The 71,475-nt window shown below is 42.2% G+C and overlaps 2 protein-coding genes across 12 annotated transcripts; both read right to left on the bottom strand.

The window, feature by feature from the left end:
- Positions 1-3,055: 3,055 nt before the first annotated feature.
- On the bottom strand, positions 3,056-4,399 carry LOC308663422 (actin-like protein 9; the record flags this gene model as incomplete). The annotated part of the gene is made up of 1 exon (XM_081319817.1): positions 3,056-4,399. The coding sequence occupies one exon, from the start codon at positions 4,397-4,399 to the stop codon at positions 3,056-3,058; it is 1,344 nt and encodes a 447-aa protein (XP_081175943.1).
- Positions 4,400-11,849: 7,450 nt separating this feature from the next.
- On the bottom strand, positions 11,850-60,298 carry LOC308660720 (mucin-16-like). 11 transcript variants are annotated; one of them, XM_081315263.1, is made up of 45 exons: positions 59,627-60,298; positions 59,422-59,526; positions 52,619-52,761; positions 52,434-52,501; positions 51,866-52,038; positions 51,269-51,295; positions 49,805-49,947; positions 49,620-49,687; positions 49,046-49,218; positions 48,455-48,481; positions 47,597-47,739; positions 47,412-47,479; positions 46,840-47,012; positions 46,306-46,332; positions 45,464-45,606; positions 45,279-45,346; positions 44,706-44,878; positions 44,172-44,198; positions 43,330-43,472; positions 43,145-43,212; positions 42,573-42,745; positions 42,040-42,066; positions 41,179-41,321; positions 40,993-41,060; positions 40,160-40,332; positions 39,611-39,637; positions 38,758-38,900; positions 35,151-35,218; positions 34,317-34,489; positions 33,369-33,395; positions 32,515-32,657; positions 32,326-32,393; positions 31,519-31,684; positions 29,519-29,695; positions 29,352-29,419; positions 28,753-28,925; positions 26,451-26,590; positions 26,050-26,117; positions 18,961-19,115; positions 15,636-15,796; positions 14,355-14,422; positions 13,983-14,155; positions 13,636-13,674; positions 13,313-13,392; positions 11,854-12,912 (listed from the first exon to the last, which is right to left on the bottom strand). In XM_081315263.1, exons 1-45 carry the CDS (start codon positions 59,856-59,858, stop codon positions 12,817-12,819), a joined length of 4,989 nt encoding a protein of 1,662 aa, XP_081171389.1. In that variant the 5' UTR covers positions 59,859-60,298; the 3' UTR covers positions 11,854-12,816. The 11 variants fall into 11 exon arrangements, 9 of the variants coding, with proteins under 9 accessions (XP_081171392.1, XP_081171393.1, XP_081171394.1 ...); XM_081315261.1 differs by having other exon boundaries at positions 11,855-12,912; positions 59,422-59,529; XM_081315264.1 differs by lacking the exons at positions 31,519-31,684; positions 32,326-32,393; positions 32,515-32,657 and having other exon boundaries at positions 29,519-29,661; positions 59,422-59,529.
- Between the last annotated feature and the right edge of the window lie 11,177 nt (positions 60,299-71,475).

The raw sequence follows: 71,475 nt of genomic DNA, 5'->3' as shown, positions 1-71,475 counted from the left end.
CCATTAAGGAGATCTGTTTGGCATAGCAGGTAATTGCATTCTGAGTGGTATGAAACAAGGTCATTGTGAGGTCCTTTCTTTTACAGGAGCTAAAAGTTAAAGCTGTGTTTCTCAATCTTAGTAACTTTAAAATGTCTGGACTTCAACTACCAGAATTCCCAGCCAGCATTCTGTGAGTTGACACCCAGACCTCTTACAGCTGCCAATGTTGAGAAAAAGTTCTGTTTGGCCATGATTTTCTACATTATACAAGGCCATCAGAGGAAAGGGTATGAAGCAAGGTCAAAACTTTCAAATAGTGTATGCAGTGTCGTGACTGAAGACTTGTACCTAGAAAAGGCCTATGATTACAACATTGCCTCTGAAATCTTGCATTATTGAACCAATTCCGACATGCTCCCGTGCCTTTATATATCTCTAACATGACTCCTTTTATCTATCCTGGCTCCAAGCAAGAAAACATCGTCACTTTTTCAAAATAGGGAATCTGCTTCTGCCCTTCAATTATTTCCTTTTACCACCTTTTCTGAATCTACAATATATCTTTTTTTTTTAGAGGTGGTGATTAGACCTGTACTCTAAATCTAGTTTCATCATAGCTTTATACACATTGGTGTTTTACATTCACAGTTGCAACCCCAGGAATTCATTTGACATATTTGAACTGAACTGAACTGAACAGTCCTTTTATGTTCATATGAACTTTAAGTTCTTTCTTAATTTCAACAACCTGATCTAGAATGTGACTGAATGAGATGTACAACCTTTTAGTAATTGTGGCTGTGAAACAACTGAGAGTGTGAAATTCCACTTGCAAAGAAGCCAGAGATGAAGCACAAACTTGATTTTCCTTCTTATTCCTAGTTTGTTTGTTTGTTCATTTATTTATTTATATGTCTACCCATCTCAGCCTCATGACGTGGACGGCAACCTTTTTCCCAACTCCCAAATCTATATTTAACCTCTCAGACCACAGCTCATATATTTCATTTTCCTCTCTGTCCTGTCTTACCTTTGTCTTTATAATTATTTCTTCTCTGTTCTCCCATTATTATTTTTTCTCAATTTCATCCCAGGTATTATTTGAAAAAAACAAAACAAAAGTAATATTATAGTAGGGGTACTACTCATGTGGCTCATCTTATCTTGAAGAATAACCAAATTTCCCATGTTAGCCGGCAAGGCGCAAAGAACCAATGTGAAGTAGCTTACTAACTAGTTTGAGATTATTCTTAGCCATGAAAGCTTATTGGCCATCTTTGGGGCCAATCACTGTCTCTCAGCCTAGCACCCATTCCAATCCTATTTCAAGAAAATTGGAGGAAGAAGCAATATGTTCAAACCATGGAATGTTAACACAACTGAACTTTTCTTTTTTCCAGGCCAGGGGTGGGGACATGTGTGTGGAATGTGCCTTCAAGTCAGTCTTGACTCCTGGATTAATCCCTGCAATTTTCTTGGCAAAGTTTTCAAAAGCAGTTTAATAATAATAATAATAATAATAATAATAATAATAATAATAATAATAATAATAATAATAATAATAATAATAATAATAATAATAATAATAATAATAATAATAAGAAGAAGAAGAAGAAGAAGAAGAAGAAGAAGAAGAAGAAGAAGAAGAAGAAGAAGAAGAAGAAGTTGGAAGGGACCTTGGAGGTCATCTAGTCCAACCCCCTGCTCAGGCAGGAAACCCTATACCATTTCAGACAAATGGCTGTCCAGTCTCTTCTTAAAACTTCCAGTGTTGGAGCATTCACCACTTCTGGAGGCAGGTTGTTCCACTGGTTAGTTGTTCTAACTGTCAGGAAGTTTCTCCTTAGTTCTAGGTTGCTTCTCTCCTTGACTAGTTTCCATCCATTGCTTCTTGTCCTGCTTTCAGGTGCTTTGGAGAATAGCTTGGCTCCCTCTTCTTTGTAGTACTGAGAGAATGACTGGCCTAAAGTCACCCAGCTGGTTCCATAACTTAAGGTGGGACAAACTCACAATTTCCACATTTCTAACTTGGTGTCTTAACCATTACATCAAACTGGCTCTCCTAAAATATTCTTAAAGAAGCACTATTTTGTCATTATAACTTGGAGAAATAAAGCCTGATGCCAGATATAAAGGATTGCCCACATTTTTATTGATTGTGAGCTGCAAGGTTTGTGGCAGTAGATGCAGAACATGCTACAAGCATTGCTGAGTTTTGCATATATTCAGTTATTAATCCATTTTAATTGACCACACAACAAACCTGCATTTTTTGTAATTTTCCCTACATTGAATACAACTTTTCCCAATCTGTTTTCTTTTTTGTACATAACTTTCTTTAATATCCATAATTTTGCAGGTGGCACTGCATAATATGTAGACTACTTTCCCAAGGTATACATCTTTCCCAAATATAAATTTCATATACAGGAGTGCACTGCATTCAAAATTCAGAAAAGTGCAAAAGTCACACAAGACTCTGGACTCCTTCAAGCTTTCTGACTAACATCTCTTGCTCATCTGGAGAACTGATTCATTTATTTTTAGTGGTATATATTTAGATGATTAATAGCTTCCTGAGAAATAACAATATTAGTTTGTTGTGACAGTATCAGTAATTATATATGTGGAATCTTAAAAGTAGGTAACTTGTAAGGGTAATTGAGTTGGTTAATTTTGATGATCAAGATGATCAAGGGTAGCAAGATGGCATGATAACCAACCCTAGGAAATGGATAGTCATGTCTCATTAAGTGTATAGAGCAGGGATGTCAAACTCGTGACATCACGGGACTTTTTCCTTGTTGCCGGCAATGGGGTGGGCGTGGTTTTGGCATGACGCATCCGGCCCATGGGCTGGCAGTTTGACATGCCTGGTATAGAGCTACAGTTCTGAAAAAAATATTATAAAGGCTGGGTCCCTAAAAAGTTTGGAAGAGGTATTAATTCTGAGACCAGATTTAAATCTGCAGCCAATAAATACAACTCACATTTCAAAGCAAAGCAAATTTACTGATTTATTATGAACCACTTCCTAGCCATTTTAATCATAGCTAACCTGTTTAGGCCCAACTCAGTAGCACTTCCTGTGCACAATATAAGGTCCATACTCTTGGTATTGTTCCTTTGTGATCCAGCATGATTGGAAGTTTTTCAAGGAAGCAAGAACTGAACCTCCTGTCCAGACAGAATAGTGCCTGAGTGGAAAAGCTGTGACTTTGATTTTTGTGCTAGTCTCCAAATCAGTCATGATATCCTGAGTAAATCTCCTTTCAAATCCTTCAAAAAGTGATGACCCTCCACATAACATTATATTTTTATACATTTCTTTCCTGATTTGCTCAGGAACATTCATTAAGCTTTTTTGGGCCATGCCAGGGATGCCTAGAAGAGCAAGTCCAGGCATTTGTGGTGGATTGAACAACATCTCAGAGCATTGGAATCTCTCCTTCCCCAAAGTAATTATTTGGCCATCTGGCAATTGGTATTGCACTGTATTGTCTTCCTCTGGACAGTTGCACTCAGTCTCAAAATCAAGTGCAACATAACAGCATTTTTGTTTGATATCTTCAATCACATCCAGCATTTTTTCATCTAAGTAATGCCCCATGTTTTTGAGGAGATCCATCAGAAAAGATGTCACATTGGCACCAGCAATATCCATCTTTTCTGTGGCATGTGGCAAATTGTATCCTTGATAGACTGGTACAGTATGTGTCACAGCATGGCCTGTATCTACTATCAACCCACTAATTTTTCCATGAGCATACACCGACAGTACTGACTGATATGCTACATACACTTTGGGGAAACTGAGGGACTCAAAAACAACCTCCACCAATTTCTCTCTGTTTGTAGTTGGTGAAAGAGGAGGATCAGACATTAAAAGTGCATGGTCTTCTGGAGCAATCTTGAGTTCATGCTGGAAAATGTGCCACCACAATGTTTCTGCTGCTTCCCAGTCTGTGATTATGCCATGCCTTAATGGAAAAATTATATCAATGTCAGGTTCCAATCGAGCTTGTTCTCCAATGAATGTGTCTGGTATATCACTTCCAGTCTTCATGAACTTCTCTATGGGCTGTCCAACTAATGCCCCAATAACTACCTGGGGGGTCTGCTGACCTGCAAAACCAGCTTTACATGTCCCTGTACCAGTATCTATGACAATTGCTCTTGTCTTGACAATAGAACACTCTTTATGTGGAGAATGTGACCTGCTCCTGATGGGCTGTTCTTTTTTTGATGATGTCCAAGATTGAGACCTCTGGTCCGATGCATATCCTGGAGAACAGGTCTCTTTACCTGCATGGCCCAGCCTCACTGGCTTCTGCTCTGGACTCTTTGATCCTGAAAATCCTGGGTTTGTTTCTTGCAAAGGGTCTGGAGTGGTTGGTCTAGAACTGCTGATTGACATCGTAAATAGATCTTAAATTATCTTCCACTAGATTAAACTGTGATTCACAACATTTAAACGCCACCTCCTTTCTTCTACTACAGCAGTAAAATGAAAGGTACTCGCTTTCATTCAAGACACATAAAGGAGAATTATGACATCACATTAGAATTTTCAGCAGAATTTTCAGCTAGCCATGTATGAAAGTATTAACTTCTTATCTCTATGAAGGCTTGGAAATGTTGGATAGGAAATGATGGATAAGGAGTTACAATTTGGAAAATGTATGTGTGCAGGTCACATCATGAATGATTTCACACAACATGGAAAATCACCCGGTCCCATTTTTGCTCAAAGGAATTGTGTAAATCCAGACTATGAGACAATCAGGTGAACTCCACAATGTGAGGAACAGAGGGAAAATACAGACGTGAATTTGTTTTCAACGCTAGATCTAAATATAGTGGTCCTTTCCTATCCCAATGCATGCTGTTTCTCTCCAAACAATCCTAATTTAAGCAGAAGATTCATAATGTTTTTGGAGTGTGAGCTTTTTGTACCCAGAAAGTTGCAATGAAATTGAGAAATGAATAACTCTAGGGCAAATCGGTAGGGATTTCCAGTGAGAAGGTAGAAAATTATTATGGTACTAAAATGTAATTACACAAGTATTTAATTGAAATGAATGAAAGGGAACAAGATCTTTGGATGCTAAGGCAACTTAAAGAAATGGAGAGAAGTTTGAGTCAAAACATTCAAGTCAAGGCAGACTTAATATGACTGGCTTTAGGGACCTTGTTAAGTCGTGGGCTCTTGGGTGCAGGAATGACGACACGAGGCTGAGTACAGGATAACTCATACTTTATTCTTGCTGGAACTGTACTGAAAGTTGGGCTGCAACCAGCCACAATATATAGTCCCTAGGCGGAAGCCAATGGGTTTGAATCCACTCTTGCCGCCTGGGGCTAGCCACTTGCAGGACCGGAGACAGCCAGTCTGGGTTTCTGGAGAGCCGTTGGCTGCTCCAGCAATGCACGTGGTATATCACCACAAGCCCAGTACATAACACCCCTCCCCTCTTAGATCGAACTATGACAACCGCGATTAGTCTTGACAGTTGTCAAGACTTATTAATCAACTCACATACAACTGTAGTGATAATAATAAAAATAATAAAATCACTGTGGCTACAATGAGATTAAACAATGTCTAATGAACAGGTTTCCACTGCAGAAAAGAGCAGTTTCACAATGCACTAATTTCTGTAGTTAGTGGTAACAAGTTTTACAACAATATGCATCACTTTATTTTACAATGTAATCTGTGAGGTACGCAGGAGGCTTGTGTGGCCTAGAGGAACGTCTTGGAGTTCCCATCACTTTGTGGTCTACCAGCTTACCCAGTGGGCTGGGTAGACCCATGTCCCTTTGTGCTCCAGTGTCAAGGAGATTCGAAATGCTCTGGCTGGCCTCACCAGGTTGGCCCACCTCAGAGTCAGTCTGTTCAGCAGAGTAGGCACAGAGGTTGCTGAAATTTGGTTGGCTCGCTTCGCCAGGGGGACCATGTTGCACTCCCGTGCTACCCAGTTCTTCCTCAGAATCCATCTCCTCTGAGAAGGAAAAACCTTGGTGGTCCAAGTGAGGGCTGGCTTGGCCGCAAGTTTGAGGAACTTGGGAGGGAATTATGATGCAGTCCTCACAGTGGCCATTCTGGAAACCTTTTCCTGAGTGGATCGATGTGTCTTCTGACAACTCGCCCTCCCTCCAACCCCACTTCATAAGATAGGGGTCTGGATGCCTTGGTTATTTGACCAGGAACCCATAAATTCCCTTGACCATAGTTCCTGGCCCAAACCCAATTGCCCATGTGCAGCCCCCTCGGAGGTTTTGGTCGAGAGGCTTCTGGTGCCACTCTGTCTGGATGCAACCTGTCCAGTTTAGTAATCAAACGCCTCCCCCAACGTAGTTCAGCAGGACTTTTACCTGTAGCAGTGCAGGGTGTAGAATGCTGGCAGAGTAAAAAAATTTGCCAATCTGTGATGCCAGTCACCTGTGACAATGCGCTTGAGTGCCTCCTTTGTTGTCCTCACCATGTGTTCGGCTTGTCCATTAGAAGATGGATGAAACGGTGCAGACGTTGCATGTCTGATGAGATTAGCTCTAAGAAAAGCCTGAAATTCAGCAGCAGTGAATTGGGCCCCATTGTCAGAAACTAAGACATCAGGCAACCCATGTGTTGCAAAGAGTTTTCTCAGCACCTGGATGGTCCTAGCAGTAGTCATGTTAGGAACTGGAATTACTTCCAGCCATTTTGAGTGGCTATCCACTACTATCAGGAAAAGCTGCCCCTGAAAATGCCCAGCGTAGTCTTTGTGAATCCTAGACCAGGGAGTGTGTGTTTCCTCCCACCTGTGAACTGCGGCCTGAGGCATTTCAGGCGTCGATTGCTGGCATGTATAACAACCATGGACTTGATCCTCGATGGCCTTATCAAGGCCAGGCCACCAAAGGTAGCTTCTAGCTAAGGCTTTCATTCTGACAATGCCTGGATAATTATTTGAATGCAAACCATGTAGCAAAGCTGTTTTTGTCTGTGCATACATAGAAGTTTCTACTATACATTACTTTTCTTACCAGATCCAAAAAAGGGAGATAGGAAATCATCTGTTAAAGATGATTGGAGAGTTGGCAGCAGGGGTGGTTATAGTTAAGATTTGAAGCCAAAATGATCCTGCTGTTAGCTCTCCTGTTGAATCAAACTCACAACTAGCTGTTCTGTTACAGCAGGAGCTTCCTATCAGCTCCACGTATAGATAGTCCTCAACTTACAACAGTTCATTTAGTGACCATTCAAAGTTCAACAGCACTGAAAAAAGTGATTTATGACCGATTTTCACACTTAGGACCATTGCAGCATTCCCATGGCCACATGATCAAAATTCAGACGCTTGGCAACGGACTCATATTTATGACGGTTGCAGTGTATCAGGACCATGTGATCACCTTTTGTGACCTTCTAACAAGCAAAATCAATGGGGAATCCAGATTCACTTAACAACCATGTTACTAACTTAACAACTGCAGTTATTCATTTAACTGTGAAAAGAAAGGTCATAAAATGGGGCAAAACCAGTGATGGAATTCAAATATGTGAACAACCAGTTCTCTGTGGATGCCACTTCTGGAAGTGCATTCTGGGCCCAGGCAACAAAAAATTAGCTAACGGTTCTGCCGAAGTGGTGTGAACTGGCTGAATCCCACCACTGGGCAAAACTCATTTAACAACTGTCTCACGTAGCAACATAAATTTTGGGCTCAATTGTGATCGTAAGTCCAGAATTACCTCTATTCATTTTCCCAATTTTGTTGCCACACATCAGCATTTCAAACTTTTTCTGCAACATTTGAAACTTTCCCCCCCCCTTCTTTGTCAATTTTAAGAAACATAGCTTTACTGTAACCACATGCTCAGAACTGACTGAGAGATCACAGCAAAGGGAAGGTGGTTTCTCCTTATACCAGCTTCCTTGTCTTAAGATCTGCTGCAAGTTGCACCTCAAAGAATTTCCTTTGCATTATGGCTGTATTTTCATAGGTTAGAGTAGACCAAATGGGCTTGCTGGTTCCTCCTCCATGGGCATGACTAATCAACCTTTCCTCTGGGTTTCATAATATCTGAAATGGTATAACGAAATAACAGACTTGGAAGGGACCTTGGAGTTCTTCTAGTCCAAGGCTTTTCAACTTTTTCACCCATTGTACCACTTTTAGGATACATCTGAGTACCACCAGTACCAACATCCAAGTACCACCAGTTGCCTAGCAAGGTGTCAAAAACTTGATGACCAAAAAAAAGGGAAAAAGTGATGAAGTACAGGTAGTCCTCGACTTACAACAGTTAGCTTAGTGACTGTTCGAAGTTACAATGGCACTGAAAAAAGTGCCCCAAGCCATAGCCAAGCAAGACACCTCCTGCCCGCCTGGTGGCGCTCTTCCTCCTGTCCGAGGTTTTCATTGTTGTGAGCATTTCTGTTGAGGATTGGCAGTGGGGGTGGGGTGGGGGGGTGTTTGGTTTTTATTTCCCCCCCCGCTGGGTGGTTGCAGCAGGTTTTGGTCACTTCACATGACCCTGGGACACTGTGACCGTCATAAATATGAATCAGTTGCCAAGCATCTGAATGTAAATCACAAGATCCTGGAGATGCTGCAACATCCCAGCTGATCGGCGCTTCTTCTGAGCTCAGAAGCTCCAGGATCAGCGCCGAGCTTCAGCTGGAGCCTGGCGCTGATCCTGGCGCTTCCACTGAGCCCTCACAGCCCCGAAGAAGTGATGATCCTGGTGCTTTCGCTGAGTCCTGACAGCCCTGCAGCTCCAGCTTTCTCTCGCTCAGTCTTGTGCAGTGCTGCCACCGGTTCAGCTCATTCCCCTCCCCTGCTACCACTTTTCTAGGATGGTCGTGTACCACCTGCCAGGTGCCAGTGTACCACAGGTGGTACCCGTACCACTGGTTGAAAAGCCCTGTCCTAGTCCAACTCCCTGGTAGGAGTATGCTACAGTATATGCTAGTAAGAGCCATGGTGGCACAGTGGTTAGAATGCAATTTTGCAGGCTAACTGTGTCCATAGCCAGGAGTTCAATATAGCCAGGAGTTCGATCCTGACTGGCTCAAGGTTGACTCAGCCTTCCATCCTTCCAAGGTCAGTAAAATGAGGACACAGATTGTTGGGGACAATATGCTGACATTGTAAACTGCTCAGAGAGGGCTGTAAAGCAATATGAAGTGGTAGATAAGTCTAAGTGCTATTGCTATTACTTTCAGTCAACATCTTTATTAAAATAGATTTTTATCCCACCTTTCTATATATATTATTCAAGCTGGTGAGCACACTTAGTAATACTGCCTTCTACTTTTTCCCATGACAACCTCTCTATGAGGGGCCCAGCTGGCTCATATGCCTAAGAAAGGGCTAGATACTCAGAGAGACCCTGTTTTTGCCAAATGTTTAACCCAGTCAGCCATTCATCCCTTCAAATCTGTACACTGATAATGTTAGCAGCATCCTATGGTTCTAGTGATCATATGTCCTTTATTATAAAGGACAGCCCTTTGCTTCAGACAGACGTCCTTGAGATCTATTTATTTATTTATTTTCTTGGTTTTGCTCTCAAATTTTCCTTTGTAAAGCAAAGTTAGAAACATAAACCATTTTTCCCTTAATCCTTATGAACCTCTTTCAGATTTACCCCCCCCCCTTTCAGGTTTGCCCTTTATTTTATTTTTTCAAGAAAATATAATCAGAGTAACTAAAGGTAATCCTCAACTTATGACCACAACTGAGCCCAAAATTTCTGTGGCTAAGTGAGACAGTTGTTAGGTGAGTTTTCCCCCATGTTATGACATTTCTTGCCACAGTTATTAAGCGAATCACAGCTGTTGTTGTGTTAGCAAAACGGTTGTTTTACTAACTGAACAACTGCAAAGATAATGGGGAAATTGGCTTCCCCACTGACTTTGCTTTTCAGAAGGTCACAAAAGGACTGTCACTGGGCCACCAACCGAAAAAGGTTAGAGACCCCTAAATTAGACAGCTTCCCCCCTGCCCCATGCCATCACTCTGCTGAACAGCTAATTCTTAGAGTACTGTATAATGTTTATGTATATTTACCCGTGTAGTGTAGTTTATTTTATTTATTTTATTTTATTAAATTTATATACTGCCCTATTCCCGTAGGACTCAGGGCGGTTTACAGGGAAAATTAAAAGCATAACATACAAAAATTAAAATCAGTTAAAACAATTAATTAATTCAAGTCCCCAAAATTTTAAACTAAAACCCAATTAAAAATTAAAACCCCTCAGTCTGGGCCAGACAGCTCGAAGAGCCAAGTTTTCAGGTCCCAGCGAAATGAACGAAGGTCGGGGGCAGTCCTAAGTTCCATGGGAAGTTGGTTCCATAGGGCCGGCGCGCCCACAGAGAACGCCCTTCCCCTGGGAATAACCCGCCAGCATTCCTTAACTGGCGGTACCCTGAGAAGGCCCTCCCTGTGGGAGCGCACAGGACAATGGGAAGTTGATGCCGGCAGCAGTTGTAGTATTATCATTTAGCCTTATTATCTTCTTTAACCCTCTTTTATTGGTATTATTATTTTGATTATTATTATTCTGTTGCTTTGCCATGTGCACTGAGGGCTTCTATACCAGAGGTAAATTCCTTGTGTCGAATCACACTTGACCAATTAAAGTTCGATAAAGTAAGGATGAGGACAGGAACCCCCATATTCACTTTTTTCACATACCCACAAAGTTTTCATGGTATTAGAATTAGAATAACAGAGTTGGAAAGGACCTTGTAGGTCATCTAGACCAACCCCTGCCCAAGAAATATCATTTCTTGAGAATGCAAATGGTTTACTAGGCTAAAATAAGCGAATCCAGTCTTTATCTTTGCATGTTATATAACTCAGCTGTTAAGTTCCAAATATTTACAATGGAAATGAGATTTTATGCATGCATATTTTGCAATTTTATAGATATACAACATCATGAAGGGAATTTTATACCGTATTTTCCGGCGTATAAGACAACTTTTTAACCCATGAAAATCACCTCAAAAGTTGGGGGGTCGTCTTATACGCCCAGTCGTCTTATACGCCGGAAAATCAGTAGGTGGCGTCTGGCGGGAGCCGGCAGGGCAGTCCTGCGCACGTGCACACTCCCCGGCTGCTCCTTAGCAGCTGGGGAGTGCGCGCGTGTGCAGGACTGCCCTGCCGGCTCCCGCCCGACGCTCTTCCCTCTTGAGGCAGCATCGCTCCCCGGCTCCTAAGGAGTCCTCAGGGATGCTGCCTCAAATACGGTAATTGTACTGAAGCATATAACATATGGGCAGATTTTTCCCCCCTTTGCATCTGGTCTACTAAACTGAAATTTAACTGAGTAAGTAAATCTATTATTTACCTGTATATAAAAGATAAAAAAGAGACTCATAGGGTGAAAGAGTGAATGATCACTGTGTAAAGAAGCACAGTAAGTTGGACTTTTAAACAGATTTAACATATTCACTACTAGCTGCTAATACAAAATTGTTAAGTAAAGTTTTATTATTTATAATTCACTAGTACTGTGACTGAATGAGAGGCAGAAAATACTGTAATTGTATCCCTACACATCTAAGGTACTTTGCTGCTAGAAAAAGTACCGAAAAGAGGAAAGATAAGTTCGGTTTAAATACTTTATCATTTTGGGATGGTGGCAACTAAATTTTAGCTATATACTGTACAGTCGCAAAATTAATGCCGAAAGAATTATGCCACTTCCGACTAAAGCTGATTTCTTCATACTTACATTTTTTGTATATTCTAAGACAGGGGTGTCAAACTCAATTTCCCTGAGGGCCACATCAGCATTGTGGTTGCCCTCAAGGGGCCGAGTGGGTGTGGCCTGGGTGGGCGTGGCCTACTGGGTGGGCGTGGCTAGAGTGCGTATGGCCTACTGGGTGGGCGTAGCCAGCTCTACATGGTTCGCATCAAGGGTGCCTATGGGGGCCTGGGCAGGAGTGGGACAGATCTGAGGGTCTCTGGCAGAAGGAGGGTCTCTGGGCCAGGGCCAAGGCAGTGGGGGCCGTTCCCTCACTGTTTCCAGGATGGCTTCGCGGGCCGCATGAAACCACTTCGCGGGCGGGATCCGGCCCCCGGGCCTTGTGTTTGACATGTCTGTTCTAAGACTTGAGTTCATAGTCATATATACTGTGAATTTTTTTTAAAAAAGTTATTTTAGATTCTTGATAGAAGTTTAGGTTTCATTTTGTTTTTTATTTTCTTGCTCATGTTTATTGATTTGTAAGAAATGGGGAACATTTGAAATATTTAAAAAAAGGATTGAAAATCATCTCTACCCAAGATACATTGTTTTGAAAACAGATACTACAGTACAGTGTAGTACAGTACAGTATGATATAATTGCAGCTCAAATAAAAATACTGTCTTCCATTTCAACAACTTAATTGTCATTGAAGAAGAAAATTCCTGCTTCAAAAACAAAAACAAGTGAAAAGTTTACTGATTGAGCAAAAGAATATATTTTTTCTTTTTACATTTTTAATGTGCAATAGAGTTCACTGATGCTTTGCAGTCTCAAAAGGATGCCAATTGTTTAATACTGATCCATGCTCCAGGCAGAATCTCTCTTTTTTGAACTTAAATAATCTACTCTGCAGTTTTTATAGATATTTAAAAAGATATTCCAAGTTTCACAACACATAATAAATAAATATGACAGGGCACCCCATCAATCTCTAAATCTGGCATTCTTCCACAGAATATTTAGTATCTCTTCTTCATCAAGAAATTCATTCCAGCTATAGTAAACATATGTGCAAGATGGAACTCTGCAAAAAGGGTCTTCTTGCAGGGAAGGAGTCAAGTTTCCAAAATCCACATCACTATGATTTTTGCATGTCCATGTGTGGGAAATAAAGGCCAAAAATGTTCCTTTGGATCTGGTACCTGCCCGCTCTCTTCTTCATCCAGACAGCAGTCTGATTAAAGACAGAAATAAATACATTTTATGCACATACAAGTGAAATGCCTTCCTTCTTTTGTCCATTTTCTCTCTCGTGATGGACATTCCTACAGGAGCCAATAGTCTCAGTTCCATCTGACTTTGTCAGAGGAAGAAACGAAGCAGAAGGCCCTTTCCATTGGCTACATTAACTACTTTTAGGGCCCTTCATTCCCAGAATTGCCTCCATCAACATCCTAGGAGGTCTCAATATGAAAATGGCTTGAAGGAAACTGCTTCATCACATTCCCATCTGCTATTATTAAAATTCTTCTGAGAAAACACGCACACTCTTCAGGTATTTATTGGAAGAGTGCTGAGGATTCCTTATGTTACTCATAATTAGCCCTCTACTTTGAAGCATAGTACATACATACCATGACACATAGAAGAAATAAAAAGATAGAACCCAGTAAGATGGAGAAGCATATGAGGATGATGGCCCAATAAGGCAGCTCTGGAAATAATAAATAATTCAAATGCATAAATTTAATGATGAAATTTGCACCCTCCCCATTTCCACAGCCCATGTGCATGTGTATATGTCCTTTGGATAAGGTAAGGTAATTCTATTTCAGTTTATAGCATTTTCTGTAGGAACTGATACAATAACAATCCTACATTTATTTAGTTCAATGCAGAGGGAATGGGGTTTTGAAATCTGAAGCTAAAACATCTTGGGGTAAAATATCCTAATTACCTTGTTTGGATGGTTTTGTTGCCATGGCTGAAGGATATGCTGGGAAAGAATGGAAGGGAAGAAAGGATTTCATTAAATATGGAATGGGCAAAAGATAGGCAGAGTCCTGCAGGGATCAAACAGGCCAAGATGACAAGCACCACCATGCAATAGAAGCTTCACCTTTTTTTTTACATGTGATGCTTTCACGGCATGGTGATGGCTGCCATCTTGATTTTTTTATAAACCCTCCCCCCCCCCATGGAAACCTCTGGCAAAGTCCAAGTTTCTAATTTTGATTCGTCTCTGTTTTTCTAATTTATAGTATCTACCTCTGTCCAACATTTCTTGTGCTCCCCTCATCTTACCATTAATATTTATGCTGTCATTGTCCAGACTATATTTCCCCATTAGGGAAGCATTCTGTGTCAGGTTTTTAAATATATCATACACAAGGTCTTTGTCAAAAGTCCTTGAACCAAACTCCATTGCAAATGTGCAGATAGAATTGACATCAGTTTGAGTTTCATGGCTAGTGGGTCTGAAAAAGAAAATATAAACCACAGTAAATATTAAAAAGTGAGGTTGAGAAGATAAAGATCTGAGATTTTTATTTGTCAGTGTAAAATAAAAGGACTCAGAATTTTGGAACAGTAATAACAGTAGCAAATAGAAACAAATAGATTTGTCAATGTGGACCTGGATACTCAATTAGCTTTAAATTCTGTTTAAAAACGTACCTCAAGTTTTTCACTGAACAGCCTAGAAAACTCTTGTTCAGATCACTGCGTTGATACAGATGGTTGAGCTGTTCCAAGGAAAAAGAAGAGGGACGGGTTAATGGACTACCAGGAATGATAATGAGCTAAGAAAGAAAGAAAGCTATTCCTCTGGACACTTTTTCTTGAGGTATGAAATGGAAAATTTCTTCCATTTTTAATTCTGCTTTAAGGAACATGCTGGCTAAAGCTGCAGAATTATTGTTCACTTAAGAGGAGTAAAATGCCCATGGTGTCAAATGTGGGATGACAGATTTAAAAGAAATTCACTTCAGATTCATACTATGTGTCCCCCCCTTATGTGGGGGACACAAGGGCCCACATAACCATGGGGTTGGCTGGCCCCATGAACCCTCCTCCCCACCACCACCTGTATTAATAACTGCTAATTTTCCTCTGGCTGGGCTGCAATGTAATCAATAAAATTAAATATTAAAAATGATTGTTTTTTTTAAAAAAATATAAAACATTATAAAATTTCAAAAGTGAAGAATTCCAAGATAAAAAATTAGCAATTAATATGCAATGGACTGGCCTATTCACGTGAATTGAAAAATGGAGGAAATTTGGGGTGACCTGCTCATTCCTATTCCTGCAGAGTTAGGCTGGCTGTTAGATATTGCATCTGTTGCAAATTGGCTCTTCTGCAGGGCATTATGTTTTCTGGATATGTTAAACTGCCCAAGATACCTTTTAGGTAATGGAGAAGATGTACCAGGTCTTACTCAATCCTCCACTTTAGTATCTGACTTCCATTTGGCAAAGATATCTATTAATTAGATATCTATTAATTCCCTCTTCTAACTGAATACAACAGTTCTTTTTGTAAATATTCTTGCATTTTCCTAGCCTATTTCTTTAAAAGCAGGGGACATGTGGACTAATAGATAGGTTCATTAATTTTTCTTTCCAAAATCAGTCATTGTAATTGTGATACTTCCTCTTAAACATGCTCTAATTTTAAAAACTTTGCTTGTGAGCAGAAAGGAACACACTTGAATATTTGGAGAGGAAAAAGATGATTAGGGGCGAGATACATTTGGTATCCATCAATCTTTTTTTAAGGGAAGGCACTTAAAAAAAACAACCACACTGCCTTCTATTGCACAATGCATAATGGATAAAGAAAACAAAAATCTCCAAACTGTAGAACTACTGCTGTGTATTTTTCTAGGAAGAAAATCTGCAAACATTTTGGGACTTTAACATCAATGAATTCTATAGATGTTTCCAGCCATTTACCTCAGCCTTGATGCTCTCTTTGGTTTTCTGATAAACATCTGACTTTGGGTTCTTCATGTCCTTGTATGGCAAGTTGATAATGGTGAAATTTACAGTGAAGTTTTTTACCTTTACCATGTGTGGGGGCTTATCGTTTACTGCTTCAGTATTTGTTTCAAGAACTTTCCATAGAAAAAGGAGTGTAAAAAATAACAAACATTTATTTACTTGTAAATTTAATAATCACTGAGTCAAGGCAATTGTAAATGGTGTATAAAAGCAAACAATAAGGCAATAATAATATACATTACTATTTAATTAAATAAATAAACTATATAATTTTAATTTTAAAATACAGTTAATGTAACCCTCCTGTGTTTTAGGAAACATTTTTCTCTTCAGATTGGTACAAAAGAATGGCATTTTATAATTTTATTTATTTTATTTTTTATTTTATTAAACTTATATACCGCCCTTCTCCCGTAGGACTCAGGGCGGTTCACAAGGTTTTTTTAAATCAGTCCAACAAATTACATAGATTAAAAACAATTAAAATGATTAAACTAACCTTGAAACTAAAAACCCCAATAACAATTAAAATACAATTAAAACCCCAGTTAATATTCTCAGTCCAGGCCAGAAAGCTCGAAGAGCCAGGTCTTCAGGTCCCGGCGGAATGAGCGAAGGTCAGGGGAAGTCCTAAGCTCTACAGGTAGCTGGTTCCAAAGGGCCGGCGCACCCACAGAGAAGGCCCTCCCCCTGGGTATTGTCCGCCGGCAATCTTTTACCGGCGGTACACTGAGAAGACCCTCCCTGTGGGAGCACACAGGACGAAGGGAGCTTGATGCCGGCAGCAGGCGTTCCCTCAGATATCCTGGACCCAAGCCATTTAGGGCTTTATAGGTCATCACCAGCACCTTGAATCTCACCCGGAGGGCAACCAGAAGCCAATGCAGCTCGCGGAGTAGAGGTGTTACATGGGAGTATCGGGAAACCCCCATCACAACCCGCGCGGCTGCATTCTGCACCAGCTGAAGCCTCCGAGTGGTCCTCAAGGGCAGCCCCATGTAGAGAGCGTTGCAGTAGTCCAATCGGGAGGTCACGAGCGCATGAGTGACTGTGTGCAGGGCATCTCGGTCCAGGTAGGGCCGCAACTGGCGTACCAGGCGAACCTGGGCAAAGGCCCCCCTGGTCACGGCTCCTATATGGTCTTCAAAGCTGAGCCGTGAATCCAGGAGGACGCCCAAGTTGCGAGCCCTATCGACGGGGGGTAACACCTCACCCCCCATCATTAAAGATGGAATGGACTGGTTAGTCCGAGATGCCGGTATGCACAGCCACTCAGTCTTGGCCGGATTGAGACGAAGCCTGTTTCTCCCCATCCAGACCTGGACCGCCTCCAGGCAACGAGACATCACGGTGAGGGCATCACTGGGTTGGTTCGGGGTGGAGAAAAAAAGTTGGGTATCATCAGCGTATGATACCCCGAAACCACGAATGATCTTGCCCAGCGGCTTCATATAGATGTTGAACAGGAGGGGAGAGAGAACCGACCCCTGAGGAACTCCACAAACGAGAGGCCTCGGGGCAGACCTCTGCCCTCCCGTCAACACCGATTGCGAGCGGCCCAGGAGATAGGAGGAGAACCACTACAAAACAGTGCCTCCCACTCCCAACCCCCTGAGACGCCGCAATAGGATACCATAGTCGATGGTATCAAAAGCCGCTGAGAGATCTAATAGAACTAGGACAGAGGAGCAACCCCTGTCCCGAGCCCGCCAGAGATCATTCACCAGCGCGACCAATGCCGTCTCCGTGCTGTACCCGGGCCTGAAACCCGATTGGTACGGGTCCAGATAATCAGTTTCCTCCAGGAACAGAGGAAGCTGGTGCGCCACCACACTCTCAACAACCTTCGCCAGAAAGCGAAGGTTGGAGACAGGACGATGGTTGTTTAAAATCGCTGGGTCCAGGGCAGGCTTCTTGAGAAGGGGCCTCACCACCGCCTCCTTCAAAGCGGCAGGGAAGACACCCTCACTCAAAGAGGCAGATATTACTGCCTGGAACCAACTTCGTGTCTCCTCCCGAGCCGCATAAATTAGCCAAGAGGGGCACGGGTCCAATAAGCAGGTGGTGGAACTCAGCCTCCCCATAATCCTGTCCACATCATCAGGGGAAACAGGATCGAACTCAGTCCAGATAATATGCTCAAGACAGTCCGATTCCTCCATATCAGACTCTGCCCAGTTAGAGTTCAAACCGGCCCGATCTGAGCTATTTTGTCTGTCAGATGATGACTAAACTCCTCGGCCCACCCATGCAAGGGCTCCTCTCTCACCTCCTGATTAAGGAGGGAGTCACCCTAAACAGGGCGGCTGGGCGATTATCTGTGGATGCGATGAGGGCAGCGAAGTAATTAGCCTTCGCTGTCCTCATCACAGCAAGATAAGACCTTATGAAGGTTCTTAACTGCAATCGGTCAGATTCGGAACGGCTGGACCTCCAACCGCTCTCTAGACACCGTCTCAGACGCTTCATCTCCTGGAGCTCCACAGAAAACCATGGAGCCCAATGGGATAATATACACATGGGATTTGGGGCACCTATTTTTATAGATTTTTATTTCATATGTATCTAGGGTTGTTTTTGTTAATTGTTCACTGTTACTGCCTAAAGCCTTTGGGACAAAATAGTATAACAGATATAGTAAACAAACAAACTTTCCACACACTGTAGGGGTTCTCTCACTCCAAGTCCAAAAGGCTTGCAGCAAAGTTATTATAAGCTTCAGAAAGACCCTAAGAGTGTTAAAAATCTGCCTGCCTCCCTGTCTATCTATCTATCTATCTATCTATCTATCTATCTATCTATCTATCTATCTATCTATCTATCTATCTATCTATCTATCTATCTATCTATCTATCTATCTATCTATCTATCTATCTATCTATCTATCTATCTATCTATCTATCTATCTATCTATCTATCTATCTATCTATCTATCTATCTGACTGGATGGATGGATGGATGGATGGATGGATGGATGGATGGATGGATGGATCTGAGCATTTACTGGCCAGATGCCCTTCTTGACACCTCATGGAGTTTGCAGCAGATATTTTTTTTCTTTGTGCCCTAGGAGAGAAATATCTGCTGTTACCTAGGATTGAATTCTCAATTTTCCAAGTGGGAGTTGAGTATTTTCACCACTAGGTTACCAAGGTGCTCAGAACTGTCTGTCTGACAGATTACATAAGTAATAGGAAAGGAGATATTATAGATTTCTTAAAGGCTTGAGGCCTACACGAATGACCATTATCATTTTAGTTCATGCCAAACTTTATACCTTCCACTGTGAAGCCCATGATTTGGAACCTGCTACCCAGCCACTGAGAGGTGGCATTCTGGGTCTCTTGTTGAAAGACATCTTTGATGGCGTCTTTGCTGATATTCCTTGCAGGATGGAAGTAACACCTGCAATCAACTATGATGGAACCGATCCTACAAAGTATAGTAGGGTTTCAGGAAGCGAGAAAAAAGAAACATGGGCTTACTTCAGACTAAAGCTAAGAAGCAAGTCAGATTGTCAGTAAAATGTTTTAATACACAAAAGCATTTCAAATTATATTACTGCTAGATAAAATCAGACATTTTCAGGGGCAACTTTCAAAGTCATCTTGAGTTTTGATGTCTTGATGATTAAAACGCATACAGAACAAAAGATTCCTACTATAGTATGCTGAAATGTCATAACCCTTTGCCATAAATGGCTTTTTCAGTGATGCAGAATTTCTAGCCAGCAAAACCACTGAGAGTTATATTTTCTACTATCTTAGTCTAAGGCTTCCCAACTGCTTAAAAATAAATCTATTCAGAAGAAGCAGACCTAACAAAAGAGGAGGTGGAGTTGCATTACATATAAAAGATCACTATATCTCTACAGAATCCACAATAACAAGGTTGAAAACCTCCTAGAATCCATATGGGTCGATATAAAAGGGGGAAAAATGACATTGCTATAGGTGTATACTACAGGCAACACAACCAACCAGAAGAAATAGATGAACTTTTTGCTAAACAACGAACAAACGTATGTAGGAAATATGCCACAGTAGTAATGGGATGCTTTAACTACCCTGATATCAAATGGGAGACAAACTCTGCGGCAAGTGGGAGATCAAACAGATTCCTAACCAACCTAGCTGACAACTTTGTCATTCAAAAGTTGGGAGAAGGGAACTAAAGGAAAAGCTAGACCTAATTCTTACTACGGTAATAAAGAAAAAGTGATAGAGTGAGTTGAAGTTGCTGGAACTATGGATGAGAGTGACCATGTCATATTGGAATTCAATATCATGCAAACACAAGCATTGTAACATAATCTAGCCAGTGTCTTAAACTTTTAAAGAGCTGATTTTAACAAACTCAAAGAGCTTAAGAAAAATTCAATGGATGAAAATCCTAAAGGGGAAAACAACTGAAGAAGTGTGGGAAACTCTGAAAAATATGATCACAAAAGCCCAGTCCAGCACAATATCACTGAAAAAGAAAAACAAGAAATCCAAGAAAAAAGCAGCATGGTTACACAAAGATCTTTCTTTGTGAAACTGAAAGACTAAAAAGGGCAAGTACAAAAAATGGAAAGAGAGACACATAACTAAGGCAGAGTATCAGCAGATAGCCTGAATCTGTAAAGATGAAGTCAGGAAAGCAAAGGCTCAGAATGAACAAAGATTTGCAACAAATGTCAAAGATAATTTTAAAAAAGTTTCTTTCAACATACAGTATAAATAACAAGAAAAAGGTCAAGGAAACAGTCAGTCCACTTAGGAGAGAAGCTGGCAAGGAAGTAACAGGCAGTAAAGAGAAAGCAGAGTTGCTTAACTCATTCTTTGCATCAGTCTTCATGCAAAAAGAAGCTATAGTCCAACCTACCAAAAACATAACTGTAAAAGACAGGCTAGAAATAAAAATTAAAATAAGCAAGAAAATGATTAGAGAACAGGTTAGAAATAAAAATTAAAATAAGCAAGAAAATGATTAGAGAACACCTATCTGGTCTTGATGAATATAAATCACCAGGACCTGATGGATTACATCCCATTGTTCTGAAGGAGCTGGCAGATGTTATCTCAGAACCATTGTACCATGTCTTTTAAAAATCCTGGAACACCAGGGAATTACCTGAGGATTGGAAAAGAGCTGATGTGGTTCCCATCTTCAAAAAAAAAAGGGGGGGGGAAACAGACCCATGAAACTACAGACCAATCAGCCTAACATTAATACCTGAGAAGATACCGGAAAAGATAAAATCAAACTGATTTGCGAACCTCTAGAAACAAATAAAGTTATAACTAAAAGCCAGTATGGGTTTGTTAAAAACAGATCATGCCAAACCAATCTTATTTCATTCTTTGACAAAGTGACTAAATTAATATAATCTAAATTAGTATTAATATAATTTACTTGGGCTTCACTAAGGCATTAGATAAAGTAGACCACAACTTACTAATTGATAAGATAAAAAATATGGGTTAGACAGACCAGACGGATTCATAACTGGCTAACCAACCACACTCAACATGTAGTCCTCAATGGAACTGCATCCACATGGAGGGAAGTATGCAGTGGGGTACCCCAAGGCTCTGTTTTAGGCCCAGTACTCATTAACATCTTAATCTATTATTTGGATGAGGGATGTTGTTGTTGTTGTTGTTAGCTGCAAAGTCGTGTCCGACCCATCACGACCCTATGGGCAATGTTCGTCCAGGCCTTCCTGTCTTTTACCATCTTCTGGAGTCCATTTAAGCTCACGCCTACTGCTTCAGTGACTCCATCCAGCCACCTCATTCTCTGTCGTCCCCTTCTTCTATTGCCCTCAATCTTTCCCAGCATTAGGCTCTTCTCCAGTGAGTCCTTCCTTCTCATTAGGTGGCCAAAGTATTTGAGTTTTAGCTTCAGGATCTGGCCTTCTAAAGAGCAGTCAGGGTTGATCTCCTCTAGGACTGACCGGTTTGATCGCCTTGCAGTCCAAGGGACTCGCAGGAGTCTTTTCCAGCACCATAGTTCAAAGGCCTCAATTCTTTGGCGCTCAGCCTTTCTTATGGTCCAACTTTCATTGCCATACACTGCAACTGGGAAGACCATAGCCTTGACTATACGCACTTTTGTTGACAGGGTGATGTCTCTGCTTTTTAGTGTGATGTCTAGATTTGCCATGGCTTTCCTCCTGAGCAGCAAGCGTCTTTTAATTTCTTGGCTACAGTCCCCATCTGCAGTGATCTTGGAGCCCAGAAAAATAAAATCTGTCACTACCTCCATTTCTTCCCCATCTATTTGCCAGGAACTGAGAGGGGCGGATGCCATGATCTTGGTTTTCTTAATGTTAAGTTTCAAGCCAACTTTTGCACTCTCCTTCTTCACCTGCAACAAGAGGCTCTTTAGTTCTTCTTCACTTTCTGCCATTAGAGTGGTATCATCTGCATATCTTAGGTTGTTGATATTTCTTCCGGCAATCTTAATTCCAACTTTTGATTCATCTAGCCCTGCCTTTCTCATGATGTGCTCTGCATATAAGTTAAATAGGCAGGGCGACAGTATACAGCCTTGCCGGACTCCTTTCCCAATTTTGAACCAATCAGTGGTTCCGTGTCCAGTTCTCACTGTTGCTTCTTGGCCCACATATAGGTTTCTCAAGAGACAAATAAGATGGTCTGATACGCCCATCTCTTGCCACAGTTTGTTGTGATCCACACAATCAAATGCTTTAGCATAGTCGATGAAGCAGAAGTAGATGTTTTTCTGGAACTCCCTAGCTTTCTCCATGATCCAGCATATGTTGGCAATTTGATCTCTAGTTCCTCTGCCTCTTCGAAATCCTGCCTGTACTTCTGCTAGTTCTCGATCCACATACTGCTGGAGTCTAGCTTGTAGGATTTTAAGCATAACTTTACTAGCATGAGAAATGAGTGCAATGGTGTGATAGTTTGAACATTCTTTGGCACTGCCTTTCTTTGGAATTGGAATGTAAACTGATCTTTTCCAATCCTGTGGCCACTGTTGAGTTTTCCAAATTTGCTGGCAAATTGAGTGTAGCACTTTTACTGCATCGTCTTTTAAGATTTTGAATAGCTCAGCTAGAATACTGTCACCTCCACTAGCTTTGTTGTTGCTCAGTTTTTCTAAGGCCCACTTCACTTCACATTCTAGGATGTCTGGCTCAAGGTCAGTGACCACCTCATCGTGGTTATCAGGGACGTTAAGCTCATTCTTGTATAGTTCTTCTGTGTAATTTTGCCACCTCTTCTTAATCTCTTCTGCCTCTGTTAGGTCCCTGCCATTTTGGTCCTTTATCATGCCCATTTTTGCATTATATGTTCCCTTCATCTCTCCAATTTTCTTGAAAAGATATCTGGTCCTTCCTATTCTATTAACACCAAACCTGCAAGAATAGCCAACACACTAGAAAATAGGCTTAAGTTACAGAAGGATCTTGACAGACTTGAACATTGGGTGCTATCTAACAAAATGAAATTCAGTGGTGAAAAAGGTAAGGTTCTATATTAGGCAAGAAAACCAAATGCACAGGTGCAGTATAGGTGGTACTTCGCTCAATAGTAATAACTGTGAGAGGGATCTTGGAGTCCTAGTGGACAATCACTTAAATATGAGCAAGCAGTGTGCTGCAGCTGCCAAAAAAGCCAACACAATTCTAGGCTGCATTAACAGAGGGATAGAATCAAGATCATTTGAAGTGTTAATACCACTTTATAATGCCTTTGTAAGGCCAACTTGGATTACTGCATTTAGTTTTGGTCACCATGATGAAAAAAGATGTTGAGACTCTAGAAAGAGTAAAGAGAAGAGCAACAAAGATTATCAGGGGACTGGAGGCTAAAACATATAAAGAACGGTTGCTGAAATTGGGTATGTCTAGTTTAATGAGGAGAAGGACTAGGGATGATGAGATAGCAGTGTTCCAATATCTCAGGGGCTGCCACAAAGAAGAGGGAGTCATGCTATTCTCCAAAGCATCTGAGAGCAGGACAAGAAGCAATGGATGGAAACTAATCAAGGAGAGATGCAACCTAGAACTAAGGAGAAACTTCCTGACAGTAAGAACAATTAACCAGTGGAATGACTTGCCTCCAGAAGTTGTAAATGCTCCAATTTGTCTGAAATGGTATATGGTTTCCTGCTGAGCAAGGAGTTGGACTAGAAGACCTCCAAGGTCCCTTCCAAGTCTGTTATTCTGTTAGTAGACTAGCGAAATGCTATGGACATAGTATACTTAGACTTCAGCAAGGCATTCAACAAAGTAGACCACAACCTACTTCTTGGTAAGTTAGAAAAATGTGGGATAGACAGCATCACCAGACGGATTTTTAACCGGCTGACAAACCATACTCAACGAGTTGTCCTTAATGGTACTACATCTACATGGAAGGTAGTAAGCAGTGGGGCACGACAAGGTTCTGTCTTACACCCAGTACTCTTCAATATCTTCATAAATGACTTAGATGAGGGAATAGAAGGGAAATTCATCAAATTTGCAGATGACACTAGACTGGCAAGAATAGCCAACACCTCAGAAGACAAGCTCAGGATCCAAAAAGATCTTGACAGACTTGAACAATGAGTCCTATCCAACAACATGAAATTTAATGTGGAGAAAAGCAAGGTTTTACATTTAGGCAGGAAAAACCAAAGGTACGAGTACAGATCAGGTGAAACCTGGATCAAAAAAAGTAATTGTGAGAAGGACCTTGGGATCCTAGTGGATGATCACTTAAATATGAGCCAGCAGTGTGCAGCAGCAGCCAAAAAAGCTAATACAATCCTGGTTTGTATAAACTGAGGCATAGAATCAAAATCATGTGAAGTATTAGTACCACTTTATAAAGCCTTAGTAAGGCCACACTTGGAATACTGCATCCAGTTTTGGTTGCTACACTACAAAAAAGATGTTGAGACATTGGAAAAAGTGCAACAAAGAGCAACTAAGATGATTAAAGGCTGGAGACTAAAACATATGAAGAACAGTTGCAGGATTTGGGTTTTGCTAGTCTAGAGAAAAGGACTAGGAGTGACATGATAGCAGTATTCCAGTATTTGAAAGGTTGCCACAAAGAGAAGGCGGTCAACTTATTTTCCAAAGTACCAGAGGACAGGACAAGAAACAATAGATGGAAACTAATCATGGAGATAAGCAACCTGGAGTTAAGGAGAAACTACCTAACAGTGAGGACAGTTAACCAGTGGAACAGCTTGCCATCAGAAGTTGTGGGTGCTTCATCACTGGAGGCTTTTAAAAAGAGACTGGACAGTCACTTCTCTGAAATGGTATAGGTCTCTGCTTGAACAGGGGGTTGGACCAGAAGACCTCCAAGGTCCCTTCCAGCTCCATTCTGATTGAATTCTTTCAATCAATATCAATATTATCATGTTTGATTATTTCGGAATATCTTTCCTAAGACACCTAGCAGCAGCAGGGCCTAGCAACCTTTTTAATGCCAAAAGCTGCATTTTCCAGGACTAACCCGTTAGTGAAGGAAGATCCCCAGGGTAGGCCTAGCTGCAGTGAGGAATGAATGTGACCCAGTGCCTAAAATGGGCATTCTGTTTCTGACACATAGTTTGTCATTCTTTCTGATTTCCCCCTTTAAAAAAAACACTCTTTGAGGCACTTTTTTTCTCTCTCACACACCCCCCCCCACCAAGTTGCAGGGAACTTAAGAAAGCTCCTGATGAACTTGCAAAGAGTTAGTTAGGCCCAGCTATCCAAGGCTAGCTAATAGGTAAGTGGATGGAAAGCAATGGAAAGAGGCAAGGAATGAAATTCTCCTTTATTTTCAGTAGCTCTAAATTGTGTCATAGTTGAAAAGTCTGAAGAAATGTAAAAATTGGGGAGTGCTATTTTGATGTCTTCCCTACAGCATCTGCTCTAATTACTGGGTAAGGAAGGGAAAGAGAACGGGGACTCTTGCTCCTTTACAGACATGTTGGTTTGGAATTCTGGAAGTTAAAAGCCTAAAGTGCTAGGAGAATGTGAGTTGGGAAACACTGTTCAGCTAAGTGACTAACATTCCACCTTCATAATAAAGGTTAATGCAGCACTGATAGATTCCTAGTATGCTGCAAAAACAAACCCTCACCTAGAGAATACTATCTCTGTTAACAGTTTTATATCGACAGAGTTAGGTGGTATCTTCAAGTGCTTGGTATTGAAGACAGGTAAGATCCAAACAACGAGTGTATAGACATAGTTTAAATATTTCATGGAATCATAATTATAGTTTCTTGAATAAACCACATCTGGCTGAATTCACACACCATAATAATCTATAACATAATTCACTTGGTTTTGATTTAATTGTTTATGAACAGAATGATGCCATCAAGATCTTGCTCAGAGTCACCTTTGATAAATACTGACCTTAATTTAGTAACAGCACAAATTTTGAATCCATCGTTGATGGAACTCTGGTGGAAGAGTTGATTCAACTGGAATCAAATCAAATTAAATCCTATTAAGATTAAATCTACACTTTTAAATCTCTTGCTCTGAGATTGATAAAATGATATATTTGAATTTAATGGACATTCAGATTTAATGGACGTTCTCTTCCTGAATTACTTTATTGTTACTATAAAGTTGTAGGTATGCTTTGTGGAAGGTATGGATGCAGATTAGGAAAATTAATTCAAAACCATCCTACAAAAAATGGGAAGTAGAGATATGTGAGAGAGACTTGCAATAGCAGCATCTCATGGTAGTTGCCTATCATGTTTCCATTCAAGGTTTGCAGTAGAGGACTTCTAAGTGAAAATCCTCACCTCATTACTGATGGAATCGATCAATTGCTTATATTCTGGTGATAATGGATTTGTATTGGTCAAGTTCTTGTTGATAATTTTGAAACCAAGCTCATAGCCTACTAGACCTGGAGCTGAATCAGTTGTAGATGGTGTATATCCTAAAAGAAGGAAAACAAGAAGCAATCTGCTATTTTTTTCTTTTTCTTTCTTTTCCCATTTTACTATCAAGCAAAATTCAAAGCAGTCATAGTCATGGCTGCTTCCTTGATTATAATTTTTATTAAGAATTTTTATTATATCAGTAAAATCTAATGTAAAGTAAATTTAATGAAAAAGAGAATACAGAGAAGCAAAAAGTGCAAGGAAAAAGAAAAATAAGAGTATAATGAAGAAAGAGAAAATAAATGTATAAGGAAGTGATTTCCGACTTTCATAACAATATGGTTAAACTAATTTGTGGCTCTTCACTCCCTAATAAAGTTACTTTTTAATAAGAATTTTATTAAGAACCAAAAAACTAACACAAACTAATAAAGAGTAAAAAAGCAAAGAAAGTGAAAAGAAAAAATGTGAAAAAGAAAAGGAAAAAAGTTTCCAATTCTCTTTGCAGCAAATATAAGTACAATTACAAAATTATCTCTTATTCTATATTACAAAAAGCACACTTTTTATTATCATTTTTTTCTAATCAAAACCACAAATCATAATTTTTTTTTGTTTAATGCAAAATGTCTAGAAGAAATTTCCAGTCAGCCATAAATGTAGGTATTGTTTTTTTTCTGATTAAAGAAGTTAATTTAGCCATCTCCAGTTCCATCATCTTCACCATCTTTTCCTCTATTATGGTTAGTGTCGAATCTTCCCACTTTTGAGAATATAATAGTCTTGCTGTAGTTATCATATATAAAAGTAGGTTCCATGGCTTTTTTCTAGTTGCCTGTCCATTCATCCCGAAAGAAAAGTCTCTGGTTGTAGTTTTAACCTTTACAATCTTCTTAATGTACAGTATGTATTTGTATCCAGAAGTTTTAATTTTTTTACATGTCCACCAAAACATGATTAAAATGTTCCTTCATATTATTCACATTTCCAGCAAACTTTCAAAGTGCCTTTATACATTTTAAACAGTTTCTCTGCTGACAGATAGCAGTGTACATCATTTTACAAAAATTCTCTTTGAGATTACAACATAATCTAAATTTCAATCTTTTAGCCACATATTTCCCCATTAATCCATTTGTACATTGTAGCCAAAATTTTTAGCCCATTTTATTATACATTCTTTCATGTGTTCTGATATTTTATCAGAGGTTTGTACATCTTAGCAATAACATGTTCATCATTAGCACATAGTTATATTTCAAATTCAGTCTCCATATTGTTCAAAACCACAACATCATTTATCCACTAAAATTTTCTGATAAGTGTACATAAGAAAAACATTGACAAGAATATTTTGTTCTTAAATCTTCTCTTGATTTCATTTTACAATCCCCTTGTGAAAATTTTAATACATCACAATAAATTAACCACTTATCATTTCTCTTCTATAAAATGCTTCTTGCACTGAAAGCCAAAAAGGTGTTTTCAGGCAGAATTTATATTTATTACATATTGTAAGAATAGATGATCTGACATGAGTTCTAAAGTCTACATTCTCTTAGCAACAACTTCTTTTATCTGCTCTCTTAATTTTACAAATCTTTCATCCATTCTTTCTTCAAAATCATCAACTTTTTCCCATCTGATAAAATTTATCATTTGTTAAGAAAAGTTTGAAAGTACACACACCATGCCGCCATTTTAACTGCTTGACACATTAGACCAGGTCCATCCTAAACATGAAAGGGTATCTCAAGATTGTGTCTATTTCTATAAAGTACACCAAGCAATGTCAATGTTCTAAGGAATTCTGTACAAAATTTATGTGATGTGATAATCCTCTTTGGGTGGCAATTACTTGCTTTCTAATAGAATAACAATAGCTCAATATAAAGTGTCTATCTAGCCCATGTTTGCTTGGTGAAAGTCCTTGGGCATTCCCAGAGAAAAGTAAATCTAGAATAGAGTTAGCAGCTCTGGACTACAAAATTCTAAATGAACATGAGGTGTCAATAAGCACTGTTGCCATCTAGCAACTATCCAGATTTTTGTAACCCAAATCAGATAATCATAGAAAAAAATTATACCCCACTGGCATCTCTTGTTGCTGTCACTGAGACACACTATTACTTAAGTTAGATAATGTTGGTGAGAACTTATTGAGTGCTAGAAAGCCTCAAAGGTTTTTAGTCACAAAAGCAAACCTAATGCTTCTTACCATTAACAAAAAGGCTGTTTGGATCCAGGTTGTACCTCCCCATCTTGGTGAAATGGTTGGTCTCATTTATGAATTTCTGATATATATTGATTGGATCAAAAGGGGGGGCTGTAGCGGCTTTACGATAGCAGCACACACTGTCTACTCCAGTGTACTTTCTCTGATTTACAGATCTGAGAAGGAAAAGATCCAAATAAAGATATATTCACAACAGGTATACAGATCTTGGAAGTATGAAAGGACTTAGAGTTCAGCTCTGCTATATTTCAGCAACATATAACCTTGATTCTTTTCTTGAAACTGCTTTGTATCATTTTTTTCTTCCTGCCGGTTTGACTATTTAGTATGTCCCTCTTTATTTTCAAACTAATTTCAATCAAATATTGAAGCAAAGAAATTGTTTCGGATGAAAATGACGGATCATGTTCTTTAGAAATTAGAATGGGGATAATAATGACATGTTAAAAAATGGAATAGAAATAAACTATGGGTTCTCCCAAATATGACAAGGTATTGTGAGAGATCTATATTAGAATCCATTAATCCCCATAATAGGGCATTTACAGATCCCTAAAAAATTTCCAACACATAATGCTTACCTTAAAGTTGATAAACGGCAGTTGATCAAATCACGGCCAATATAACTCTTTTTCAATATATCTTCCAGCTAGGTATAAAGAAAAAAAATATGTAATTGTTGCCAATACCAAAACACTATTGTGGAAATCCTATGTAGAAGAGCTATTGCATGCATTGGTCTTCTTACCAAATTAACAAAGAATCGTTGTGTTGAGATGAAAATCCTTGATGTGGGATTAGCCATCTGTGGCCTATAGATCAAATTGGTTGCAATGAAGTTGACTGTAAAGCATTCAGTTGTCACTGGAGGTCTGGAAGTGGGAGAAAGAGCTAGAAGAGATACAGTGAATCTCGGGTATGGAAACTGGAGTTGATAGCATATAATCAATTCATCAATCATTGTTTTGTATTTTGTCATTCCTGTCATGAATGCAGGGGTTTTAGTTGTGCATAACAGAAGTTTAAGAACAAGCATATCCTTTTCACAGTAACTGTTATTCTCAATCTGGGTTGGGTCCAGAAAAGTGCAAGAAGGATGAGCAGGGGGTGGAAATCAAGCTATGCAAAAGAAAGATTGATGAGTTAGGCCTGGAGAACAGAGGACTCAGAAGGACAATGGTAACACTTTTCAAGAATGTAATGGGATACTCTACAGAAGGGAACAGGCTGTTCTGTAAAGTCCCAAGATGCAGAATAAATTCACCAAGCAGATTCTTGTTCAGTGTTACAGAACTATCCCTAATAGTCATAATCAGAATTGGAATATCAGAAATCAATACCCACTCTCTGTTTGAAGATCTCTACTGAACACACCACTTTGGGAATTGACATGGTGCACTGGGTTATACCTTTCATTATCTGGAAAATCTTCTCAATATTTAACCTGCTTCTACATCCCTGTGGTTTCCACCTTTGGTTTGTGGGAAAAGTCTCTATGGCAGACATGCCAAACTCGCGACTTCATGTGACGTCGCACAACGTATCAGGATGGTTTTGCCATTGCTCGCAATGGGGTGGGCATGGCTTCCGTGGGCTAGCAGTTTGACACCCCTGCTTTATGGTATATTGCTTTGCTTGCTCTGCAATCGGTACATTTGGTACAAAGTGGAACAACCTGCCTCCAGAGGTGGTGAATGCTCCAACACTGGAGGTTTTTAAGAAGAGACTGGACAGCCATTTGCCTGAAATGGTATAAGGTTTCCTCCAAGGTCCCTTCCAACTTTATTATTATTATTATTATTATTATTATTATTATTATTATTATTATTATTATTATTATTATTATTATTATTATGTTGGACATTTTAGATTGTGTACCACAGTTGGAGTCCATGGCTCAAGAAATTTCTGTAAAGGTGTACTTACTGGTCAGAGGTGATGTTTCGTGATAATCTGAAATGGAAAGAGAGTTGCAAAAATGGAAAAAGAGTCACAAAAGAAGGCACAAGAGCACACTGATGTGGGAAGTTGCTCTCAAGCTCTCCACCATGAGAAAAAGAAGATACAATAAATTCCTCCTATATACTTCCAACTACTCCATCTCAACGAATCTCAGATACTAGAGTTGCAAATTACACTGAAGGTTCCCAAATAGCAGCAATCTTTAGTTTAAGTAGGCCACTGTGACTAACTCTATAAAAAGTGTCCACCTAGTCCAATGATTACTTGTAAGAAGGTCCTAGGACAGTGTCAGAAAAAAATCATCAAGAAGATCAGAGCCAGACATCTGGACTGCAAAACTCCAAATGATCGTGACACTGGTACCATCAAGTGGTCATCTAGATTTCTGTAGCTCAAATTTTGTGGGGCTAAATAAAGTCTTGTACCCCTCTGGCATCTCTCCATGGTGTCACAGAGAAGAACTATCACATAACACTGATCAGAACCGATTCAATGCCAGCCAACCTCATAACTTCTTTAGCAATAGCATTTAGACTTATATACCCTTCACAATGCTTTAGAGCCCACTCTACATGGTTTACAAAGTCAGCATTTTGCCCCCAACAATCTGGGTCCTCATTTTACTTACCTTGGAAGGATGGAAGGCTGAGTCAATCTTGAGCCAGTGGGAATTGAATTGCCAAACTGCAAGCAGCCGGCAATCAGCAGAAATAGCCCGCAATACTACATTCTACCTACTGCACCACTCTTTAGTCATGAAAGCAATCTCTCCTTCTTACCATTAACATAAAGGCTGTTTGAGTCCAGGCTGTAGCTGTCCATCTTGGTGAAACCGTTGGTCTCATTTATGAATTTGTGATATATGTTCACTCGATCAAAAGGGGGAGCTGTGGTGGTTTTATGGTAGCAGCAGACACTGTCTACTCCAGTGTTCTTACCCTGATTCACAGATCTGAGAATGAAAAGACACAACTTGAGATATATTCAGAAAAGCTATAGAAGACTTTGGATGATTTCACAGAGGTAAGGTGGCACTTGGATCTACCTGGCAGGCCGAAAAGTAAAAGGTGAGGTCTTCCAGTTCAGACTTAATAGTCTGCTGCATTATTGCAACCTTGAGCATTTTGTTGACACTGGTTTGTTCCATGACCGTGCCAACTCACATTTTCCTTTACCCTTGTTTCACTGTTAGGGATCCCCTCTGGGTATTTCCTAGCTGACTTGATTCTTGAATGGCTCCCTACATTACAGGGAGACAGTTCTATCACTCTCTTTTTGGAGTTTTTCTCACAATATTTTTTAAACTTTAAATTCCACTTCAGACCTGATTTGGGGAAGGCATGAAGGAAGTTAACCATGGAGCCACCAGCACAGTGATAGCAAATGAATATTGAAGCAAAGAAAATGTTTGGGATGAAAATGCTGAAACAATTTCTTCTAGAGATTTGTATATCAACATGATATGTTACAAACTGGAACTGAAAAAACCTATGGATTCTCTCAAATATGACTAGATGTTGCAAAAAGTCCATATTAGAATCCTTTCATCCTTTTAGATATCACCAAAAAAAATCTCTATTCCATATTTCTTACCTTAATGTTGATAAAGTACAGCTGATCAAATCAGGACCAATCTTGCTGGTGTTCAATATCTGTCCCAACTAGGTTTAAAGGAAAAACTATGTATTTATTACTGGTAGTAAAAGACTATTGCTGACTATTTTGTGAAAGTCCTATTTGGGAGAGCTATTAGGGTAAGTAGGTATGCATTTGCCTCCTCACCAATTTACGAAGCACTCCTTGTGTTGAGCTGAAGAGCCTTGACTTGGGATTACCCATTGGTGTCCTATACATCAAATTCTTGATGGTGAGGTTGAGTGTAAAGCATTCAGTTACCACTGGAGGTTTGGAAGTGGGAGAAACAGCTGGAAGAGAAATAATGGATCTCAGCTATAGAAACCAGAACTGATGCTGTATAATCTATCCATCAATCATTGTTTTGTATCTTGCAGTTCCTGTCAAGAACACAGGGTTCAATGGTGCATTACAGAAGTTTAAGAAGCATGTGCTTTTCACAGTCTGAAAGTAACTTATTCTTGATCTGTTGTGGGTCCAGAAAAGGGCAAGAAGGACGAGCAGGGGCTGGAAACCAAATTGTATAAAAGAAAGATTGATTAATAAAGTCCTGAGGACTGAGCAGGACTATAATAGCACTTTTCAAGAATGTAATGGGATACTATACAGAAGGTAATGGGCTATTCTGTAACATCCCAAGATGCAGAATAATTTCACAAAGTAGATTCTTGTTCAGTGTTACAGAACTATTCCTCATGGTCAAAATCAGAGTTGGAATATCGGAAATCAGAATCCACTCTCTGTTTGAAGATCTCTCCTAAACACATCATTTTGGGAACTGACATGGTGCACTGCTTGACACCTTTTACTGTATGGAAAAATCTTCTCAATATTTAATCTGCTGCTTCTCAATATTTAACCCATCATTTGTGGCAAACACCTCTAAGCGCATAGTGCTTTACTTGCTCTGCAATCAGTATATTTGGGACAAAATTGGACATTTTAGATTGTGTACCATAGTTGGAGTCCATGACAAGAAACCTCTGTAAAGGTGTACTTACTGGTCGGAGGTGATGCTTCATGATAATCTGAAATGGAAAGAGAGTTGCAAAAATGGAAAGAGAGTCACAAAAGAAGGCACAAAGCACACTAGTATGGGAAGTCACTCACAAGCTCTCCACCATGAGAAAAAGAAGAGACGATAAATTCTTTCTACACACTTCCAACTACTCCATATTAACGAATCTCAGATAGTAGAGTTGCGGATTATCCTGAAGATCTCCAAATAGCAGCAGTTTTAAAGTAGACCACTGTGACTAACTCTGTATAAAGTGTCCATCTAGTCCAGGGGTGTCAAACTCAATTTCATTGAGGGCCGCATCAGCATTGGGGTTGCCCTCAGGGGGCTGGGTGGGTATGGCCAGGGTGGGCGTGGCCTACTGGGTGGGCATGGCTAGAGTGCATATGGCCTACTGGGTGGGCGTGGTCAGATCTACAACGTTCGCATCAAGGGTGCCTATGGGGGCCTGGGCAGGAGTGGGACAGATCTGAGGGTCTCTGGCAGAAGGAGGGTCTCTGGGCCAGGGCCAAGGCAGTGGGGGCCATTTCCTCACTGTTTCCAGGATGGCTTCACGGGCCACATGAAACCACTTCGCGGGCCGGATCCGGCCCCCGGGTCTTGTGTTTGACATGTCTGATCTAGTCCAATGATTACTTGTAAGAAGGCCCTGGGACAGTGTCAGAAAAAAAAAAATCATCCACATGTCTCATTGCAAAACTCCAAATGATCATGAGATGTTAATAGACACTGCTGCCATCAAGTGGTCATCTAGATTTTTTGTAGCCCAAGTTTGGTAGAACTAAAGAAAGTCTTGTAGCCCTCTGGCATCTCTCCATCGTGTGTCACAGAGAGGAACTACCATTTAAATTATATAACACTGGTCAGAATTGATTCCATATCGGCCAGCCTCTTAATCTCTTTAGTCATGAAAACAATCTCTGCTTCTTACCATTAACAAAAAGGCTGTTTGGGTCCAGGCTGTACCTCTCCATCTTGGTGAAACCGTTGGTCTCATTTATGAATTTGCGATATGTGTTCACTCGATCAAAAGGGGGAGCTGTGGTGGTTTTACGGTAGCAGCAAACACTGTCCACTCCGGTGTTCTTGCCCTGATTCACACGTCTGAGAATGAAAAGACACAACTTGAGACATATTCAGAGAAACTGTAGAGGACTTTGGATGATTTCACAGAGGTAAGGTCACACTTGGATATATTGCCAGGCCAAAAAGTAAAAGGTGAGGTCTTCCAGTTCAGACTTAATACAGGTCTGCTGCATTATTGCAACCTTGAGCATTTTGTTGACACTGGCTTGTTCTATGCTAACTCATATTTTTCTTTACCCTGGTTTATAACTAGTCAGGATCCCCTCTTGAGTATTCCTAGCTGATTTCATTCTTGAATGGCTCCCTACATTAGACAGACACAGTTTTATCACCCTCTTTTTGGAGTTTTTTCCAACAGCATTTTAACCTGGTGTTTTTAAACTTAAAATTCCATTGAAACCTGATTTTGGGAAGGCATGGAGGCAGCTAATCATGGAGCCTCCAGCACAGTGATAGGAACTTAATAATGAAGTAAAGAAACGGTTTGGGATGAAAAAGCTTTAAGGACTCTTCTAGAGATTTGTATATTAATGTGATATGTTACAGACTGGAACTGAAGCAAACTATGGGTTATTTCAAATAGGATTAGATGTTGTGAGAAGTCCATAATTGAATATTTTCATCTCCTTAACAAGGCATTTAGATATCACGAAAATAATCTCCACCCAATATTACTTACCTTAATGTTGTTAAACTACAGTTGATCAAATCAAGACCAGTCTTGCTGGTGTTCAATATTTGTCCAAGCTAGGTGTAAAGGAAAAACTATGTATTTATTGCTGATGGTAAAACATGATTACCCATTATTTTATGAAAATCTAATGTGGAAGAGCTACTGGGGTAAGTATGCATTTGTCTTCTCACCAATTTACATAAGAGACCTTGTCTTGGTTTAATGAAAAGCCTAAACACTATTGCTGATTATATTGTGAAAGTCCTATGTGGAAGAACTATTGGACAAAATATTTATTTTATTTATTTATTTATTTGTTTTTATAAACCGCCCTTCTCCCGAGGGACTCGGGGCGGTGTACAGAGTAAGGTAGGTAAAATACAGATAGAACAATAAAAACAATAGTAAAAACCAACTGGGACCCCAATTAAAGCTATCAGGCCAGGCCGGACTGCTGGAACAGGAAGGTTTTTAAGTCGCGCCGGAAGGTGCGGAGGTCGGGGGCCATCCGGATTTCGGTTGGCAAGCAGTTCCAGAGGGCTGGCGCACCCACTGAGAATGCCCTCCCCCTGGGGGCCACCAGCCGACATTCCTTGAGCGGTGGCACCCTGAGGAGGCCCTCCCTGTGGGAGCGCACAGGACGGTGGGGTGCTGACATTGGCAGAAGGTGCTCCCGTAGGTAGTCCGGACCCATGCCATGTAGGGCTTTGTATGTCATTGTTAGCACCTTGAATTTCACACGGAAGGCAACCGGAAGCCAGTGCAGCGTACGGAGGAGAGGTGTGATATGGGAGTATCGGGAGGCTCCCAAGAGTGTCCGTGCCGCTGCACTTTGCACCAGTTGAAGCTTCCGAGTGGATCTCAAGGGCAGCCCCATGTAGAGAGTGTTACAGTAGTCTAGGCGAGAGGTCACAAGGGCATGGGTGACTGTACGTAAGGCATCCAGGTCCAGATAAGGCCGTAGTTGGCGAACTAGTCGAACCCGGGAGAAGGCCCCCTTGGTCACAGCTCCTATGTGATCTTCCAGGGAAAGCTGCGAGTCTAGGAGGACACCCAGGTTGCGGGCCCTATCAACAGGGGGTAGTAACTTGTCCCCGATGTTAAGGGATGGGACGTTCTGAATATCCTGGCTTGCCGGTACGTACAGCCATTCAGTCTTGTCCGGGTTCAGTTGAAGCCTGTTCCTCCCCATCCATTCCCGGACCGCTTTCAGGCAGCGGGACATCACGTCGAGGGCATCACTGATATTGTTTGGAGTTGAGATGAAAAGCTGGGTGTCATCAGCATACTGATGGTACCCTACTCCAAAGCTGCGAATGATCTCACCCAGCGGTTTCATGTAGATGTTGAACAGGAGAGGCGAGAGGACCGACCCCTGAGGGACTCCGCAAGCGAGAGGCCTCGGGGTCGACCTCTGTCCCCCTGCCAGCACCGACTGCGAGCGACCCTGGAGAAAGGAGGAGAACCAACGCAGAACCGTGCCTCCCACTCCCAGTCCCCTGAGGCATCGCAGTAAGATACCATGGTCGATGGTATCGAAAGCCGCCGAGAGGTCTAATAAGACTAGGACAGAGGAATGGCCCCTGTCCCGGGCTCTCCAGAGATCATTCATCAGAGCGACCAATGCCGTCTCCGTGCTGTAGCCCGGCCTGAAACCCGATTGGTACGGGTCTAGATAAACCGCTTCATCCAGGATCTGAGGAAGTTGGTGCGCCACCACGCTCTCAACAACCTTCGCAAGGAAGCGAAGATTGGAGACAGGACGAAAGTTATTCAAAGAGGATGGGTCCAAGGTGGGCTTCTTGAGGAGAGGTCTCACCACCGCCTCCTTCAAGGCGGTGGGGAAGTGACCCTCACTCAGAGAAGCAGAGATGACCGCTAGGAACCAGCCTCGTGTCCCCTCTCGAGCTGCATAGGCCAGCCAGGAAGGGCACGGGTCCAGTAAGCATGTGGAGGCGCTCAACCTTCTCATAATCCTGTCCACTTCCTTAGGAGTCACAGGATCAAATTCCTCCCAGATGACGTCGACAAGACTGTCCATGTCTTGTTCTTCCAGCTCAGCCCAGTTGGAGTCCAGGCCAGTTCGAATCCGAGCAATTTTATCCAGCAGATATTGACCGAATTCCTCGGCTCGACCCTGCAAGGGTTCCTCCCTCACCTCTTGGTTCAATAGGGAGCGAGTCACCCTGAACAAGGCAGCCGGGCGATTATCTGCAGACGCGATGAGGGTGGAAAAGTAGTTGGATTTTGCCACCCTTATCGCAGCGAGATAAGACCTGGTGAGGATTCTTAGTCGCAATCGGTCGGATTCGGATCGACTGGATCTCCAACGGCTCTCTAGGCCCCGTCTCCGACGCTTCATCTCCCGGAGCTCCGCAGTGAACCATGGGGCTCGCTGGGATCTGCGCCGGGTCAGAGGCCGCAAGGGTACAACTCGGTCCAGAGCCTCCGTGGCTGCCTTTTCCCAGGCTTCCACTAAGGCATCCGCCGAGCTGTGAGCAGGGAGTGCATGTGTGTCCCTAAGCGCTGCCTGGAACTTATCAGGGTCCATTAGGCGCCTAGGGCGGTACCATCTGACTGGCACCGTGCACCCACGGTGGGGGGTGGCAAAGGGGAAGTCTAGCCGCAGGAGGTGGTGATCGGTCCATGACAGGGGCGTAACAGTCGTGGCACCCCCACCGATATCATCACGCCACCGTCCAGACAAGAAAACCAAGTCTGGGGTGTGGCCTCTCTCATGAGTCGGTCCAGAAATTATTTGCGACAGGTCCATGGCCGCCATGGAAGCCATGAACTCCCGAGCCAGTTCTGACGATCCTCCCAGGGACGGTAGGTTAAAGTCGCCCAAGACCATGAGTTTTGGGAATTCAACCATCAACCCTGAGAGGACATCGAGTAGCTCGGGCAGGGCCGCCGCTGCACGATTAGGTGGTAGGTACGCCAGCAGCAGGCCCAACTGCGCCCCTGGGCCGTATCTCAGTAGGAGAGACTCACACCCGACCATCTGAGGGACGGTGGTCTCTCGCGGGCTAAGGGATTCCCTGATGATAACTGCCACTCCCCCGCCCCTCCCATGGGTCCGAGGCTGGTGCAGCACCTGGAAACCTGGCGGGCAGAGGTCAACCAGAGGGACACCACCCTCTGGGCCTAGCCAGGTTTCCGTGATGCAAGCCAGGTCCGCATGCTCGCTCTCCACTAGGTCACGAATGAGGTGAGCTTTGTTAGCTACGGGCCTGGCATTCAGGTAGACCAGCCTTAGCATAGGAGGCTGCACACCTTCGCTCCCGGGTCCTCCGGGGGAGTACAGAGGGTCGGAGCGTCTCACCGCCTGTACAGAGCGGAGATGACACTCCCGGTGACGATACGGCCCTCTGTCTGTGCACCTTCTGCCGTTCCCCACCATCCTGGGAATGGGTTGTTTGTCAGTACGCCACTGGGTATTATCGGCGACTGGTCCTCGTTTTACACCGTCGCGAATGGTCGTAGGCCTGGCCTGCGTTATGGTGGCTGGAAGGCGTGCCTTTCCCGCGCAACCATAGTCTTCTCCCACCCCCCTCCCTAACCCCACAAAAAACTTAACTAAGAACTTAATCATATGCATTGGTCTTCTTACCAAATTAACGAAGAATCGTTGTGTTGAGATGAAAATCCTTGATGTGGGATTATCCATCTGTGGCCTATAGATCAAATTAGTTGCAATGAAGTTGACCGTAAAGCATTCAGTAGCCACTGGAGGTCTGGAGGTGAGAGAAAGAGCTAGAAGAGATACAGTGAATCTCAGATATGGAAACCGGAGCTGATGGCATATAATCGATACATCAATCACTATTCTGTATTTTGCAGTTCCAGTCATGAACACAGGGGGTTCGTTGGTGCAGAACAGAAGTTTAAGAAAAAGTATATGCTTTCATAGTTTGAAAGTAACTGTTATTCTCGATCTGTTGTAGGCCCAGAAAGGGGAAGGAAGGATGAGCAGAGGTCGGAAACCAAGTTGTGCAAAAGAAAGATTGATGGGTTAAGCCTGGAAAACAGAGGACTCAGAAGGACTATGGTAGCACTTTTCAAGAATGTAAAGGGGTACTATACAGAAGGGCATGGGCTGACCCAAGATCCTGAATAAATTCACAAGGCAGATTCTTTGTTCAGTGTTACAGAACAATTCCAAATGGTCATAATCAGAGTTGGAATATCAGAAATAAGTATCTACAGTTCAAGATCTTTACTGAACAGACCACCTTGGGAATTGGCATGCTGTATTGATTGACCCTTGTAGTGTCTGGAAAATCTCAATATTTAATCTGCTTCTACATCTCTGTGGTTTCTACCCATTGTTTATGGCAAAAGCCTCTAGAGCATACTGCTTTGCTTGCTCTGCAATCAGTATATTTAGGACAAGTTGGACATATTAGATTGTGTACCACAGTTGGAGTCCATGGTTCAAGAAACGTCTGTAAAGGTGTACTTACTGGTCACAGGTGATGCTTCATGATAATCTGAAATGGAAAGAGAGTTGCAAAAATGGAAAGAGTCACAAAGGAAGAAACAAGAGCACACTGGTATTTAGAAATCACTGTCAAGCTCTCCACCATGAGAAAAAGAAGATACAATAAATTCTTCCTACACACTTCCAATTATTCCATATCAAAAAAAATCTAAGATAGTAGGGTTGCAAATTATCCTGAAGGTCCCCCAAAAGCAGCAGTTTTTAAAGTATGCCACCTAGTCCAATCATTGCTTGTAAGAAGGACCCGGGAGAGCGTAAAAAAAAAAATCAAGAAGAACAGAGCCAGTTCATCTGGACTACAAAACTCCAAATGACCAGGACAGGTTAATAAACATGTACTGATCATATAAATTTTTGTAGCCTGAAATTGGTAGAGCTAAAGAAACTCTTGTAGCCCTCATTGTGTGTCACAGAGAGAAACTACCACTTAAGTTACATAACACTAGTCAGACTCAATTCAGTGATGGCCAGCCTCTTCTCTTTAGTCATGAAAGAAATCTCTGCTTCTTACCATTAACAAAAAGGCTGTTTGGGTCCAGGCTGTACCTCTCCATCTTGGTGAAACCGTTGGTCTCATTTATGAATTTGCGATATATGTTCACTCGATCAAAAGGGGGAGCTGTGGTGGTTTTATGGTAGCAGCAGACACTGTCTAGTTTGGTGTTGTTGCCCTGATTCACAGGTCTGAGAATGAAAAGACACAACTTGAGACATATTCAGAGAAACTGTAGAGGACTTTAGATGTTTTCACAGAGGCAAGGTCGCATTAGGATCTATTGGCAGGCTGAAAAGTAAAAAGTGAGCTCTTCCAGTTCAGACTTAATAGTCTGCTGCATTACTGCAACCTTGAGCATTTTGTTGACACTGGTTTGTTCCATGACCGTGCCAACTCACATTTTTCTTTACCCTTGTTTCACTGTTTGGGATCCCCTCTGGGTATTTCCTAGCTGATTTAATTCTTGAATGGCCCTCTACAGTAAACAAACACAGTTCTATCATCCTCTTCTTGGAGTTTTTCAGACAGGATTTTTAATCTGGTGTTTTTAAATTTTAAGTTCCACTTTAAACCTGATTTTGGGAAGGCATGGAGGAAGCTAACCATGGAGCCTCCAGCACAATGATAGAAACTTAATATTGAACCAAACAAATAGTTTGGGATGAAAATGCTTTAAGGAGTCTTTTAAAGATTTGTAAATGTGATATGTTACAGACTGGAACTAAAAATAAACTAAAGATTCTCACAAATATGACTAGTTGTTGCAAGAAGTCCATATTACAATACTTTTATCCCCATAACAGGAGATTAAGATATCCCCAAAAATATTTCCGTCCAATATTACTTACCTTAATGTTGACAAACTACAGTTGATCAAGTCAGGACCAATCTGGCTGGTGTTCAATATTTGTACCACCTAGGTATAAAGGAAAAACTATGTATTTATTGCTAGTGGTAAAACATGATTACCTATTATTTTATGAAAATTTAATGTGGAAGAGCTACTTGGGGTAACTATGCATTTGTCTTCTTACCAATTTACCGAAGATTCTTTGTGTTATGATGAAGAGCTTTGACTTGGGATTATCCATCTGTGGCCTATAGATCAAATTAGTTGCAATGAAGCTGACTGTAAAGCATTCGGTTGCCACTGGAGGTTTGGAAGTGGGAGAAACAGCTAAAAGAGGAATAACGGATGTCAAATATAGAAATCAGAACTGATAGTATATAATCTATCCATCAATCACTGTTTTGTATCTTATAGTTCCTGTCATGAATGTGGGGTTCAGTGGTGCATTACAGAAATTTAAGGACAAGCATATCCTTTTCACAGTTTGAAAGTAAATGTTATTCTCAATCTGTTGTGGGTTCTGAAAAGGGCAAAAAGGAGAAGTGAGGGCTGGAAACCAAGTTGTGCAAAAGAAAGATTGATGGTTAAGCCTGGAGAACAGAAGACTCAGAAGGACAATGGTAGCACTTTTCAAGAATGCAATGGGATACTATAGAGAAGGGAATAGGCTGTTCTGTAAAGTCCCAAGATGCTGAATAAATTCACAAAACAGATTCTTCAGTGTTACAGAACTATTAGTAATGGTCATAATCAGAATTGGAATATCAGAAATCAGTATCCACCCTCTGTTTGAAGAACTCTACTGATCATACCACTTTGGGAATTGACATGATGCGCTGGGTGATATATTGTACTAGAAAATCTTCTCAATATTTAATCTGCTTCTATATTCCTGTGGTTTCCACCTATTGTTTGTGGCAAAAGCCTCTAGGGCATACTGCTTTACTTGCTCCGCAGTTGATATATTTGGGACAAAGTTGTACATTTTAGATTGTGTACCACATTTTGAATCCATCTCAAAGAACCTTTGTAAAGGTGTACTTACTGGTCACAGGTGATGCTTCATGATAATCTGAAATGGAAAGAGAGTTGTAAAAATGGAAAGAGAGTCACAAAAGAAGGCACAAGAGCACACTGATGTGGGAAGTCATTCAACGAATCTCAGATAGTAGGGTTGTAAATAATTCTGAAGGTCTCCAAATAGCAGCCATCTTTAGTTTAAGTAGGCCACTGTGACTAACTCTATCTATATAAAGTGTCCACCTAATCCAATGATTTCTTGTAAGCAGGTCCTGGGACAGTGTCAGAAAAAAATCTTCGAGAAGAACAGAGCCAGCATGTCTGGACTGCAAAATTTCAAATGGCCATGACGGGTTAATAAACATGTTGCCATCTACTGGTCATCTAAATTTTTGTAGCTTGAATTTGGTAAAGCTAAAGAAAGTCGTGTATCCCTCTGGCAGCTGTCCATTATGTCATCGAGAGGAATTATCACTTAAGTTACTTAACATTGGTCAGAACCGATTCAGTGCCAACCTCATAACCTCTTTAGTCATGAAAACTGTCTCTGCTTCTTACCATTAACAAAAAGGCTGTTTGGGTCCAGGCTGTATGTCTCCATCTTGGTGAAACCGTTGGTCTCATTTATGAATTTGCGATATGTGTTCACTCGATCAAAAGGGGGAGCTGTGGTGATTTTACGATAGCAGCAGACACTGTCTACTCCGGTGTTCTTGCCCTGGTTCACAGGTCTGAGAATGAAAAGACACAACTTGAGACATATTCAGAGAAGCTGAATATGGACTTTGGATGACTTCACAGAAGTAAGATTTGGAAGTTTTCATACAGTATTTTTCATATGGTGTCTTTAAATTTTAAATTCCACTTCCAACCTGATCTTGGGAAGGCATGGAGGAAACTAATCATTGGGCCTCCAGCACAGTCGTTGGAAATGAATATTGAAGCAAAGAAATATTTTGGGATGAAGATGCGGGAAGGATTCTTAGAGATTTTTATATCAATGTGATACATTACAGACTGGAACTGAAAGAAAGTATGGGTTTTCTCAAATAGACTAAATGTTTTGAGAGGTTATCCCCATTAGAGGGCATTTAGGTATCACAAAAAAATCTCCATACCATATTACTTACCTTAATGCTGATAAGCTACAGTTGATCAAATTAGGACCAATCTTGCTGGTGTTCAATATCTGTTCCAACTAGATTTAAAGGAAAAACTATGTATTTATTGCTTCTAGTAAAACACTACTGCTGACTATTTTATGAAAATCTTATGTGGAAGAGCTACTTGCATAAGTATGAATTTGTCTCCTCACCAATTTACCGAAGATTCTTTGTGTTATGCTGAAGAGCTTTGACTTGGGATTATCCATCTGTGGCCTATAGATCAAATTAGTTGCAATGAAGTTGACCGTAAAGCATTCGGTTGCCACTGGAGGTATGGTTGTGGGAGAAACAGCTGGAAGAGGAATAATGGATGTGAGATATGGAAACCAGAACTGATAGTATATAACCTATCCCTCAATCACTGTTTTGTATCTTATATTTCCTATCATGAACCTGGGGCTCAGTGGTGCATTACAGAAGTTTAAGAACAAGCAAATCCTTTTCACAAGCTGTTATTCTCAATCTGTTGTAGGTCGAGAAAAGGGCAAAAAGGATGAGCAAGGCCTGGAAACCAAATTGTGGAAAAGAAAGATTAATGGGTTAAGCCTTGAGAACAGGACTGAGCAGAATTATGGTATCACTTTTCAAGAATGGAAAATGGTAGTATACAAAATGAAATGTGCTGTTGTGTAAAGTCCCAAGATGCAGAAAAAATTCACAAAGCAGATTCATGTTCGGAGTTACAAAATTGTTCCTAATGGTCAAAATCAGAGTTGGAATATCAGAAATCAGTATCCACCCTCTGTTTGAAGAACTCTACTGATCATACCACTTTGGGAATTGACATGATGTGCTGGGTGATATATTGTACTAGAAAATCTTCTCAATATTTAATCTGCTTCTATATTCCTGTGGTTTCCACCTATTGTTTGTGGCAAAAGCCTCTAGGGCATACTGCTTTACTTGCTATATTTGGGACAAAGTTGTACATTTTAGATTGTGTACCACATTTTGAATCCATCTCAAAGAACCTTTGTAAAGGTGTACTTACTGGTCACAGGTGATGCTTCATGATAATCTGAAATGGAAAGAGAGTTGTAAAAATGGAAAGAGAGTCACAAAAGAAGGCACAAGAGCACACTGATGTGGGAAGTCATTCAACGAATCTCAGATAGTAGGGTTGTAAATAATTCTGAAGGTCTCCAAATAGCAGCCATCTTTAGTTTAAGTAGGCCACTGTGACTAACTCTATCTATATAAAGTGTCCACCTAATCCAATGATTTCTTGTAAGCAGGTCCTGGGACAGTGTCAGAAAAAAATCTTCGAGAAGAACAGAGCCAGCATGTCTGGACTGCAAAATTTCAAATGGCCATGACGGGTTAATAAACATGTTGCCATCTACTGGTCATCTAAATTTTTGTAGCTTGAATTTGGTAAAGCTAAAGAAAGTCGTGTATCCCTCTGGCAGCTGTCCATTATGCCATCGAGAGGAATTATCACTTAAGTTACTTAACATTGGGTCAGAACCGATTCAGTGCCAACCTCATAACCTCTTTAGTCATGAAAACAATCTCTGCTTCTTACCATTAACAAAAAGGCTGTTTGGGTCCAGGCTGTATGTCTCCATCTTGGTGAAACCGTTGGTCTCATTTATGAATTTGCGATATGTGTTCACTCGATCAAAAGGGGGAGCTGTGGTGATTTTACGATAGCAGCAGACACTGTCTACTCCGGTGTTCTTGCCCTGGTTCACAGGTCTGAGAATGAAAAGACACAACTTGAGACATATTCAGAGAAGCTGAATATGGACTTTGGATGACTTCACAGAAGTAAGATTTGGAAGTTTTCATACAGTATTTTTTCATATGGCGTCTTTAAATTTTAAATTCCACTTCCAACCTGATCTTGGGAAGGCATGGAGGAAACTAATCATTGGGCCTCCAGCACAGTCGTTGGAAATGAATATTGAAGCAAAGAAATATTTTGGGATGAAGATGCGGGAAGGATTCTTAGAGATTTTTATATCAATGTGATACATTACAGACTGGAACTGAAAGAAAGTATGGGTTTTCTCAAATAGACTAAATGTTTTGAGAGGTTATCCCCATTAGAGGGCATTTAGGTATCACAAAAAAATCTCCATACCATATTACTTACCTTAATGCTGATAAGCTACAGTTGATCAAATTAGGACCAATCTTGCTGGTGTTCAATATCTGTTCCAACTAGATTTAAAGGAAAAACTATGTATTTATTGCTTCTAGTAAAACACTACTGCTGACTATTTTATGAAAATCTTATGTGGAAGAGCTACTTGCATAAGTATGAATTTGTCTCCTCACCAATTTACCGAAGATTCTTTGTGTTATGCTGAAGAGCTTTGACTTGGGATTATCCATCTGTGGCCTATAGATCAAATTAGTTGTAATGAAGTTGACCGTAAAGCATTCGGTTGCCACTGGAGGTATGGTTGTGGGAGAAACAGCTGGAAGAGGAATAATGGATGTGAGATATGGAAACCAGAACTGATAGTATATAACCTATCCCTCAATCACTGTTTTGTATCTTATATTTCCTATCATGAACCTGGGGCTCAGTGGTGCATTACAGAAGTTTAAGAACAAGCAAATCCTTTTCACAAGCTGTTATTCTCAATCTGTTGTAGGTCGAGAAAAGGGCAAAAAGGATGAGCAAGGCCTGGAAACCAAATTGTGGAAAAGAAAGATTAATGGGTTAAGCCTTGAGAACAGGACTGAGCAGAATTATGGTATCACTTTTCAAGAATGGAAAATGGTAGTATACAAAATGAAATGTGCTGTTGTGTAAAGTCCCAAGATGCAGAAAAAATTCACAAAGCAGATTCATGTTCGGAGTTACAAAATTGTTCCTAATGGTCAAAATCAGAGTTGGAATATCAGAAATCAGTATCCACCCTCTGTTTGAAGAACTCTACTGATCATACCACTTTGGGAATTGACATGATGTGCTGGGTGATATATTGTACTAGAAAATCTTCTCAATATTTAATCTGCTTCTATATTCCTGTGGTTTCCACCTATTGTTTGTGGCAAAAGCCTCTAGGGCATACTGCTTTACTTGCTATATTTGGGACAAAGTTGTACATTTTAGATTGTGTACCACATTTTGAATCCATCTCAAAGAACCTTTGTAAAGGTGTACTTACTGGTCACAGGTGATGCTTCATGATAATCTGAAATGGAAAGAGAGTTGTAAAAATGGAAAGAGAGTCACAAAAGAAGGCACAAGAGCACACTGATGTGGGAAGTCATTCAACGAATCTCAGATAGTAGGGTTGTAAATAATTCTGAAGGTCTCCAAATAGCAGCCATCTTTAGTTTAAGTAGGCCACTGTGACTAACTCTATCTATATAAAGTGTCCACCTAATCCAATGATTTCTTGTAAGCAGGTCCTGGGACAGTGTCAGAAAAAAATCTTCGAGAAGAACAGAGCCAGCATGTCTGGACTGCAAAATTTCAAATGGCCATGACGGGTTAATAAACATGTTGCCATCTACTGGTCATCTAAATTTTTGTAGCTTGAATTTGGTAAAGCTAAAGAAAGTCGTGTATCCCTCTGGCAGCTGTCCATTATGCCATCGAGAGGAATTATCACTTAAGTTACTTAACATTGGGTCAGAACCGATTCAGTGCCAACCTCATAACCTCTTTAGTCATGAAAACAATCTCTGCTTCTTACCATTAACAAAAAGGCTGTTTGGGTCCAGGCTGTATGTCTCCATCTTGGTGAAACCGTTGGTCTCATTTATGAATTTGCGATATGTGTTCACTCGATCAAAAGGGGGAGCTGTGGTGATTTTACGATAGCAGCAGACACTGTCTACTCCGGTGTTCTTGCCCTGGTTCACAGGTCTGAGAATGAAAAGACACAACTTGAGACATATTCAGAGAAGCTGAATATGGACTTTGGATGACTTCACAGAAGTAAGATTTGGAAGTTTTCATACAGTATTTTTCATATGGCGTCTTTAAATTTTAAATTCCACTTCCAACCTGATCTTGGGAAGGCATGGAGGAAACTAATCATTGGGCCTCCAGCACAGTCGTTGGAAATGAATATTGAAGCAAAGAAATATTTTGGGATGAAGATGCGGGAAGGATTCTTAGAGATTTTTATATCAATGTGATACATTACAGACTGGAACTGAAAGAAAGTATGGGTTTTCTCAAATAGACTAAATGTTTTGAGAGGTTATCCCCATTAGAGGGCATTTAGGTATCACAAAAAAATCTCCATACCATATTACTTACCTTAATGCTGATAAGCTACAGTTGATCAAATTAGGACCAATCTTGCTGGTGTTCAATATCTGTTCCAACTAGATTTAAAGGAAAAACTATGTATTTATTGCTTCTAGTAAAACACTACTGCTGACTATTTTATGAAAATCTTATGTGGAAGAGCTACTTGCATAAGTATGAATTTGTCTCCTCACCAATTTACCGAAGATTCTTTGTGTTATGCTGAAGAGCTTTGACTTGGGATTATCCATCTGTGGCCTATAGATCAAATTAGTTGCAATGAAGTTGACCGTAAAGCATTCGGTTGCCACTGGAGGTATGGTTGTGGGAGAAACAGCTGGAAGAGGAATAATGGATGTGAGATATGGAAACCAGAACTGATAGTATATAACCTATCCCTCAATCACTGTTTTGTATCTTATATTTCCTATCATGAACCTGGGGCTCAGTGGTGCATTACAGAAGTTTAAGAACAAGCAAATCCTTTTCACAAGCTGTTATTCTCAATCTGTTGTAGGTCGAGAAAAGGGCAAAAAGGATGAGCAAGGCCTGGAAACCAAATTGTGGAAAAGAAAGATTAATGGGTTAAGCCTTGAGAACAGGACTGAGCAGAATTATGGTATCACTTTTCAAGAATGGAAAATGGTAGTATACAAAATGAAATGTGCTGTTGTGTAAAGTCCGAAGATGCAGAAAAAATTCACAAAGCAGATTCATGTTCGGAGTTACAAAATTGTTCCTAATGGTCAAAATCAGAGTTGGAATATCAGAAATCAGTATTCGCTCTCTGTTTGAAAATCTCTACTGAACAATCTACTTTGGGAATTGACATGGTGCACTGGTTGACAACTTTTACTGTCTGGAAAATCCTCTTAATATTTAACCTGCTTCTACATCCCTGTGGTTTCCCGAAATTGATTGTGGCAAAAGCCGCTACAGCATACTACTTTACTAGCTCTGCAATTGGATTATTTGGGACAACATTGAACATTTAGATTGTGTACCACAGTTGGAATCCATGGTTCAAGGAACCTTTGTAAAGGTGTACTTACTGGTCACAGGTGATGCTTCATGATAATCTGAAATGGAAAGAGAGTTGTAAAAATGGAAAGAGAGTCACAAAAGAAGGCACAAGAGCACACTGCTATGGGAAGTCACTCTCAAGGTTTCCACCATGAGAAAAAGAAGAGACGATCAATTCCTCCTATATACTTCCAACTACTCCATCTCAACGAATCTCAGATAGTAGGGTTGCAAATTATTCTGAAGGTCTCCAAATAGCAGCCATCTTTAGTTTAAGTAGGCCACTGTGACTAACTCTATCTATATAAAGTGTCCACCTAGTCCAATGATTTCTTGTAAGCTGGTCCTGGGACAGTGTCAGAAAAAAATCGAAAAGAATAGAGCCAGTACGACTGGACTGCAAAGTTCCAAATGACCACGACGGGTTAATAAACATGTTGCCATCTACTGGTCATCTAAATTTATGTAGCCTTAATTTGATAGAACTAAAGAAAGTCTTGTAGCCCTCTGGCAGCTGTCCATTGTGTCACCGAGAGGAACTATCACTTAACATTGGTCAGAACCGATTCAGTGCCAACCTCATAATCCCTTTAGCCATGAAAACGATCTCTACTTCTTACCATTAACAAAAAGGCTGTTTGGGTCCAGGCTGTATGTCTCCATCTTGGTGAAACCGTTGGTCTCATTTATGAATTTGTGATATGTGTTCACTCGATCAAAAGGGGGAGCTGTAATGATTTTACGATAGCAGCAGACACTGTCTACTCCGGTGCTGCTGCCCTGATTCACAGTTCTGAGAATGAAAAGACACAACTTGACACATATTCAGAGAAGCTGTAGAGGACTTTGGATAATTTCTCAGAAATAAGGTTTGGAAGTTTTCATACAGTATTTTTAAACTCATGTTTTTAAATTTTAAATTCCACTTCCAACCTGATTTTGGGAAGGCATGAAGGAAGCTAACCATGGAACCTCCAGCAGAATGATAGGAAATGAATGCTGAAGCAAAGCAATGTTTTGGGGTGAAGATGTGGAAAGGAGTCTTTTAGAGATTTTTATATCAGTATGATATGTTATATAGTGGAATTGAGAGAAAGTATGGGTTGTCTCAAATAGACTAAATATTGTGAGAAGTCATCTCCATTAGAGGGCATTTAGGTATCAGAAAAGAAATCTCCATCCCATATTACTTACCTTAATGCTGATAAGCTACAGTTGATCAAATCAGGACCAATCTTGCTTGTGTCCAATATCTGTCCCAACTAGGTTTAAAGGAAAAACTAAGTATTTATTGCTGGCAGTAAAACAATACTGCTGACAATTTTGTGAAAATCTTATGTGGAAGAGCTACTTGGGTAAGTATGCATTTGTCTCCTCACCAATTTACTGAAGACTCTTTGCGTTGAGCTGAAGAGCTTTGACTTGGGATTATCCATCTGTGGCCTATAGATCAAATTAGTTGCAATGAAGTTGACCGTAAAGCATTCGGTTGCCACTGGAGGTTTGGAAGTGGGAGAAACAGCTGGAAGAGGAATAATGGAAGTGAGATATGGAAACCAGAACTGATAGTATATAATCTATCCATCTATCACTGTTTTGTATCTTATAATTCCGATCATGAACTTGGGGCTCAGTGGTGCATTACAGAAGTTTAAGAACAAGAAAATCCTTTTCACAAGCTGTTATTCTCAATCTGTTGTAGGTCCAGAAAAGGGCAAAATGGATGATCAAGGACTGGAAACCAAGTTGTGCAAAAGAAAGATTGATCGATTAAGCCAGTGGTCTTCAACCTTTCCGGATTCAAGGACAGGAGGGAAGGATAGCAGTTTGAAAATGGGTGAGCCCGCTTGCATGCCTGCACACAACACCAGAAACACTGGCTCGCCACTAGCAGCTCTGTTCGCGCATGTGGCATGCACTGTTGTCATGCACATGCGTGAATGGCAGCGTACGTCCCATGGCGGCTAGCAGCCTGTTCACGCATGTGCCAACATGGCCGCAAACCACCTGGGCTAGCAACGCATGCACAAATGAGCTGCACACACCGGTCTCAAACTAGCATCCTCGTTCACGCCCACATGCATGTTCAAACTGGGCCATAGTGACTAGCACGAGTGGGGGGGAAATACGCGCCCATGCATGTGTGCACTGGCCAGCCATTTCTGCGGCCCACAGGCCAAAAGACCACGGCTAGGTCCCAGGTCCAGGACATAGGTTGCGGCCTCCTGGGTTAAGCCTTGAAAACAGGACTGAGCAGGATTATGGTAGCACTTTTCAAGAATGTAAAACAGTAGTATACAAAAGGGAATATGGTCAGTGGTGGGATTCAGCTGGTTGGCACCATTTCAGCAGAACCAGTAGCTAATTTTTTTGTTGACCAGGCCCAGAAGGGACTTCTGGAAGCAGCATCCATGCAGAGAACCAGTTATTCAAATATTTGATCCCACCACTGAATAGGCTGTTGTGTAAAGTCCCAAGATGCAGAAAAAATTCACAAGGCAGATTCTTGTTCAGAGTTACAAAATTGTTCCTAATGGTCAAAATCAGAGTTGGAATATCAGAAATCAGTATTCGCTCTCTGTTTGAAAATCTCTACTGAACAATCTACTTTGGGAATTGACATGGTGCACTGGTTGACAACTTTTACTGTCTGGAAAATCCTCTTAATATTTAACCTGCTTCTACATCCCTGTGGTTTCCCGACATTGATTGTGGCAAAAGCCGCTACAGCATACTACTTTACTAGCTCTGCAATTGGATTATTTGGGACAACATTGAACATTTAGATTGTGTACCACAGTTGGAATCCATGGTTCAAGGAACCTTTGTAAAGGTGTACTTACTGGTCACAGGTGATGCTTCATGATAATCTGAAATGGAAAGAGAGTTGTAAAAATGGAAAGAAAGTCACAAAAGAAGGCACAAGAGCACACTGGTATGGGAAGTCACTCTCAAGGTTTCCACCATGAGAAAAAGAAGAGACGATCAATTCCTCCTATATACTTCCAACTACTCCATCTCAACGAATCTCAGATAGTAGAGTTGCAAATTATTCTGAAGGTCTCCAAATAGCAGCCATCTTTAGTTTAAGTACACTGTGACTAACTCTATCTATATAAAGTGTCCACCTAGTCCAATGATTTCTTGTAAGCTGGTCCTGGGACAGTGTCAGAAAAAAATCGAAAAGAATAGAGCCAGTACGTCTGGACAGCAAAGTTCCAAATGACCACGACGGGTTACTAAACATGTTGCCATCTACTGGTCATCTAAATTTATGTAGCCTTAATTTGGTAGAACTAAAGAAAGTCTTGTAGCCCTCTGGCAGCTGTCCATTTTGTCATGGAGAGAAATTATCACTTAAGTTACTTAACATTGGTCAGAACCGATTCAGCACCAACCTCATAACCTCTTTATCTATGAAAACTATCTCTACTTCTTACCATTAACAAAAAGGCTGTTTGGGTCCAGGCTGTATGTCTCCATCTTGGTGAAACCGTTGGTCTCATTTATGAATTTGTGATATGTGTTCACTCGATCAAAAGGGGGAGCTGTAATGATTTTACGATAGCAGCAGACACTGTCTACTCCGGTGCTGCTGCCCTGATTCACAGTTCTAAGAATGAAAAGACACAACTTGAGACATATTCAGAGAAGCTGTAGAGGGCTTTGGATGACTCACAGAGGTAAGGTTTGGAAGTTTTCATACAGTATTTTTAATCTGATGTTTTTAAATTTTAAATTCCACTTCCAAACTGATTTTGGGAAGGCATGGAGGAAGCTAACCATGGGGCCTCCGGCAGAATGATAGAAAATGAATACTGAAGCAATGTTTTGGGGTGAAGTTGTGGAAAGGAGTCTTTTAGAGATTTTTATATCAGTATGATATGTTATATAGTGGAATTGAGAGAAAGTATGGGTTGTCTCAAATAGACTAAATATTGTGAGAAGTCATCTCCACTAGAGGGCATTTAGGTATCAGAAAAAAAATCTCCATCCCATATTACTTACCTTAATGCTGATAAGCTACAGTTGATCAAATCAGGACCAATCTTGCTTGTGTCCAATATCTGTCCCAACTAGGTGTAAAGGAAGAACTATGTATTTATTGCTGGTAGTAAAGCAGTACTGCTGACTATTTTGTGAAAATCTTATGTGGAAGAGTTACTGATGTAAATATGCATTTGTCTCCTCACCAATTTACTGAAGACTCTTTGCGTTGAGCTGAAGAGCTTTGACTTGGGATTATCCATCTGTGACCTATAGATCAAATTTGTTGCAGTGAAGTTGACTGTAAAGCATTCGGTTGCCACTGGAGGTATGGAAGTGGGAGAAACAGCTGGAAGAGGAATAACGGATGTCAGATATGGAAACCAGAATTGATAGTATCTATCCATGAATCACTGTTTTGAATTTTGTGATGGCTGTCATGAACAGTGATGGTTCAATGTTGCATAACATAAGATAATGGATTTCAGATACGGAGACCAAAGCTGATTATACATAATTTTTCCTTCCTTCCTTCCTTCTTTCCATTGTTGTTTTGTACTTTGCACATCATGTCACGAACTCAGTTCAGTTGTGCATAACACAAGTTTGGCAACTAGTATAGAGTTTTTATATTTTGAAATTACAGTTAGTAGTGTACTTTTGATCACAGCTAAGTGCAACATTTCAGTGGCTAAACAAAACGGTTATTTTTAAGTGAGATTTGCTATATTTTATGTCCTTTTATGCCACAGTTGTTAAGTGAGTCATTGCAGTTGTTAAGTTAGTAGCACGTTCGTTAAGTGAATCTGGCATCCCCATTGACTTTGCTTGTCAGAAGGTTGTCAAAGGTGATCATGTGACCGTGGGACACCACAACCATCAAAAATATATGACAGTTGCTAAGCATCTGAGTTTTGATCATATGACCATGGGGATGCTGCAATGGTCATAGGCATGAAAAATGATCATAAGTTGCTTTTTTAGTGCCATTGGAACTTCAAATGGTCACTAAACAAATGGTTTAGAATGATTAGAGTGGTTTAGAATGGTTAAGTACTACCAGTACCTACAATTTCCATTTACTATTGGAACGCTGTTACCTTCCCACCATAGTGGTCCCTATTTTTCTACTTGCATTTTTACATGCTTTTGAACTGCTAGGTTGGCAGAAGCTGGGACGAGTAACAGGCGCTCACTCTGTTACACGGCACTCGGGATTTGACCCCCCAAACTGCCGACCTTCTGATCGACAAGCTCAGCGTCCTAACCCACTGAGCCACCGCGTCCCTTGCAATATGTGATATACTCTCATTTATTTTAAATCTTGCACAAATATTTTGCTCTAATTGTATCCAAACATTTGGATTGTACAAGTAATCCTCAACTTATAACCAGGTTGCCCCTGCTGTCTGAATGCTGGACAAGTGGCCCCCAACCCCTGGATGCAAGGACAACTCACTGCCCACAAGACAAAATGTTATGATTTGAATGTGAGGTTAAAAATATATATAAGCGACTACATAAATTATTGCTTTAGCTGAAACGTTGATGTTTGAATATGACAGCGAACAGCTTCTCACTACTATTGTTTGGATTTAATGTTTGAACTTTAAATCTACTCAAAAGAGAACAAACCGTTGCTTACCCCATGCTTCTGACCATCACGGTGTCTCCGAACAAAGGGTGTGTGTGTGTGTGTGTGTGCGTGTGCGTGCGTGCGTGCGTGTGTGTGTGTGTCTTAAGAGACTGCTCCTGGAGACCATTAAGTGAAAAATGAATTGGGCAGAGCCAGCAGAAGTGTAGGAATGGCCGGTGATAGAACTGCAGGAAGGAGTGGTGATTTGTTGCGCTTTGAGAGGCACCAAATCAGAGTGGATTTGGCATCTGCTTCAAAAAAGTGATACCCTTTGAGAGCTTTACAGGGAGGGAAATTATATTTCTGCACAGCTCTGCCTGTATCTGTGCAACTTGCTGGCCTTCATTACAGGGTTGTTAATTCACGTGTGTGATTTATTAATACTCCCTGTTTGTGATTTATTTACCCGATCGGGCAGGTTATTATTATTATTATTATTATTATTATTATTATTATTATTATTATTATTATTAATATTATTTATTGCATTTATATACCGCCCTTTCCCTGAGGACTCAGGGCGGTTTACAGGGAGTTAAAAATCAACCATACAAAAGTTAAAAAACCAATTTAAAAAGATTAAACCAACCTTGTACAAATTAAAAACCCCAATTAAAATAAATTTCTCCTCAGCCTGGGCCCGAGAGCTCAAAGAGCCAGGTCTTCAGGCCCCGGCGGAATGATCGGAGGTCGGGGGCAGTCCTCAGCTCCACTGGCAGCTGGTTCCAGAGGGCAGGCGCCCCCACTGAGAAGGCCCTATCCCTGGGTGTCACCCGCCGGCAATCTCTCACCGGTGGGACCCTGAGCAGACCCTCCCTGTGGGAGCGCACTGGGCGAAGGGCGTTTGATGCTGGCAGCAGGTGTTCCCTCAAATACCCCGGACCCAGGCCATGTAGGGCTTTATAGGTGATAACCAGCACCTTGAATTTCACCCGGAGGGCAACCGGAAGCCAATGCAGCTCGCGGAGTAGAGGTGTTACATGGGAGTATCGGGAGACCCCCATTACAACTCGCGCGGCCGCATTCTGCACCAGTTGAAGCCTCCGAGTGGTCTTCAAGGGCAGCCCCATGTAGAGAGCGTTACAGTAGTCCAAACGGGAGGTCACAAGCGCATGAGTAACTGTGCGTAGGGCGTCTCGGTCCAGATAGGGACGCAACTGGCGCACCAGGCGAACCTGTGCAAAAGCCCCCCTGGTCACGGCTCCTATGTGATCTTCAAAATTGAGTCGTGAATCCAGGAGGACGCCCAAGTTGCGAGCCCTATCAACGGGGGGTAACACCTCACCCCCCATCGTTAGAGGTGGAATAACCTGGTTAGCCCGAGATGCCGATATGCACAGCCACTCAGTCTTGGCGGGATTGAGACGAAGCCTGTTTCTCCCCATCCAGACCTGAACCGCCTCCAGGCACCGGGACATCACGGCGAGGGCATCACTGGGTTGGTTCGGGGTGGAAAGAAAAAGTTGGGTATCATCAGCGTACTGATGATACCCCACCCTGAAACCACGAATGATCTCGCCCAGCGGCTTCATATAGATGTTGAACAGGAGAGGCGAGAGAACCGACCCCTGAGGGACTCCACAAATGAGAGGCCTCGGGGCGGATCTCTGCCCTCCCGTCAACACCGACTGCGAGCGGCCCTGGAGGTAGGAGGAGAACCACCGTAAAACGGTGCCTCCCACTCCCAACCCCCTGAGACGCCACAGCAGGATACCATGGTCGATGGTATCGAAAGCCGCTGAGAGATCTAATAGGACCAGGACAGAGGAACAACCCCTGTCCCTTGCCCTCCAGAGATCATTCACCAGCGCGACCAATGCCGTCTCCGTGCTGTGTCCGGGCCTGAAACCCGATTGGTACGGGTCCAGATAATCAGTTTCCTCCAGGAACAGAGGGAGCTGATGCGCCACCACACTCTCAACAACCTTCGCCAAAAAGCGAAGGTTGGAGACTGGACGATAGTTGTTTAAAGCAGCCGGGTCCAAAGCAGGCTTCTTGAGAAGGGGTCTCACCACCGCCTCCTTCAAGGCGGCAGGGAAGACACCCTCCTTCAAAGAAGCAGTTATTACTGCATGGAACCAGCCTCGTGTTCCCTCCCGAGCCGCATAAGCAAGCCAGGAGGGGCACGGATCCAACAAACAGGTGGTGGTGCTCAGTCTCCCCATGATCCTGTCCACATCATCAGGGGAAACAGGGTCGAACTCAGTCCAGATAACATGCTCAAGACCGCCCGATTCCTCCACATCAGACTCTGCCCAGTCAGAGTCCAGGCCGGTACGGATCTGAGCGATTTTGTCCGCCAGATGATGACTAAACTCCTCGGCTCGTCCCCGCAAGGGATCCTCTCTCACCTCCTGGTTAAGGAGGGAGCGAGTCACCCTAAACAGGGCGGCCGGGCGATTATCTGCGGACACGATAAGGGCGGCAAAGTAGTTAGACTTCGCCGTCCTTATCGCTGCAAGATAAGACCTTATAAAGGTTCTTAACTGCAATCGGTCGGATTCGGATCGGCTGGATCTCCAACCGCTCTCTAGACCTCGTCTCCGACGCTTCATCTCCCGGAGCTCCACAGAGAACCATGGGGCCCAACGGGATCTGCGCCAGGTCAGAGGTCGCATGGGTACAACGCAGTCAAGTGCCCCGGTGGCAGCCGTTTCCCAGGCCTCCACCAGAGCATCGACTGGGCTGTGGGTAAGGGTGATAGGTATAGGCCCAAGCGCCCTCTGGAACCGATCCGGGTCCAGCGGCGGGGGGTGGCACAACGGAAAACCAGCCTCAGGAGGTGGTGATCTGACCATGACAGAGGGGTGATGGACGGGGAACCCCCTCCCAGATCATCCAGCCACTGTCCAGATAGGAACACCAGGTCGAGAGTATGATCCCCCACATGAGTCGGGCCCTCAATAACTTGGGTCAGGCCCATGGCCGTCATGGAGGCCATGAACTCCCGAGCTAACTCCGACGACCCTCCCAGTGACGGCAGGTTGAAGTCACCCAGGACTATAAGCCTGGGGAACTCCACTGCCAACCCTGAGAGAGTGTCGAGCAGCTCAGGCAGGGCTGTTGCCACACAGCTGGACGCCAGGTATGTAAGCAACAAGCCCAACTGAGCCCGAGGACCACATCTCAAGAGGAGGGATTCACTCCCGGCCATCTGGACAATGGTGGCCTCCCGGGGACAATCACAGCAGAGCAGCACTGCTATGTGGTTCCTGCGCTTCCTGAGGAAGAATTAGAGCAGCCTGTACCCTACTAAAATTCCACAATGTTATTTCTGAAAAGTACAACTTGTTTGCATTTTCACGAGAAAATCGTTTCCAAAAACACACAGTATACTTGAACTGCTTATTTCAGATGTGTTGGGGGGGGGAGGAAAACAAGAGCCAAAGTCTGGAAATCTGTGAGGAGTGGATGTGCAAGTGATGAGGCTGGAAGGGAAGGACAGTGACTAGGTTTGGAAGTATGATTCCAGCAGGGGTGAGGTAAAATTGTGTGCTGTATACCTCAAAAATCTTATCATGTGAGAATGTTTTGTAATGAACAATGTAAGTTTTGTAGGCTAGAGAATTATTCTTTATTGAAATAGGGAATTGTGGGTTACCCAAAAATTAAGCTTTCTTTTGTATACTATAGCCTATCCTAGAATATTCTATTGCAATTAGATAAAATTTAAAAACAGGATATTGATATGTATTAGTGAAAATATATTTTAAATTTTGTTTAGGTTACAACTAGAAGTGTACTAACTTGCCTATTTTTACTATGTGATAACTAAGGGAATTAGAGAGGGAATCCCTGTTGATGCAACCTGAGCTATTTACAACTTGTTATTTGTTGAATTACCCAACCACCATATTGTTTCACAAATACATGTGTATGTAAATATTAAAAAATCAATAAAACTTGCATGAAAAAAAATCTTATCATGTGGCTGAAAACCACTGGCTTGATCATTAAATTTTCACTGGATTACTGAGGTTTTGCACATTTTTTTTATGATTTTACTGAAAATCTTGGATTTGAGTCCTGATGGGCTGGGCAGTGGGACACAGCAAGAAGATTACTGAGGAATTCCACAACTCAGGTCATGGAGGCAGAAAAATTTAGCATGAAAAATATACAGAAGCAGTCGGCACAGATCCATTGGCACCAACCCACCTGCACCAACCTGCCTGTGTCGACCCACCCACACCAAGTTGTCCCATTCCCTGCTGTATTGGCCTGCCAGTGACAGACTGAATTTATGGCTCAACAGTTGGATAAGGGGGAAAATTAAATCAGTTCTCAGCAAACATTATTCTTCATAAAATAATGGCGTGAATGGAAAATTGCAATAATCTCTATTCCAAGATCAAGAAGGAGGAATAAAGTTACTTTGTATGTATGTGTGTGTACACACATACTGTATGAACATGCTTACGCACAATTATACAAGATTTCTTTACTGAAGAAAAGCTCATTAGTTTTCAATAGCGTAGCTACCTTTTTAGTCACATTAGTGTTAATCCAGTTATAAATATTTCACTCCAATATACTCATCTTGAATTCTGGTTATGTTTAAAAGCAGATTACCCAATTTTAAAAATGATTAGTTTTTGAAAATCATGAATTCATCCAAGATATAGTATTTGGCTATTTGCATTTCATTCACTTGCTCTTGCTGCCACCACCACTGAACTTGAATTTCAGGCCAGAATAATGTCCATTCAGACATAAAAATAGTTGTTATTTTCGGCACATGTAACATCACTGGTTTGGGGGTTGCATTGGTTGCCAGTGTTTCCAGATGCAATTCAAGGTGCTGGTTGTCACCCTTAAAAACCCCTTTATAACTTGGGATTTGGTTACCTGATGGTTTATCTTTTTCCAGTTGTCTCTACTGTGCCTATCTCATCCAGCAGGATCAACATGCTCTGGGTCCCATCAATCAAGGAATGCTGTTGTCAGGGACTAGAAGACATGCCCCCTGGAACATTCTTCCTCCAGAGATTAGGATAACCCTGGCCTTTCGTAAGACCTTGAAACTATGTGCCCAAGCCTGGGGTCCCAAGTGTGTAAAGGGCCCCATTTCCTGATTATGCTGACAATGATGACTGTAATATCTCTTGGCTGCTATTTGTATTTAATTTCTTGTTGGTATTATGTTTTAACTGTTTTATAATTATTTGCTGCCTAGAGTCACTGGTTTGAGATAGGCAGGTGTACGAATAAATGAATGAGTGAATGAATAAATGAAAATGAGGACTCCACCTTCAAGAAGTCTGCAGCCAGAGTAGTCATTTTTAAAAATACTGGGCATTCAACATCACATATCAAGAAACCATCAAGGTTATGAAAGGCTATTTTTTTTTCTAAACTTGATTGTCTACTTACTTTCAATTGGTGTTGTGCTAATAAACGTGGATGCAATATTGGCTTCACTCGTAAAGAGGTTTCCTTCAGAAAAGGAGGTGGTTGTGGTGGTGGTGATATAGGTGCCTGCTGGGAAAGCAAACATAATCCAGTTGTATTCCAGTTATAATATAAACCTAACACTGTCACTTCCTAATTTAGAATATGTTGGGGGAAAAAGACTTACCTTTCCTTGTCCCTGAAGTAGCAGTTGATATTATTTTTGTGGGAGGTGTAGAAGTCCTGAAAGTGCCCAAGCTCGTCATCATCGACTCATAGGGACTAACAGATTCCGTTTGGTGTGAGACGGAAGCAACCAAAGTGGCAGTTGTTGAGCTTTCTCCTCTTACAGGAATCAAAGTTGTTGTCTCCGGCAAGGAAGAGGTTGGGAAAGTCACAAGAGATTTTTCCAGATTCATAGTGCTACTCTCTGAGGAAGTTGTGGAGGATACTGTACTCTCTGCAGTTGGAGTTGTGGTTTTGGAAACAGAAGAGGTGATTTTACTCCTTGCTGGTGAGGTAGAGGCAACTGTACTAGCTGGAAAGCTGGCTGTGATTAACTCAGATGTGGTGGGCTTTGGAGAACCAGCTAAGTGTGCTGTGGAAATTGAATGATGAGTAGTGTATTCTGAAGAGATAGTAGTCTTTATGGAGCTGGAGGACACTGTGCCCTGTAGAGGAGAACTGGCTGTCACTGTTCTGGTGGTTTCCAGTGTGGTGGTTTGTGGAGAAGTACTTAAGTATTCCCTGGTCACTGGAAGTTGAGTAGTGTTTTTTGTTGTACTACTACTAATTGTGGAGCTCTCTGTGGAAGAAATGGAGGGCTGTGTGCTCTTTGGGACAGATGTGATAGTTTGTGATGTAGGAGAAATGGACGTTTGCTCAGGGGTAGAAAGAAGTCTGGAACTGGTTGTGGGAGTTGTAGATGGCACACTACTTGATAAAGCAGAAGCGGTGGTCCCTGGCAAACTGGATGGTGTTATGCTACTCTCTGAAAAAGATGGAGAGGATACTGTGCTCTTTACAGCTGGTGTTGTGGTTTGGGAAATAGAAGATGTTATTCTGCTCTTTGCTGATGCCGTAGAAGGCACTGTACTCATTGGAGAGCTGGCTGCTTCTGATGTGATAGATGCAGGTGTGCTGGCCTCTGGAGAAGTAGCTGTGGTGATGGGATGTTGAGCAGTGGTTTCTGAAGAGCTAGTAATCTTTATAGAGCTGGAGGTCACTGTGCTCTGTAGGAGAGAAGTGGCTGTTGCTGTTGTTATGGGTTCCAACGTGGTGGTTTGTGGAGTAGTAGTTAAGTATTCCCTGGTCGATGGAAGTTCAGTAGTGTTTTTTGTTGTACTAGTACTAATTGTGGAGCTCTCTGTGGAAGAAATGGAGGGCTGTGTGCTCTTTGAGGCAGATGTGGTGATTTGTGATGTAGTGGATTCACTCAAGTTGGCTGCTGGTAATGCTGCGGAGACTGCTATGCTCTCTGGAATAGAAGTTGTGGTTTCTGTACCGGGAGCAGTCATCATGCTACTCTTTCCAGCAGTTGCAGTGCTTTCTGGAGGAGAGGTAGCTGTTTCGGATGTGATGGATTCAAACATGGTGGTCTCTGGCAAAGGTGTGGAATATGCTGTCCTCTCCGAAACGGAACCTGTACTTTCAGTACTAGCAGAAGTAATTGTGCTGCTCTTTTCTGAAATTGTTGTATGTAGTGTTCTCTCCAGAGGAGAGATGGACGTTTGCTCGTGGGTAGAAAGAAGTCTGGAACTGCTTGCCGGAGTTGTAGATGGTGTCATGCCACTCTCTGAAAAAGATGTAGAGGATACTGTGCTCTTTACAGCTGGTGTTGCGGTTTGGGAAATAGAAGATGTTATTCTGCTCTTTGCTGATGATGTAGAAGGCACTGTACTCATTGGAGAGCTGGCTGCTTCTGATGTGATAGATGCAGGTGTGCTGGCCTCTGGAGAAGTAGCTGTGGTGATGGGATGTTGAGCAGTGGTTTCTGAAGAGCTAGTAATCTTTATAGAGCTGGAGGTCACTGTGCTCTTTGGGAGAGAAGTGGCTGTTGCTATTGTTATGGGTTCCAACGTGGTGGTTTGTGGAGTAGTAGTTAAGTATTCCCTGGTCGTTGGAAGTTCAGTAGTGGTTTTTGTTGTACTAGTACTAATTGTGGAAGAAATGGAGGGCTGTGTGCTCTTTGAGGCAGATGTGGTGATTTGTGATGTAGTGGATTCACTCAAGGTGGCTGTTGGTAATGCTGCGGAGACTGCTATGCTCTCTGGAATAGAAGTTGTGGTTTCTATACCGGGAGTAGTCATCATGCTACTCTTTCCAGCAGTTGCAGTGCTTTCTGGAGGAGAGGTAGCTGTTTCGGATGTGATGGATTCAAACATGGTGGTCTCTGGCAAAGGTGTGGAATATGCTGTCCTCTCCGAAACGGAACCTGTACTTTCAGTACTAGCAGAAGTAATTGTGCTGCTCTTTTCTGAAATTGTTGTATGTAGTGTTCTCTCCAGAGGAGAGATGGACGTTTGCTCGGGGGTAGAAAGAAGTCTGGAACTGGTTGCGGGAGTTGTAGATGGTGTCATGCCACTCTCTGAAAAAGATGTAGAGGATACTGTGCTCTTTACAGCTGGTGTTGCGGTTTGGGAAATAGAAGATGTTATTCTGCTCTTTGCTGATGATGTAGAAGGCACTGTACTCATTGGAGAGCTGGCTGCTTCTGATGTGATAGATGCAGGTGTGCTGGCCTCTGGAGAAGTAGCTGTGGTGATGGGATGTTGAGCAGTGGTTTCTGAAGAGCTAGTAATCTTTATAGAGCTGGAGGTCACTGTGCTCTTTGGGAGAGAAGTGGCTGTTGCTATTGTTATGGGTTCCAACGTGGTGGTTTGTGGAGTAGTAGTTAAGTATTCCCTGGTCGTTGGAAGTTCAGTAGTGGTTTTTGTTGTACTAGTACTAATTGTGGAAGAAATGGAGGGCTGTGTGCTCTTTGAGGCAGATGTGGTGATTTGTGATGTAGTGGATTCACTCAAGGTGGCTGTTGGTAATGCTGCGGAGACTGCTATGCTCTCTGGAATAGAAGTTGTGGTTTCTATACCGGGAGTAGTCATCATGCTACTCTTTCCAGCAGTTGCAGTGCTTTCTGGAGGAGAGGTAGCTGTTTCGGATGTGATGGATTCAAACATGGTGGTCTCTGGCAAAGGTGTGGAATATGCTGTCCTCTCCGAAACGGAACCTGTACTTTCAGTACTAGCAGAAGTAATTGTGCTGCTCTTTTCTGAAATTGTTGTATGTAGTGTTCTCTCCAGAGGAGAGATGGACGTTTGCTCGGGGGTAGAAAGAAGTCTGGAACTGGTTGCGGGAGTTGTAGATGGTGTCATGCCACTCTCTGAAAAAGATGTAGAGGATACTGTGCTCTTTACAGCTGGTGTTGCGGTTTGGGAAATAGAAGATGTTATTCTGCTCTTTGCTGATGATGTAGAAGGCACTGTACTCATTGGAGAGCTGGCTGCTTCTGATGTGATAGATGCAGGTGTGCTGGCCTCTGGAGAAGTAGCTGTGGTGATGGGATGTTGAGCAGTGGTTTCTGAAGAGCTAGTAATCTTTATAGAGCTGGAGGTCACTGTGCTCTTTGGGAGAGAAGTGGCTGTTGCTATTGTTATGGGTTCCAACGTGGTGGTTTGTGGAGTAGTAGTTAAGTATTCCCTGGTCGTTGGAAGTTCAGTAGTGGTTTTTGTGGTACTAGTACTAATTGTGGAAGAAATGGAGGGCTGTGTGCTCTTTGAGGCAGATGTGGTGATTTGTGATGTAGTGGATTCACTCAAGGTGGCTGTTGGTAATGCTGCGGAGACTGCTATGCTCTCTGGAATAGAAGTTGTGGTTTCTATACCGGGAGTAGTCATCATGCTACTCTTTCCAGCAGTTGCAGTGCTTTCTGGAGGAGAGGTAGCTGTTTCGGATGTGATGGATTCAAACATGGTGGTCTCTGGCAAAGGTGTGGAATATGCTGTCCTCTCCGAAACGGAACCTGTACTTTCAGTACTAGCAGAAGTAATTGTGCTGCTCTTTTCTGAAATTGTTGTATGTAGTGTTCTCTCCAGAGGAGAGATGGACGTTTGCTCGGGGGTAGAAAGAAGTCTGGAACTGGTTGCCGGAGTTGTAGATGGTGTCATGCCACTCTCTGAAAAAGATGTAGAGGATACTGTGCTCTTTACAGCTGGTGTTGCGGTTTGGGAAATAGAAGATGTTATTCTGCTCTTTGCTGATGATGTAGAAGGCACTGTACTCATTGGAGAGCTGGCTGCTTCTGATGTGATAGATGCAGGTGTGCTGGCCTCTGGAGAAGTAGCTGTGGTGATGGGATGTTGAGCAGTGGTTTCTGAAGAGCTAGTAATCTTTATAGAGCTGGAGGTCACTGTGCTCTTTGGGAGAGAAGTGGCTGTTGCTATTGTTATGGGTTCCAACGTGGTGGTTTGTGGAGTAGTAGTTAAGTATTCCCTGGTCGTTGGAAGTTCAGTAGTGGTTTTTGTGGTACTAGTACTAATTGTGGAAGAAATGGAGGGCTGTGTGCTCTTTGAGGCAGATGTGGTGATTTGTGATGTAGTGGATTCACTCAAGGTGGCTGCTGGTAATGCTGTGGAGACTGCTATGCTCTCTGGAATAGAAGTTGTGGTTTCTGTACCGGGAGCAGTCATCATGCTACTCTTTCCAGCAGTTGCAGTGCTTTCTGGAGGAGAGGTAGCAGTTTCGGATGTGATGGATTCAAACATGGTGGTCTCTGGCAAAGGTGTGGAATATGCTGTCCTCTCCGAAACGGAACCTGTACCTTCAGTACTAGCAGAAGTAATTGTGCTGCTCTTTTCTGAAATTGTTGTATGTAGTGTTCTCTCCAGAGGAGAGATGGACGTTTGCTCGGGGGTAGAAAGAAGACTGGAACTGGTTGCGGGAGTTGTAGATGGTGTCATGCCACTCTCTGAAAAAGATGTAGAGGATACTGTGCTCTTTACAGCTGGTGTTGTGGTTTGGGAAATAGAAGATGTTATTCTGCTCTTTGCTGATGCCGTAGAAGGCACTGTACTCATTGGAGAGCTGGCTGCTTCTGATGTGATAGATGCAGGTGTGCTGGCCTCTGGAGAAGTAGCTGTGGTGATGGGATGTTGAGCAGTGGTTTCTGAAGAGCTAGTAATCTTTATAGAGCTGGAGGTCACTGTGCTCTGTAGGAGAGAAGTGGCTGTTGCTGTTGTTATGGGTTCCAACGTGGTGGTTTGTGGAGTAGTAGTTAAGTATTCCCTGCTCGTTGGACGTTCAGTACTGGTTTTTGTTGTACTAGTACTAATTGTGGAGCTCTCTGTGGGAGAAATGGAGGGCTGTGTGCTCTTTGAGGCAGATGTGGTGATTTGTGATGTAGTGGATTCACTCAAGTTGGCTGCTGGTAATGCTGTGGAGACTGCTATGCTCTCTGGAATAGAAGTTGTGGTTTCTGTACCGGGAGCAGTCATCATGCTACTCTTTCCAGCAGTTGCAGTGCTTTCTGGAGGAGAGGTAGCTGTTTCGGATGTGATGGATTCAAACATGGTGGTCTCTGGCAAAGGTGTAGAATATGCTGTCCTCTCCGAAACGGAACCTGTACTTTCAGTACTAGCAGAAGTAATTGTGCTGCTCTTTTCTGAAATTGTTGTAAGTAGTGTTCTCTCCAGAGGAGAGATGGACATTTGCTCGGGGGTAGAAAGAAGTCTGGAACTGGTTGCGGGAGTTGTAGATGGTGTCATGCCACTCTCTGAAAAAGATGTAGAGGATACTGTGCTCTTTACAGCTGGTGTTGCGGTTTGGGAAATAGAAGATGTTATTCTGCTCTTTGCTGATGATGTAGAAGGCACTGTACTCATTGGAGAGCTGGCTGCTTCTGATGTGATAGATGCAGGTGTGCTGGCCTCTGGAGAAGTAGCTGTGGTGATGGGATGTTGAGCAGTGGTTTCTGAAGAGCTAGTAATCTTTATAGAGCTGGAGGTCACTGTGCTCTTTGGGAGAGAAGTGGCTGTTGCTATTGTTATGGGTTCCAACGTGGTGGTTTGTGGAGTAGTAGTTAAGTATTCCCTGGTCGTTGGAAGTTCAGTAGTGGTTTTTGTTGTACTAGTACTAATTGTGGAAGAAATGGAGGGCTGTGTGCTCTTTGAGGCAGATGTGGTGATTTGTGATGTAGTGGATTCACTCAAGGTGGCTGCTGGTAATGCTGTGGAGACTGCTATGCTCTCTGGAATAGAAGTTGTGGTTTCTATACCGGGAGTAGTCATCATGCTACTCTTTCCAGCAGTTGCAGTGCTTTCTGGAGGAGAGGTAGCTGTTTCGGATGTGATGGATTCAAACATGGTGGTCTCTGGCAAAGGTGTGGAATATGCTGTCCTCTCCGAAACGGAACCTGTACTTTCAGTACTAGCAGAAGTAATTGTGCTGCTCTTTTCTGAAATTGTTGTATGTAGTGTTCTCTCCAGAGGAGAGATGGACGTTTGCTCGGGGGTAGAAAGAAGTCTGGAACTGGTTGCCGGAGTTGTAGATGGTGTCATGCCACTCTCTGAAAAAGATGTAGAGGATACTGTGCTCTTTACAGCTGGTGTTGCGGTTTGGGAAATAGAAGATGTTATTCTGCTCTTTGCTGATGCCGTAGAAGGCACTGTACTCATTGGAGAGCTGGCTGCTTCTGATGTGATAGATGCAGGTGTGCTGGCCTCTGGAGAAGTAGCTGTGGTGATGGGATGTTGAGCAGTGGTTTCTGAAGAGCTAGTAATCTTTATAGAGCTGGAGGTCACTGTGCTCTGTAGGAGAGAAGTGGCTGTTGCTGTTGTTATGGGTTCCAACGTGATGGTTTGTGGAGTAGTAGTTAAGTATTCCCTGCTCGTTGGACGTTCAGTACTGGTTTTTGTTGTACTAGTACTAATTGTGGAGCTCTCTGTGGAAGAAATGGAGGGCTGTGTGCTCTTTGAGGCAGATGTGGTGATTTGTGATGTAGTGGATTCACTCAAGTTGGCTGCTGGTAATGCTGCGGAGACTGCTATGCTCTCTGGAATAGAAGTTGTGGTTTCTGTACCGGGAGCAGTCATCATGCTACTCTTTCCAGCAGTTGCAGTGCTTTCTGGAGGAGAGGTAGCTGTTTCGGATGTGATGGATTCAAACATGGTGGTCTCTGGCAAAGGTGTAGAATATGCTGTCCTCTCCGAAACGGAACCTGTACTTTCAGTACTAGCAGAAGTAATTGTGCTGCTCTTTTCTGAAATTGTTGTAAGTAGTGTTCTCTCCAGAGGAGAGATGGACATTTGCTCGGGGGTAGAAAGAAGTCTGGAACTGGTTGCGGGAGTTGTAGATGGTGTCATGCCACTCTCTGAAAAAGATGTAGAGGATACTGTGCTCTTTACAGCTGGTGTTGCGGTTTGGGAAATAGAAGATGTTATTCTGCTCTTTGCTGATGATGTAGAAGGCACTGTACTCATTGGAGAGCTGGCTGCTTCTGATGTGCTAGATGCAAGTGTGCTGGCCTCTGGAGAAGTAGCTGTGGTGATGGGATGTTGAGCAGTGGTTTCTGAAGAGCTAGTAATCTTTATAGAGCTGGAGGTCACTGTGCTCTTTGGGAGAGAAGTGGCTGTTGCTATTGTTATGGGTTCCAACGTGGTGGTTTGTGGAGTAGTAGTTAAGTATTCCCTGGTCGTTGGAAGTTCAGTAGTGGTTTTTGTGGTACTAGTACTAATTGTGGAAGAAATGGAGGGCTGTGTGCTCTTTGAGGCAGATGTGGTGATTTGTGATGTAGTGGATTCACTCAAGGTGGCTGCTGGTAATGCTGTGGAGACTGCTATGCTCTCTGGAATAGAAGTTGTGGTTTCTGTACCGGGAGCAGTCATCATGCTACTCTTTCCAGCAGTTGCAGTGCTTTCTGGAGGAGAGGTAGCTGTTTCGGATGTGATGGATTCAAACATGGTGGTCTCTGGCAAAGGTGTGGAATATGCTGTCCTCTCCGAAACGGAACCTGTACCTTCAGTACTAGCAGAAGTAATTGTGCTGCTCTTTTCTGAAATTGTTGTATGTAGTGTTCTCTCCAGAGGAGAGATGGACGTTTGCTCGGGGGTAGAAAGAAGTCTGGAACTGGTTGCCGGAGTTGTAGATGGTGTCATGCCACTCTCTGAAAAAGATGTAGAGGATACTGTGCTCTTTACAGCTGGTGTTGCGGTTTGGGAAATAGAAGATGTTATTCTGCTCTTTGCTGATGCCGTAGAAGGCACTGTACTCATTGGAGAGCTGGCTGCTTCTGATGTGATAGATGCAGGTGTGCTGGCCTCTGGAGAAGTAGCTGTGGTGATGGGATGTTGAGCAGTGGTTTCTGAAGAGCTAGTAATCTTTATAGAGCTGGAGGTCACTGTGCTCTGTAGGAGAGAAGTGGCTGTTGCTGTTGTTATGGGTTCCAACGTGATGGTTTGTGGAGTAGTAGTTAAGTATTCCCTGCTCGTTGGACGTTCAGTACTGGTTTTTGTTGTACTAGTACTAATTGTGGAGCTCTCTGTGGAAGAAATGGAGGGCTGTGTGCTCTTTGAGGCAGATGTGGTGATTTGTGATGTAGTGGATTCACTCAAGTTGGCTGCTGGTAATGCTGCGGAGACTGCTATGCTCTCTGGAATAGAAGTTGTGGTTTCTGTACCGGGAGCAGTCATCATGCTACTCTTTCCAGCAGTTGCAGTGCTTTCTGGAGGAGAGGTAGCTGTTTCGGATGTGATGGATTCAAACATGGTGGTCTCTGGCAAAGGTGTAGAATATGCTGTCCTCTCCGAAACGGAACCTGTACTTTCAGTACTAGCAGAAGTAATTGTGCTGCTCTTTTCTGAAATTGTTGTAAGTAGTGTTCTCTCCAGAGGAGAGATGGACATTTGCTCGGGGGTAGAAAGAAGTCTGGAACTGGTTGCGGGAGTTGTAGATGGTGTCATGCCACTCTCTGAAAAAGATGTAGAGGATACTGTGCTCTTTACAGCTGGTGTTGCGGTTTGGGAAATAGAAGATGTTATTCTGCTCTTTGCTGATGATGTAGAAGGCACTGTACTCATTGGAGAGCTGGCTGCTTCTGATGTGCTAGATGCAAGTGTGCTGGCCTCTGGAGAAGTAGCTGTGGTGATGGGATGTTGAGCAGTGGTTTCTGAAGAGCTAGTAATCTTTATAGAGCTGGAGGTCACTGTGCTCTTTGGGAGAGAAGTGGCTGTTGCTATTGTTATGGGTTCCAACGTGGTGGTTTGTGGAGTAGTAGTTAAGTATTCCCTGGTCGTTGGAAGTTCAGTAGTGGTTTTTGTGGTACTAGTACTAATTGTGGAAGAAATGGAGGGCTGTGTGCTCTTTGAGGCAGATGTGGTGATTTGTGATGTAGTGGATTCACTCAAGGTGGCTGCTGGTAATGCTGTGGAGACTGCTATGCTCTCTGGAATAGAAGTTGTGGTTTCTGTACCGGGAGCAGTCATCATGCTACTCTTTCCAGCAGTTGCAGTGCTTTCTGGAGGAGAGGTAGCTGTTTCGGATGTGATGGATTCAAACATGGTGGTCTCTGGCAAAGGTGTGGAATATGCTGTCCTCTCCGAAACGGAACCTGTACCTTCAGTACTAGCAGAAGTAATTGTGCTGCTCTTTTCTGAAATTGTTGTATGTAGTGTTCTCTCCAGAGGAGAGATGGACGTTTGCTCGGGGGTAGAAAGAAGTCTGGAACTGGTTGCCGGAGTTGTAGATGGTGTCATGCCACTCTCTGAAAAAGATGTAGAGGATACTGTGCTCTTTACAGCTGGTGTTGCGGTTTGGGAAATAGAAGATGTTATTCTGCTCTTTGCTGATGCCGTAGAAGGCACTGTACTCATTGGAGAGCTGGCTGCTTCTGATGTGATAGATGCAGGTGTGCTGGCCTCTGGAGAAGTAGCTGTGGTGATGGGATGTTGAGCAGTGGTTTCTGAAGAGCTAGTAATCTTTATAGAGCTGGAGGTCACTGTGCTCTTTGGGAGAGAAGTGGCTGTTGCTATTGTTATGGGTTCCAACGTGGTGGTTTGTGGAGTAGTAGTTAAGTATTCCCGGGTCGTTGGAAGTTCAGTAGTGGTTTTTGTTGTACTAGTACTAATTGTGGAAGAAATGGAGGGCTGTGTGCTCTTTGAGGCAGATGTGGTGATTTGTGATGTAGTGGATTCACTCAAGGTGGCTGCTGGTAATGCTGTGGAGACTGCTATGCTCTCTGGAATAGAAGTTGTGGTTTCTGTACCGGGAGCAGTCATCATGCTACTCTTTCCAGCAGTTGCAGTGCTTTCTGGAGGAGAGGTAGCTGTTTCGGATGTGATGGATTCAAACATGGTGGTCTCTGGCAAAGGTGTGGAATATGCTGTCCTCTCCGAAACGGAACCTGTACCTTCAGTACTAGCAGAAGTAATTGTGCTGCTCTTTTCTGAAATTGTTGTATGTAGTGTTCTCTCCAGAGGAGAGATGGACATTTGCTCGGGGGTAGAAAGAAGACTGGAATTGGTTGCGGGAGTTGTAGATGGTGTCATGCCACTCTCTGAAAAAGATGTAGAGGATACTGTGCTCTTTACAGCTGGTGTTGTGGTTTGGGAAATAGAAGATGTTATTCTGCTCTTTGCTGATGCCGTAGAAGGCACTGTACTCATTGGAGAGCTGGCTGCTTCTGATGTGATAGATGCAGGTGTGCTGGCCTCTGGAGAAGTAGCTGTGGTGATGGGATGTTGAGCAGTGGTTTCTGAAGAGCTAGTAATCTTTATAGAGCTGGAGGTCACTGTGCTCTGTAGGAGAGAAGTGGCTGTTGCTGTTGTTATGGGTTCCAACGTGGTGGTTTGTGGAGTAGTAGTTAAGTATTCCCTGCTCGTTGGAAGTTCAGTACTGGTTTTTGTTGTACTAGTACTAATTGTGGAGCTCTCTGTGGAAGAAATGGAGGGCTGTGTGCTCTTTGAGGCAGATGTGGTGATTTGTGATGTAGTGGATTCACTCAAGTTGGCTGCTGGTAATGCTGCGGAGACTGCTATGCTCTCTGGAATAGAAGTTGTGGTTTCTGTACCGGGAGCAGTCATCATGCTACTCTTTCCAGCAGTTGCAGTGCTTTCTGGAGGAGAGGTAGCTGTTTCGGATGTGATGGATTCAAACATGGTGGTCTCTGGCAAAGGTGTAGAATATGCTGTCCTCTCCGAAACGGAACCTGTACTTTCAGTACTAGCAGAAGTAATTGTGCTGCTCTTTTCTGAAATTGTTGTAAGTAGTGTTCTCTCCAGAGGAGAGATGGACATTTGCTCGGGGGTAGAAAGAAGTCTGGAACTGGTTGCGGGAGTTGTAGATGGTGTCATGCCACTCTCTGAAAAAGATGTAGAGGATACTGTGCTCTTTACAGCTGGTGTTGCGGTTTGGGAAATAGAAGATGTTATTCTGCTCTTTGCTGATGATGTAGAAGGCACTGTACTCATTGGAGAGCTGGCTGCTTCTGATGTGATAGATGCAGGTGTGCTGGCCTCTGGAGAAGTAGCTGTGGTGATGGGATGTTGAGCAGTGGTTTCTGAAGAGCTAGTAATCTTTATAGAGCTGGAGGTCACTGTGCTCTTTGGGAGAGAAGTGGCTGTTGCTATTGTTATGGGTTCCAACGTGGTGGTTTGTGGAGTAGTAGTTAAGTATTCCCTGGTCGTTGGAAGTTCAGTAGTGGTTTTTGTTGTACTAGTACTAATTGTGGAAGAAATGGAGGGCTGTGTGCTCTTTGAGGCAGATGTGGTGATTTGTGATGTAGTGGATTCACTCAAGGTGGCTGCTGGTAATGCTGCGGAGACTGCTATGCTCTCTGGAATAGAAGTTGTGGTTTCTATACCGGGAGTAGTCATCATGCTACTCTTTCCAGCAGTTGCAGTGCTTTCTGGAGGAGAGGTAGCTGTTTCGGATGTGATGGATTCAAACATGGTGGTCTCTGGCAAAGGTGTGGAATATGCTGTCCTCTCCGAAACGGAACCTGTACTTTCAGTACTAGCAGAAGTAATTGTGCTGCTCTTTTCTGAAATT

This window comes from Vipera berus (assembly GCF_964194415.1).
Source record: "Vipera berus genome assembly, chromosome: 1".
NCBI classification, from domain to species: Eukaryota; Metazoa; Chordata; class Lepidosauria; order Squamata; family Viperidae; genus Vipera; species Vipera berus.
This window is presented reverse-complemented; position numbering and strand designations above follow the sequence as displayed.

Bases quoted from the DNA above. Each gene is read 5' to 3' on its own strand.
- LOC308660720 (XM_081315261.1), bottom strand. From the start codon at position 59,858: ATGAATCTGGAAAAATCTCTTGTGACTTTCCCAACCTCTTCCTTGCCG. The intron at 14,156-14,354 runs GTACGTTTTTAA...TTTCTTTTTCAG, and splicing joins TGTTCAGTGAAAAACTTGAG to ACCCACTAGCCATGAAACTC. The intron at 13,675-13,982 runs GTAAGATGAGGG...ATTCTTTCCCAG, and splicing joins TGACAGCATAAATATTAATG to CATATCCTTCAGCCATGGCA.